Below are 72,089 nucleotides of genomic sequence, written 5' to 3' on the forward strand. Positions count from 1 at the left end.
GCTCTTTTACCTTACCAGCCCTGAAAAGGGCCATTTGCGGGGCATGCCCCAAATAATTCAGCTCTTTTGCCTGTAAAAAAAGAAATACAATCCCCCCCCCAACATTACAACCCACCACCCACATACCCCTAATCTAACCCAAACCCCCCTTAAATAAACCTAACACTAAGCCCCTGAAGATCTTCCTACCTTATCTTCACCATACCAGGTTCACTGATCCGTCCTCCGAAATCTTCATCCAAGCCCAAGCGGGGGCTGGCGATCCATAATCCGGCTGAAGTCTTCTATCAAGCGGTGGCTGAAGAGGTCCAGAAGAGGCTCCAAAGTCTTCATCCTATCCGGGAAGAAGAGTAGATCCGGACCGGCAACCATCTTGATCCAAGCGGCATCTTCTATCTTCATCCGATGACGAACGGCTCCATCTTGAAGACCTCCGGCGCGGATCCATCCTCTTCTTCCGACGTCCAACTGAAGAATGAAGGTTCCTTTAAGGGACGTCATCCAAGATGGCGTCCCTCGAATTCCGATTGGCTGATAGGATTCTATCAGCCAATCGGAATTAAGGTAGGAAAATTCTGATTGGCTGATGGAATCAGCCAATCAGATTCAAGTTCAATCCGATTGGCTGATTGGATCAGCCAATCAGATTGAGCTCACATTCTATTGGCTGATCGGAACAGCCAATAGAATGCAAGCTCAATCTGATTGGCTGATCCAATCAGCCAATCGGATTGAACTTGAATCTGATTGGCTGATTCCATCAGCCAATCGGAATTCGAGGGACGCCATCTTGGATGACGTCCCTTAAAGGAACCTTCATTCTTCAGTTGGACGTCGGAAGAAGAGGATGGATCCGCGCTGGAGGTCTTCAAGATGGAGCCGTTCATCATCGGATGAAGATAGAAGATGCCACTTGGATCAAGATGGTTGCCGGTCCGGATCTACTCTTCTTCCCGGATAGGATGAAGACTTTGGAGCCTCTTCTGGACCTCTTCAGCCGCCGCTTGATAGAAGACTTCAGCCGGATTATGGATCGCCAGCCCCCGCTTGGGCTTGGATGAAGATTTCGGAGGACGGATCGGTGAACCTGGTATGGTGAAAATAAGGTAGGAAGATCTTCAGGGGCTTAGTGTTATGGTGGGTTGTAATGTGGGGGGGGGATTGTATGTTTTTTTTTACAGGCAAAAGAGCTGAATTCTTTGGGGCATGCCCCGCAAATGGCCCTTTTCAGGGCTGGTAAGGTAAAAGAGCTTTGAACTTTTTTAATTTAGAATAGGGTAGGGCATTTTTTTATTTTGGGGGGCTTTGTTATTTTATTAGGGGGCTTAGAGTAGGTGTAATTAGTTTAAAATTGTTGTAATATTTTTCTAATGTTTGTAAATATTTTTTTATTTTTTGTAACTTAGTTCTTTTTTATTTTTTGTACTTTAGTTAGTTTATTTAATTGTAGTTATTTGTAGGTATTGTATTTAATTAATTTGTTGATAGTGTAGTGTTAGGTTTAATTGTAACTTAGGTTAGGATTTATTTTACAGGTAATTTTGTAATTATTTTAACTATTTTAGCTATTAAATAGTTAATAACTATTTAATAGCTATTGTACCTGGTTAAAATAAATACAAAGTTGCCTGTAAAATAAATATTAATCCTAAAATAGCTACAATATAATTATTTGTTATATTGTAGCTATATTAGGGTTTATTTTACAGGTAAGTATTTATCTTTAAATAGGAATAATTTATTTAATAAGAGCTAATTTTTTTCGTTAGATTTAAATTATATTTAACTTAGGGGGGTGTTAGTGTTAGGGTTAGACTTAGCTTTAGGGGTTAATCCATTTATTATAGTAGCGGTGAGGTGCGATCGGCAGATTAGGGGTTAATAATTGAAGTTAGGTGTCGGCGATGTTAGGGAGGGCAGATTAGGGGTTAATACTATTTCTTATAGGGTTAGTGAGGCGGGAGTGAGGCGGATTGGGGTTAATAACTTTATTATAGTAGCGGTGAGGTGCGGTCGGCAGAATAGGGGTTAATAATTGTAGGTAGGTGGCGGCGACGTTGGGGGGGGGCAGATTAGGGGTTAATAAATATAATATAGGGGTCGGCGGTGTTAGGGGCAGCAGATGAGGGGGTTCATAGGGATAACGTAGATGGCGGCGGTATACGGAGCGGCAGATTAGGGGTTAAAAATTGTAATCAAGTGGCGGCGATGTGGGGGGACCTCGGTTTAGGGGTACATAGGTAGTTTATGGGTGTTAGTGTACTTTAGAGCACAGTAGTTAAGAGCTTTATGAACCGGCGTTAGCCCAGAAAGCTCTTAACTACTGACTTTTTTCTGCGGCTGGAGTTTTGTCGTTAGAGTTCTAACGCTCACTTCAGTCAAGACTCTAAATACCGGCGTTAGAAAGATCCCATTGAAAAGATAGGATACGCAAATGGCGTAGGGGGATCTGCGGTATGGAAAAGTCGCGGCTGGAAAGTGAGCGTTAGACCCTTTCCTGACTGACTCCAAATACCAGAGGGCGGTAAAAACCAGCGTTAGGAGCCTCTAACGCTGGATTTGACGGCTACCGCCCAACTCTAAATCTAGCCGTTGATGAGTTAAATGCGCCCATAACACTGCAAGAAGTTACCCGAGCTATTAAAGATCTAAAGAGGAACAAAGCCCCGGGCCCTGATGGATTCCCGAGTTCCTTCTATAAGGACCTTCAAAGCTCCTTAGCACCACAATTAGTATCAGTTTTAAATAATATTCTACAGGGAGTAGATATACCACAGGACATCTTGACTGCGAGGGTGACAGTTATTCCAAAGACGGGGAAATGCAAACAGTATTGCCAAAATTATAGGCCAATTTCTTAAATCAATCAGGACCTCAAGTTGTTCACCAAAATTCTTGCGAACCGACTATCAATCCCCATCAAAAATGTAATAAACACGGATCAAGTAGGATTCATATCGCAAAGGGAGGCCCCAGATAACGTTAGAAAAGTTAAAGATTTGATAAATCTGATGTCAGGAATGCCGTCTCTGTTCCTAACCTTGGATGCAGAGAAGGCATTCAATAGGGTAAATTGGGATTACATGCTAGCAGTTTTAAATAAAGTGGGAATAAGGGGCCCATTCCTTCTGGGGCTGAAGAAGTTATATTCCAGTCCAGGTGCTTTTATCAGACTCTCTGGATATTAATCAAAGCAAATAACAATTAGAAATGGGACTAGGCAGGGCTGCCCATTATCCCCGCTGCTATTTGCGCTATGCATTGAACCCCTAGCACAGAGAATTAGGGACAACCCTGATATAGCAGGAATTAGAGTGGGAGAAAAAGAATACAAAATATCATTATTTGCTGATGATGTCATACTTGCAGTCACTAAGCCCCTGCTCTCCCTCCCAGTAATTTACTCCAAGATAGGTAAATTTGGATTATCGGGATACAAGGTAAATGAGAGTAAATGTGAGGCCCTAGATATTCATTTGCCTAATCATATTAAAAAATTAATGGTGATACATTTTGCCTTCACCTGGGCGAAGACCTCCATCAAATATTTAGGCATCCACCTTACGAGCAATATTCACACACTTTATAAAGAAAACTATGCGTCTCTGTTCACCCAGATTAAAGGGCTGTTATCTAAGTGGGCTAAACATAAACTCTCTTTATATGGAAGAATTATATCCATCAAAATGACGGTGCTACCTAAAATCCTTTATTTCTTCCGCTTACTTACGATAAATGTACCAATAACAGAGTTACATATTATGCAGAGGGAAATTCTCAAATTCATATGGCAGGGGAAACGAGTGAGAATCAACAAAGATATTATGTCTAAACATAAGACAGGTGGAGGGATGGGTCTCCCAGACTTACTATCCTATTATTATGAGGCTAGAATGGCTCAGACTGTCCAGTGGCATAAGACTACTAACGCTCCACAATGGGTCCAATTAGAAGCAGACATCAAGGGGATAGACAGACTGCTCTGGGCAGATAAACAAAGTAGACCTAATTTTCTAAGACAGTATGTGTCAATACATCACACGATTCTTTTATGGGACAAACTAATCAAGGCCTTTCCATTAATCAATAATCGATCCAAGGTAACACCTCTAGTACCTATTAATTCAATAATAAACTCGCAAATACAGAGAAAGTGGGAAAACAAGGGCTTGTATCGTATTGTAGACACAATCGTACACAACAGGATACTAACATTCAAACAATATGAAGAATTAGGAGATCCGGACAGAAACTTATAGTTTCATTATTTGCAACACAAATCCAGGGTACAGGAGGTATTCAGAAATAAAATGAAGTCAAATAGCACTATCTTTGAGTCACTATGCATATCAAAGGAGTATAGGAAGGGTATAATTACTTTACTATATCCAATATTTAACATTAAAGATAGGGATAAAACAAATTGCACCATGATAAAATGGGAAAAAAACCTAGGTAGATCTTGGCCAGTAGAAACCTGGATGAAAAATATTCAGAGAGGTCTAACATTCTCCCCCAACGCATCGCTAAAAGAAAACTACCTCAAGGTACTACATAGGTGGTATATCTACCCTACTAGACTAGCTAAGGCAGAGGAAATTGAATATAATCATTGTTATAGAGGCTGCGGAGCAATTGGTACTTATCTGCATATGTGGTGGCATTGTGATAGGGTGAAGCGGGTATGGGACTTTGTCTCATCATATTTAAGTGTAATTTTAGACAAAGAAATAGCCCTTGTTCCAGAGCAGGCACAGTTACACTTCCCCCTAGAAGGACCTCTAAAAAGGCACTCCAAGCTACTGAATATGATATGTACTGTTACACGCCTGTGTATAGCCAAATACTGGAAAACTGATATCCCCTCTTTTGATTATATTGAAAAGAGAACTGAATACCACTATAATATGTCAAGCGCTACAGCAGAACTCCTGAACAATAAAGAACATTTTATTGAGCATTGGGAACCCTATATCATGTACCTAGAAGGGGTAAGAAGAACAAGACAGAACACCACACAGAATGAGTCACTTGGTGGGGATGCTATGAGAAGGCAGATTCATATTTTAGTTTGTTTTATGACATGATACCTATCGGCTATACTAAGAAATAATTCTCTGAGTTAAAATCTGATGTGTTTATATTGCCTAAGACACTTCTACAGACTGTTCTACTTTTGTTCATGATTATATGTGTGCTAAAATGTTAAGCGATGTAAACTCAATAAAAATGATTTAAATTTATTTTTTTTAAATAAGAATATATATATATATATATATATATATATATATATATATATATATATATATATATATATATATATATATATATATATAGCTAGCACAGGCTGAGTATTGCTCTTTAAAACATTGCATTTTTTGTGGCTAAACTGATAGCTCACAGAGACTGGAGGAGAGACTCTATTGGTTACTGCTGTAGCTAAGAAGGAGGCCCACCCCTAACAATGAAGGCAAGCAAGGACTGGAGGAGAGAGAAGAATGGTGATTTGATGAGAGAGGCTTTTTGTTTTTAAAAAAGAAACGTTTTGTGGGTTGTTTTGTTTTGGGAGAAGGGAGAAAGCCTGGCACAGCAGGATTAACAGCAAATCCTTGACCACAGACACATTTCAGCAGAGAAACGAGACAGAAAGTTAAAAATCCTGTTCCCTTACTGGAAATGCAGCTCCTTCTTAATGTGGATCACCCCTGAAGAGCAAAATGGCAGGCCGGGGCTCTGTGTAATTATGGGTCTCACTGGCGCCACCTGGACTGAGATACCGTTTCAACAAGTAATGTCAGCTTTGATACCTGATCAGAAAACATTCATATTGGACCTGAAAGTCGATCCGGCAGTCTCTCGCACTTATGCTCTGCTAGAATGGAAAAGAGGGATACCGACCTTTTTCCAGGGCGTTAGCATAAAGTTACCAGGGGATCTCGAAGCTCAGCTTATACAGCCAAATATGCTGGATGACCACCCTGAAAGTACTAGCCCAACAATATCAGGTTCAGGAGTATCAGCTACCACTTCCACCTCAACCACAGGGTTCCCTCCTGCTACATTCTTTACCACTATGGGAAAGCTGGTGGAAATGTTGGCCCGAAATTCAGCCGCATCTGCCAATTATGGATATCGCAAGTTGTGGTTCTATTCTGGTAAGGTCCCTGTGCCATCTGGGGAAGAGGACTTTGAAACCTGGATAGATTAGGCAGTGCAGGCTGTGGAAGAATAGGAAGTTGCTGACACAGTAAAAGGACAAAGGTTAATTGAGAGCCTAAGAACTCCTGCTTCAGATGTCATCAGAAACCTAAAAAGGGACAAGCCAGGCTGCACAGCTGCTGAATGTCTAGAAGCGTTACGAGAAATCTTTGGAGGGGTGGAGGACTGTGCCGAGCTAATTCATATGTTCTCACACACTTATCAAAATGAAGGAGAAGAGTTATCCACTTATCTCCAGCTGCTGGATAAAATCCTTCATCAGGTCATTCTAAAAGGAGGCATGAAGTCGATCATGCAAGCAACGGTTAGTTGGATCAAATTTTTCAAGGAGCACTCCCACTGGATCCCATAATGTTGAAATTTCGGAATAGAAACCAGAACAAGTCATTGACTTATTCCAAATTGGTCAAAGCTATCCTGGAAGAAGAGGCTTTAATTAAGGCTAAACAAACTGCTAATGTTTCACATGCAGCTTACACCGTAGAAGTGGGAACCGTGGGCATAGTGGAATTCCAGTCCGAAGTAATGGCTTTGAAAACTCAGATGTCACAAATGATGGAGTTGATGACATTGCTGTCTGCCAGGATTGCCATCCCTGAGGGGGGAAAAGACATTGAAACCAACCAGGGCAGAGGCAATCCAGAATGTTCCTGTTGGAGAACTCACTAGTTCAGTGGTCTGCTATAAATGTGGGGGTGTTGGTCATTATCAACGTGACTGTCCCAGCCCACCAAAGCCACGAGGAGAACATTGTAAGCCGGCAGGAAACTCTAGAGGGCCCTGGTGAGGGAGCCAGCCGGGTGCCCATCTAAGTCAGCTCGCTCCAGTTCCCAAGTCTTAAACGAAGGGCGAGGAAGGCCTAAACCTTTGTACCAAGCCTCACCAAAAGCCTCAGTTAGGCTGTCTAAGTTACTTTCAGCTGCGGGTCCCAGACCGCGGGAGATCGGTGCACACCAAACTCAAAACCGTCGGTTTATACAACAACAGAAATGGGCAAAGACCAAAAGAGGAGTTCAAGCCCAAACAGCCGAGCAAACTGCATCAAAACAGCCAGGCAAGTTCCCTGACAAGCTGGTGGGCCCGTTTCCTATAGTGCCAGTTCAGGTGGAAGGTGTATACACAAAAGCTCTTCTAGACTCTGGTGCCCAAGTGTCTTTAATTTACAGTGATTTCTATGATAAACACCTGAAACACCTGCCCTTGCAGAAATTAGAAAGCCTAGAGATCTGGGGTATAGGAACTAAGGCGCTCCCCTATGATGGATATCTTTCAGTCAAGCTTGAATTTGGCCCATCTGTTGTAGGGCAGCCAGAGACATCTGACACATTGGCCATTGTATGTTCCCGCCCTCCAGGGGCTAATCGGAGTTCCATGATTGTGGGGACAAACACTGACTTGGTTCGACGGTTACTCACTCCCCGTGTCTCAGAGAATGAGGCGGCAGCTGAAAGTGTACATCCTATGTTATGCTCAGTGTACCAGCGACTGATCCAGGAACAAAAGGCCCCAATAGAAGGAGTAGGAAAATTGTGGAAGTTGGACAAGACGGAAAATATTTTGCAGCCAGGTGAAGTAGCATGTCTGCAGGCTTCAGTCAAACTGAATTGGGACCAACCTGGTCCTTATGTTATCCTTGAAGGTTACCCACAGAAGACAGATTTGGGTTTGGAACTGATTCCAGAAATTATTTCCATGAAGATCTTACAGAGAACTCATGGAAAGGTTCCGATCAGTGTTTGTAATGTTACTGACTCTACAGTAAAACTTTGGGCTCGAATGATGAAAGGGCAAGTAAACCCAGCCACACCCATCACATCACATTGTGTATTGGGGAAAGCCAAGGAAGAGTTAGCAGAGGAGTACTTCTATCCAAAAGGATCTCCTATGACTTTTAAATGGAAAGAACAGGCCAAAGCACAACTTTTAAAGTGGAGGGAAATTTTCTCAAAAAACTAATTTGATGTGGGATGCACAAAGAGTGCACAGCATCATATTCGTCTACAAGAGGATAAGCCATTTCGAGAAAGATCTCGAAGAATCCCATTGGTGGATTTAGATGACCTTAGAGAACATATTGCAGAGTTGAAGAGCACGGGAATTATTCGGGAGTCCCGAAGTCCCTATGCTTCTCCCATTGTGGTAGTGAGGAAGAAAAATGGGTCATTAAGGATGTGTATCGATTATCGCACTCTCAACAAAAGAACCATCCCAGATCAGTACACCACTCCATGAATAGAAGATGCCCTGCAATGCCTTTCAGGGGCCAAATGGTTCAGCGTGTTGGACCTGAGAAGTGGTTACTATCAGATCCCTATGCATCCAGATGACTGCTTTCATCTGCCCCGTGGGGTTCTTCGAGTTTGAACGGATGCCACAGGGTCTGTCTGGGGCCCCTGCTACATTCCAGTGCTTGATGGAATGGACTGTTGGTGACACGGATTTAATTGAAGTGTTAGTGTACTTAGATGACATTATTGTCTTTGGGCGGACTTGAGGAGCGTCTAGAGAAAGTTCTGCAGCGACTCTGTGAAGAGGGGTTGAAGCTGTCTCTTGAGAAGTGCCAGTTCTAACAAGCATCAATCACCTACCTCGGGCATGTTGTCTCAGCAGAGGGAGTTGCCACTGACCCCAAGAAGTTGGAAGCCATTACCACTTGGCCCAGACCTAGAAATGTGCAAGAGCTGAGATCTTTTCTTGGATTCTGCTCCTACTACAGGAGGTTTGTGGAGGAATTTGCTAAAATAGCCAGATCTCTCACTGAACTTTTGCGGGCTGAAGATGATGAAGGAGGGCAAGAGGCCTCAGAAGTAGTCCGGCAAACTAGTAAAACAAAAAATCTTGGGAATCCATAGAGAGAGAGTGGTCTGATCGATGTGAACAAGGTTTGCTTCAATTAAAACAGAGTTTGATAAATGCCCCGGTTTTAGCCTATGCTGACACCCGCAAGCCCTATGAGATCCATGTTGATGCTAGCAGAGAAGGACTGGGTGGTGTGTTGTATCAAGAACACGATGGGCATCTGAGACCTGTTGCTTATGTGAGAGAAATTATCCTACCCACAAGTTGGAATTTTTGGCGTTGAAATGGGCTGTCGTGGACAAGCTGAAAGAATACCTGTATGGTGCCGAATTTGAGGTCAAAACAGATAACAACCCACTCACATATGTCCTTACCACGACCAAGCTGGATTCCACGGGACATCGATGGTTGGCAGCACTATCTAGTTTCCGATTCAGCTTGAAGTACCGACCTGGAGTTGGAAATTGGGATGCTGATGCACTATCAAGGAGACCCTATGACCTGCTAACTCATAGGGAAGAGTGGACTTAACTGACGACAGAAGGTGTTCAGGCTTTGTATCAAGGGATTGAGTACTGAGCCAGAGGAGCGACAGGGGCTGAAGTTCTTGGAGTCACCATTGCTGGTGTCCCAAAGTTCTACTGTGACTTGACCCAGGTGAGGGGTGAAGGACTGCCTACCTTTTCCAAGAAAGACTTGAGAAAGGATAAAGCAGAAGATCCTCTTTGTTCTCTGACTTTGAAAGCCTTAGAGAGTGGATGCTCAAAACTTCTATTCACAGCAGGCTCCCCAAAGGAGGTTCAATTGGTTTACAAGGAGTGGGATCAATTTCAGCTCTCAGATGGGATGGTCTACCGAAGGGGCCCCTTTGATGATTCAGAGGAGAGTTGGCAGCTGTTTCTCCCGGAGAAGCATAGGGGGACAGTGTTGAATGCATTACACAATGAGGATGGACACCTGGGAACTGATAGAACATTTAATTTAGTCAGGGATCGTTTCTACTGGCCATTTATGCGAGCTGAGATCAAAAGTTACTGTCACTCCTGTCTGCATCCAGAGGAAGACTTTGCCTTCCAGAGCTGCCCCAATGGGCCATCTACATAGTCAAGGTCCCATGGATTTGGTGTGCATTGATTTCTTGTGTCTGGAACCCGACACGAGTGGTCAAGGGAACGTATTAGTAGTAACTGATCATTTCATCCATTATGCTCAGGCTTATCCAACAAGAGATCAATGAGCTATTACTGTTGCCAAAGTGTTAGTGGAGAAATTCTTTGTTCATTATGGATGACCAAGGAAGAGATTTTGAAAGCAGGCTCATTAAACAGCTATTGGATCTTCTGAGAATTAAGAAGTCGAGAACAACACCTACCACCCTCAAGGGGATCCTCAACCTGAGAGGTTTAATCGTATGCTTCTTGACATGCTTGGAACCCATCCATCTGACCGAAAACAGTACTCGAGCACGCCTAATACTGTTGTACACAACTCGTGCAACAGCACCAACTAACTGCGGATCATCCATATTTTTCAAGCCAAGCAGCACAAAGCTAAACAGCAGAGCAAACACACAAGGAGTAACAAGGTATGCAAACACACAGCAGCGATTTGATACAATGTCGATCACAAGGGATGCTTTGGCCATGTTGTTTGAGGGATTTATAGTGCAAAATGTCCAATGGTAGCGAGTTCGTAATGATTGCTGATTGTATCCACTTGATTGTATGTGAGCGTCGCGAATGCACCTTTGTAATGTTTGTTGATATGCGTAATAAATACTTATTAAACGCGATCTTATAGTAAAAAGCACACGTCCAGGATAACATGAATGAAAGTGCATACTTGTGTATAATGTGTGCATAGACATGGCAAAGAATCTGATTGATCAATGTTGCTGCAATATTGTTTCAAAACGATAAAGTAACGGGTGACATCTGTAATATTCTATATATAAGTGATTTACGAGATGTCAATATTTTACGTGTCCCATTAAAGGATTACTTTCTGTTATAATTTTTAAGCTAAACAACTAACATATTAAAGTTAATAAACATTAATTAAAACCTACTGACCTATATTTTCTCCAAAACAAAGTTTCATAACGTTCTAAAAGTTATATCTTTTATTCGCCGATGATGTCACGTTATCCTGCCCACTATTTTCAGCACTGCATGTTCAAAATACTTAAACCAATAACTTTGTGTTTAAAGCGCCATTTTGAAACCTAGGTATTGTAAACGGATTGGTACAGAGCAAAGGATACCCACGGAGTGGGTTTGGAAAACAATTAAATTTGCAGACAAGATTTCTGATATATACGGTAGAGATATGTTAATGAAATGCTATTGATAAAAAGCGTATTTGGGGTAGTTAGTTAGTAACAGGCATAGAAAATATTTACTTACAGTGGCCCTTTAAAATCGCAATAATAATGAATATTTTCCAACCCTCTCATTTACGTATATGTAGTATTGAGTGAGAAACTGCTGAAAGGGCGGTACAGTCCTAATGCTGTAATCTGTATGGTTGAAGCTTAGAATGATGTCATCATATTAGCAACCTGCCTGTCTAGTTTCCAAATCTTCATTCTGTTGTTGTATTTTGCAACATTCTTATTGTGTGCTGATTAAAAAGATAAATGTGTACTTTGCTGTTGTGTGATGTCTGTTATGTACATCTATACAGGGAGTGCAGAATTATTAGGCAAATGAGTATTTTGACCACATCATCCTCTTTATGCATGTTGTCTTACTCCAAGCTGTATAGGCTCGAAAGCCTACTACCAATTAAGCATATTAGGTGATGTGCATCTCTGTAATGAGAAGGGGTGTGGTCTAATGACATCAACACCCTATATCAGGTGTGCATAATTATTAGGCAACTTCCTTTCCTTTGGCAAAATGGGTCAAAAGAAGGACTTGACAGGCTCAGAAAAGTCAAAAATAGTGAGATATCTTGCAGAGGGATGCAGCACTCTTAAAATTGCAAAGCTTCTGAAGCGTGATCATCGAACAATCAAGCGTTTCATTCAAAATAGTCAACAGGGTCGCAAGAAGCGTGTGGAAAAACCAAGGCGCAAAATAACTGCCCATGAACTGAGAAAAGTCAAGCGTGCAGCTGCCAAGATGTCACTTGCCACCAGTTTGGCCATATTTCAGAGCTGCAACATCACTGGAGTGCCCAAAAGCACAAGGTGTGCAATACTCAGAGACATGGCCAAGGTAAGAAAGGCTGAAAGACGACCACCACTGAACAAGACACACAAGCTGAAACGTCAAGACTGGGCCAAGAAATATCTCAAGACTGATTTTTCTAAGGTTTTATGGACTGATGAAATGAGAGTGAGTCTTGATGGGCCAGATGGATGGGCCCGTGGCTGGATTGGTAAAGGGCAGAGAGCTCCAGTCCGACTCAGACGCCAGCAAGGTGGAGGTGGAGTACTGGTTTGGGCTGGTATCATCAAAGATGAGCTTGTGGGGCCTTTTCGGGTTGAGGATGGAGTCAAGCTCAACTCCCAGTCCTACTGCCAGTTTCTAGAAGACACCTTCTTCAAGCAGTGGTACAGGAAGAAGTCTGCATCCTTCAAGAAAAACATGATTTTCATGCAGGACAATGCTCCATCACACGCGTCCAAGTACTCCACAGCGTGGCTGGCAAGAAAGGGTATAAAAGAAGAAAATCTAATGACATGGCCTCCTTGTTCACCTGATCTGAACCCCATTGAGAACCTGTGGTCCATCATCAAATGTGAGATTTACAAGGAGGGAAAACAGTACACCTCTCTGAACAGTGTCTGGGAGGCTGTGGTTGCTGCTGCACGCAATGTTGATGGTGAACAGATCAAAACACTGACAGAATCCATGGATGGCAGGCTTTTGAGTGTCCTTGCAAAGAAAGGTGGCTATATTGGTCACTGATTTGTTTTTGTTTTGTTTTTGAATGTCAGAAATGTATATTTGTGAATGTTGAGATGTTATATTGGTTTCACTGGTAAAAATAAATAATTGAAATGGGTATATATTTGTTTTTTGTTAAATTGCCTAATAATTATGCACAGTAATAGTCACCTGCACACACAGATATCCCCCTAAAATAGCTAAAACTAAAAACAAACTAAAAACTACTTCCAAAAATATTCAGCTTTGATATTAATGAGTTTTTTGGGTTCATTGAGAACATTGTTGTTGTTCAATAATAAAATTAATCCTCAAAAATACAACTTGCCTAATAATTCTGCACTCCCTGTATATGTACTGTATTGTGATTCTATCCCATATATGCTGATTTATATAAAGCAGTATAGCATTGTTGTTCCTTCCAAAAAAGTGACAGCTCTAATATTTTCTAATGATATGTTATTATTGTACGTAATTCCTAATGGTATATTATGAGTGAATCGTGATGTTAAAGGGACACTAAAGCCTTAATTTCTGTTTTGTGATTCCGAGAGAGAATCCAATGTTAACCAACCTTCCAATGAAGTTGTATGATGTAAATGTGTTCATTGTTTATATCTGTTTTTTTGCCTGAATATCAATGCACATGTATGAGTCAATGGCAAAAGGCATGCATGTGCATCCATCAATCATCATCTGTTGAGCCTATGTAGATATGCTGTTCATCCAAGCATATGAGTTGAATAAATGAAATGTTATAATATACGTAAATGAGACGTGTTTAAAATTGGCTACTGTTTGTGAAGACTGAAATGTTAAAAAATAATTTTCTGTCCGTTTAAATATGATTTAATTGTGGAAACCGATTTTGTATTGTTGATGATAGAATTGATGTTGATTTCTAGTTGATGTAATGTAATTTCCTTTAAGAATGTGATGTTGTAGTGATGTTCACACAAGTAAAAGCCATAACTCCATAGGGAAATAGTAATTTCTTGATCTATTTGTCATAGCGGTACTAACGCAAGAATGAATGAATTAGTGCCGCAATTCTAACGCTGGTATTAAGAGTTTAAAGTCAAAAATGTTTTTGTGCGTTAGGTAAATCTGCCAGTCGCGTGCACGAGCACGTCTTCCCCATAGAAGTCAATGGAGGAGAGAAATGTCCAGAGAAAAAAAATCCAACACTTGTGTTGAGCGTAAAGTGAGTGACATCATGTTCTTATGTGAAAAAGTAGCTAAATCGTGTTAATTTCATAATAAAAATATGTTTTGTGTAGGTAATGTGCTGTATATTGTTTGTATGTATCTAATTCTGTACGTATGTGATAATATTTGTTGTTAGATGTAGCTAGATGAGTGTATGTTCCCGTATGTCTATGTAAGTCAATGTAAAATGGGTTTGTGTGCATTTTTTTTCAAACACCCGAGATCTCGTAACTTTGATCCATTCCATTTTGACATGAAAAATTTTAATATAAAAAATAAATATTGTCGAGTGTTTGTATGAGTGTAAGTGTACTTTGGATAATTTTTTTGAAGTGATTTGTGGATGTTTGTGTTATCGATATATCATTAACTACTGGGTCTGTGTGAGCGGTATGAATTTGAGCGTAGATGGTGATATTTGTGGCGATACGGAAACTTGTAATAGCAGCGATAGGGAAAATGAAGCGTTATGAGGCTTTTTCACTCATAACGCAAAACTCGTAATCTAGCCGATAGCAAATAGATTCTTCCCAGCATGCAAAATGCATAGCAGTGTCCGTGGATCATTAACCTTACAATCACTTTAATCTTGTTCTTAGAAGTCTACATCAGGCTCCATTTGAGCTTATGCACTCTTCTTAATATTAAAACTTTTATCTTGGAAAGTTTTGCTTTTTGTTAGCTTTTCTTCTGCACATAGAGATTCTGAATTGTCTGCTTTTCAGTGTGATCCGCCTTATCTGATTTTTTCATGCGAAGAAGGTTGTTTTGCGGACAAAGATGTGGTGTTTACCTCAGGTTGTTTCAACTCACAATATTAATCAGGAAATTGCAGTTTCATCTCCTTGTTCTAATCTTTCTTATTCTAAGGAGAGGCTGTTACATGTTCTGGACATGGTTAGAGCTTTAAATTTGTACCTTCATGCTACCAAGGAATTTCGTCAATCATCTTTCTTATTTGTCCTACATTCTGGTAAGCGCAACGGTCAGAAAGTCACTGCTGTTTCCGTATCATTCTGGCTCAGATGTTTGTTTCACATGGCTTATATAGAAGCAGGCCAGCAGCCTCCATCCCAGATTCTGCACATTTTACCGTGCGGTTTCTTCTTCCTGAGCCTTCAAGAATGAGACTTCAGTTGAACAGATTTGTAAGGCTGCTACTTGGTCCTCATTGCATGGTTTCACAAAATTTTACAAAGTTGATGTTTTTGCCTCAGCTGAGGCATCTTTTGGGAGAAAGGTTCTTCAAGCGGTGGTGCCTCGTACTTAGGACTGCCTTCCCTAGCTTTCCCTTCCTATTCATTTTGTGTCCTCCACAGCTTGAGTATTGGTTTCCCATAGGTAAATTAATGAATTTGTGGACTCTCACTGCCATTAGAAAGAAAACATAATTTATGCTTATATGATTAATTATTTTCTTTCTTGGCAGTGAGAGTCCACGAACGTACTGTACTGACGGCAGTCTTTGGAACCTCTGTAACCCTTGTATCTCTCTACTTTTCCTTATCCTCAGCTTCAACTACTGAGATGGTAGGGGAAGTGGGAGGGATATTTAATGCTTTGTTTGGGGTATCTTTGCCTCCCCCTGGTGGCCAGGTGAAGTATTTCCAATAGGTAATGAATGAATTTGTTCACTGCCAAGAAAGAAAATAATTTATCAGGTAAGCATGAATTATGTTTTTTCTAACACCTGAGACCTCATATCTTTGAGCCCTTATAACTTTTTTGTGCAATATTTTTTTTTCATATTTTTTATTAGACGGCGTTATTATAAGTGTAACTGTACTTTGTAATGTATTTTTGATACTTTTGTTTTGCGAAACTATTGACCAGAGCTTTGAGGTCGCGTTATCCTGACGAGCGTTAACTTAAATTGCGCTCAAGCCATCACGTTTATTGTTAACTTGTAATATGAGTGAAAAACCTGATGCGTGCAAACACCCACGATAGACCCCTTTTCGCTTGTGTGTATCTGTGAAGGTTCCACTCTTAATCTAACCCTTAAAGGGACTGCATACACCAATTTTTATATAACTGCATATAATAGACACTACTATAAAGAATAATATGCACAGATACAGATGTAAAAATCTAGTATAAAACCTTTTAAAAACCTAATTAGAAGCTTCCAGTTTAGCACTGTTAATAAGGTTAGGCTGGGACACCCAGTGGGGGCTTAGAAAACAGGAACAGCAGACCCTCCCTTGCATATGAAAAGACAGAGTATACAAACAGGACCTGCAAGAATCTGTAGACATCAGTATACATCTAAAACTTTGGGGCTTGGTTAGTTATTAAAAAAATACATTTTTACAAAAACACACCCAGATGGGCTATATAAATGAATCATCTACAAAACATTTACAAAAAGATAAATCTAGTGTTAAATGTCCCTGTAATGAGCTTTTGCAGTCTCTGATCATTTAAACTCGCTAATAGTAAATGCTTCAGTTTCCAGCTTTTAAAAAAACTTTTTTAAAACCTTGTCATTTAGAAGTTAGGCTCTATATCATTCATTAAAAGCAATTTCTGCTAAAGTAAACAACATTTTTTTAAAATATATTTATTTTTTTTAATGGAGAAAAGGGTCTGGCAAATCTGTTTTTTTTTTTTATCAAAGTGCATGTCTGTGTAGAACTGGGACCAATTGCTCATTGGTTGTTAAGTAGGACTCCCTCTGCTTTATTGGTTAATAGAAACACACCTCAAGCGATGAAATATTATTGTTCAGCAGAGGAGCATCCCTTTAACAAATCAAAAAACTGTACTACATTTTAAAGGCAACAGATAGGAAATAACTCACTAGTGTATGAAATAAATCATGCCCAGTGCCGCCCTGCCATTTTCTCTGATCACAGACATCACAGACAGTGAGTTTAAATAAATGTAGATGTGAACGGTTTACCCAATCACTTGGTTTGTGGGACGCTCTCGTCACGTGACGTCACGTCCTCTCAGTGTTGCCTTTATAAGCGCGGCCGCGACGTTGCTTGTTCTTTCGGATCATACATACTGTGCAGTCGGTGAATAGTTGGGAGCTTCGTGATGGCGCTGCCCTTTAGCTGTACTGAGCGCGCACGCCGCTTTCCACCTTGAAGTGAGTATAGGGTAATGTAGTCTGCAGTTGCGGTTATTATGTTTTTATTAGTACGGCTTATTCCACGAGGCTGCGCAAGCTCCTCACTACACGTGTAGCTGCAGCGGGCCTAGTAATAGCAATGTGATCAGGTGTAGCTGCAGCGGGCCTAGTAATAGCAATGTGATCAGGTGTAGCTGCAGCTGGCCTAGTAATAGCAATGCGGGCCTAGTAATAGCAATGTGATCAGGTGGTGGTGAGATGTGTAGTTATTCAATTTTACTCCTATGTGTCAATGGCTATAGCAAATTAGTATTGTACTGCACACCACTTTACGTGTATAGGTTATTAATTGGCGTGCATAATGCCTGAGGGTTGTAAAAGCATTATACTTGGGAGTTTCCAACTAGAGCATTGCGGTGGGGGGGTTGTCAGTTTGATCACTTACACTCACTTTCTTTATAGAGCTCAATATGGCGGAGTTGTAACTGGATAAAGTAAATGCTGAGGAACAACATGTTCTGCTGCTGAGAAATGTGCTGCTAATAAAGGTATGATAACCTGTAGTTATAGCTTAACAATTACAGTGCTGTAACTTTGTAATACTGTAACATTAGCTAACCTGCAGCTTGTTTGCAGGGTTTTAAAGTGAAGGTAAATTTTCATGTGAGTGCTCGGTTTTAAAAAATTAAACGGTTGCACTTTCATTCATGAAAATTGACATAATGAGTTTAGTCTAAAGTGCCCTTCATTTATTTATTTTCCAAAAAATTGAGCGGTAGCCTAACTTTACAATCACTTTAAAGTGAGTATAACATTTTTTTTTTTTTTTAATGGAACCACTAATTAGCAAGTGCTACCCTGGTGCTGAACCAAAAATGTCTGAATCCTAAGCTTACGTTCCTGCTTTTCAAATAAATATACTAAGAGAATGAAGATAATGACTAAATTAAAGGAATAGTCTAGTCAGAATTAAACTTTCATGATTCAGAGAGCGGGCAATTTTAAGTTCCTTTCTAATTTACTCCTTTTATCAATTTTTTTCGTTCTCTTGGTATCTTTAACTAAAACAGCAAGAATCTAAGCATAGGAGCCAGCCCAGTTTTGGTTCAGGACCTAAATGAAGACACCAATCAGCAAGCTGAACCAAAAATGTGCCGGCTCCTAAGCTTTCTTTCAACTAAAGATAGCAAGAGAATGAAGAAAAATTAATAGGAGTAAATTGGAAAGTTGCTTAAAATTGTGTTCTCTGAATCCCGAAAGTTTAATTTGGAATAGACTATAGCTTTAATGTATGTAAAAATTGGAAGCTATATCGGTATCATGAAAGAGGAAATAATTTGGTTTCATATCCCTTTAAGGGAAAAACAATTTTCCCTTTAAAGTGGCTTACTGTCTTTCTGTTATATTTTGTGTAGTCGCAAGCCATTTCTGACGTCCGAAATGATGGATTGGTCATCCTCCAATCACGGCTTCCCCCCGGGGGAATCAGTGTCTCATTGAATGCCGTGATTGGAGAAAGCAGGATTCCTCATTTTAGACCTAGGAAGAGGCTTTGCGACAGGTGGAGGATGCTGGATCGGCTGTCAAGATTAAAAGGGTAAATTGTAGGGTTTTTTTCACAAGTGACATGTAAATTTTGATGAATTAAAGTGCTCCTTTAATTGTCAAAACCAGGCACTTAAGCATTAAAATTTACATTCACTTTAACATGAGTTTAGTGAGCTAAATCAGCTATTTGCAATACAAAATTTCAGATTTATTCAAGGGACACTAGCCCACATCTTTCATGATTCAGAGCATGCAATTTTCTGTTTTACTCCTATTTTTTTCTTCATTCTCTTGCTATCTTTATTTAAAAAGTAGAAATGTAATACATAGTCGGCACACTTCTGATTGAGAACCTGGGTTATACTTGCTTATTGGTGGTTAAATGAAAGCACTATCCATGCAGGTGAACCTAAAATGGGCTTTCTGCTAAGCTTTTACATTTCTGCTCTTTAAATAAAGATAGCAAAAGAATAAAGAAAAGTTGATGATATAGTGAATTAGAAAGTTCTCCATCTGAACCATAAAATAAAAAAAATGTGGGTTTAGTATCTCTTAAAGGGACATGAAACCCACATTTCTTTCATGATTTAGAAAGAGAATGCAATTTTAAACCTTTCTAATTTGCTTCTATTTGTTCTCTTGATATTCTTTGCTGAAAAGCATATCTAGATATGCTCAGTAGCTGCTGATTGGTTGCTGCACATAGAAGCCTTGTGTGATTGGCTCACCATGTGCATTGCTTTTTCTTCAACTAAGGATATCTAAAAAATGAAGCAAAATAAATAGAAGTAAATTGTAATGTTTAAATTTCTATTCTCTATCTGAATCATGAAAGAAAGATTTTGGGTTTAGTGGCCCTTTAAAGTGAAGTTAAACTTTGATTAAGGAGAGCCAGTTTTTTAAAAATACTATTAAAAACAGGGGCACTTTCATTCATCAAGTTTACAAATCAGCAGTTTATCAAAACTGCTGCTTTGTAAACTTTGATGCATTAAAAGTGCCCCTGTTTTTAATAGTAGTTTTAAAAAAAAACAGGCTTTCATCCACCAAAGTTTACCTTTACTTACACTGCTGCTGGCATAACCCATTAAGAACATTCAAGGGAATCCTATTACAGTAATATCCTTTAATACATTCTTGCATATGATGTTTCTCACGATGGTCTTCCAAGCTTCAATGGTGAAGAGGCTTTGACGATAATGCCGAATGGCTTTGCTGATGCTAATCAAATATGCATATTAATTAGAACACCATTTTATGTACTTAAATTTATATATTTTGTTTTTCAGCTTGGCTATACTTGATGTGTTTCTGGGCAGTGTCAACAAAGGTATGTTAATGCGTCTATTTAAAATTAAAATGTATACTAAGATACCAATTTTAAAGAATTTAAATGTGGGGGGGGGGGTGTTTAACTGATGGCTATTGGGCTTCAAGTGAAGGTCAATTTTGACAAATTAGTGCCAGGTTTATAATAATCCTATTAAATACAAGGGCACTTTAATTTATCAAAACTGACATTTCAAGCGTTTTCTCTTTTAAAAAACTTACCTTTTAATCCTGAGAGCTGCTCTTCCTCTGCCTGTCGAAAGTCCTCTTTGCGGGTCCAAAATGACTACTCCGGCTTCATCCAATCACGGCGTTCCCTCAGGCCATGATTGGAGGAAGCCGGATTCGTCTTATTTTAACGTGTAAGGCTTCAGGGGGAATCGATGGAGCAGCTTTCAGGGTTAAAAGTTTAAGTTTTTGAAAAAAATGCTTGAAATGTCAATCTTGATGAATTAAAGTGCCCTTGTTTTTAATAGGATTATTAACTGGGCACTTCATCAATTTTGCTAATAACACACTATATGCAGTTAAGTGGTCAAGTTTGTACTTGTTTAAAGGAATCTTTAGGATGAGTATGAATAAAGTGAAGGTTAATGTAATACAAAAATAACCATGCATGGTTTGTACCTTGTTATATTGTACATTTTTTTTATATATTAAGGTTGGCAAACCAGTAAGTTTTAAAGTATACTGCATGAGTAAACTTAACGCACAAAGGGGTTTAATTCACAAGCACTGCTGGCCCTGAGTGGTAGCCTCAATTGACCCATTCAGCAGCATATGTGACACAGCTGAGTCATGTGACTAGTGCTGCTAACTAGTAGTTGCTGCTCAGGTGCAGCGATGCTTTGTTGGCCCCGAGTGGTACATCCGTGTTTACAACCTTTGTGGTGGTAACACAGTAGTGCAGGGTTGATCACCTTAATGTCATGCTAGAACAAATTGGAGCCTTTTTTTTTGGTACTATTGTGGTCATTTAATTGTAAATTACTTTCCTGCACTCTTAACTTTGACTTCTTGAAAGTCAAGTTACAGCAATCTGTTTTGAAACAAGGGGGAAAATCCACTCCTGCTGAATGGGGGTAGGCTACTGAACTTATGAATGAAAAACATCCTTTATCGAAAAGGGTATTAAAGCAATGTTCTTGCAGATGATGCTGTTTCTCACGATGGTCTTCCAAGCCTCATTGGTGAAGAGGCTTTGACGATAGTGCCTGATGGCTTAGCTGATGCTGCACAAACATGCATATTAATGTTGTCTTGTTGGGTCACACTTCTATACATTCATGTCTGATAGTGCAGAGTTTCTCAAATTGTAATGTATTTTTATTGGTTGTGTTTGAACAGATAATGTAACTAAACTGAGCCCATAAGTCTGATTTGTATGTTAATTTTAAAAGCTTAAACCAATGTAGTTAAAAAGAACCACTAAATACATATTGTAATAAGACAATGCAATAACACTTACTCTGATTTTCAAATAAGCAGTAATGGTTGTTTTTTCTGCCATTCTCCAGCCCCCTCTATCATGTGACAGGCATCAGACTAGTATATATACATTAAACCTGTTGATATTGTGAAACTATTAGCATACATCAGCAATTAGCTCATGTCTGTTTCTTTTACAGGAGTTTTCATGAGTTTCAACTGCAAGGTATGCATATTAAGTCCTCCAGTCTTGTGTCCTTGTCCCTTGCCAGCATAATCAAACTGCTTTCTGGTGAGAACATTGGTTTCCTTATGAAATTCAGTTTGCTACCATCCTAAGGCAGCTGCTCGCAGCATTCCGCTTTTTTCAGAGCTAGATTTCTTCAAGAAATCTGGCTCTGAAAAGAGACTAATGCTTTGCGCTGCTGTCACATTTGGGTGACATTGCTATTTACAAATTCATGTCTAACAGCAAGCGCTACACAATGATGAGTCTATCCCGAACCTGACTTGTGATGACACAACTTTTTAACGGATCTGACTTCTGAGTGTCATTAGTTTTTGTAAAGGAGTTATCCCCCTAAAAGTAAAAACCTTAAACTTGCATGTTTTTTCTGTAAAATGTAGACTCGTGCTTCTGTTCAAAAAATGGAATACCTCATACTTGAGGTATGTGGGAATGTGCTTCAGCATCCAGCATTCTACACTAACTGGTTGATTAGATGGCAAAAAAGCATACTATGAAGACCAGGAACGTGCATATCCCTGAATAGTGGTTTACCTTATAAATTGTGCCAACAAGTACATTTATACTGTAATGTACTATTTGCATACATCAGCAATTAGACATGTCCCTATACACTGACCAGCTTTGTAATTAACTCATTTCTTGTCTTTTTTATTACAGGAGTTTTCATGAGCTTTTCAACCACAAGGTATGCATATTAAGTCCTGCAGTTTTATGTCCTTGTCCCTTTCCAGTATAATGAAACTGCTTTCTGATGGGGACATTTAGTTACCTTATAAAATTCAGTTTGCTACCTTACTAAGGCAGCCGCTCGCAGCATTTGGCTCTTTTCAGAGCTGGATTTCTTCTTGAGCAACATAAGGGCTGGATTTACAGATTTAGTGTTTCACTTTCACAAGAAAATCTTTCTCTAAAAAGAGCTGAATGTTTTGCGCAGCCATCACATTTGGGTGGCATTGCTATTTACAAATGCATGTCTATTTAACAGCAAGCGCTACACAATGATGAGTCTATCCCGAACCTGACTTGTGATGACACAACTTTTTAACGGATCTGACTTCTGAGTGTCTCATTTAGGGTTTGTAAAGGAGTTATCCCCCTAAAAATAAATACCTTGCATGCTTTTTCTGTAAAATGTCTGCTCATGCGTCTGAACAAAAAAAACCTCATAGGGGGAATGTGCCTTAGCATCCAGCATTCTACACAGTAACTGGTTTATTAGATTGCAAAAAGCATAAAGGAGACCAGGAACATTCATATCCCTGAATAGCGATAGCTGTTTACCTTATAAATGTGCCAAGTTACATTTTAATCTGTTTTTTGTTTTGTTTTTTTCATTATATACTGTTGTGTACTATTAGCATACATCGGCAATGAGACATGTCCCTATACACTAATGACTAGCTTTGGCTTTGTAATTAACTAATCTCATGTCTTTTATTACAGGAGTTTTCATGAGCTTTTCAACTGCAAGGTATGCATATTAAGTCCTATGTTCCTGTCCCTTGCCAACATAATCAAACTTTTCTGATGGGGACATTAGTTTCCTTATGAAATTCTGTTTGATTCCATCCTAAGGCAGCTACTTGCAACATTTGGCTTTTTGTAGCTGGAGATCTTCTTGGGAGTGCAACATAAGGGCTGGAGTTACAGATTTTAGTGTCACTTTCACAAGATATCGGCTCTGAAAAGAACCTAATGCTTTGAGCAGCTATAACATTTGGATGGCATTCCCCTTTACAAACTCATGTATTGAACAGAAAGCGCTACACAATGATGAGTCTATCCCGAACCTGACTTTTGATGACAACTTTTTAACGGATCTGACTTCTGAGTGTCTGTCTTTAATTTTATAACTCCTGTAAATGATTGGCGCAAATGTACTTGGCCTCTAAACATTTTTCATATTTTCTTTGTAGGAATCAAGCCTTGGGACTTCATATATTATGGAAATTAAAATGGTTTATTTTACAAAATAAAGCTTACTTTCCTTGTCTTGTGGTGTTGTGTTTTTTTTTTTTTTTTTCTTACCCCCCCCCCCCCCCCCTTTCCAACCAACAGAGTAAAAATGGTATTCTTTAAAAAGTGTATACAAAATAGTCAGTCCAAAGATAAGAATAAAACAGTTTTCCTTTTTTTGGACTCTTGACTCATCTTTTATATAAACTGTTCAATTGTATTCATTTTAGTGTACACTGTACTTTTAAAAACGGTATCCCAGCTCTGCATGGTTTACTTTGTTCTAGGACTCCCTGTCTGTGTGGCCTGTCCTATCTGCCCAGGAACAGGCTTAAAGGATTTTTCAATTTAAGAAAAATGCAGTTGCTTATATTTGAAATAATCTTAGTTGGTCAAAGGGACAGTCTACTCAAGATCTATTTTTATTTATAGATAATCCCTTACCTTTCCCAGTTTTGCATAACAAACATAGATTTAAAGGTAAGGTAAAGTTTATATTTATTGACCTCATTTATTTAAAATAAATATCAATAATAAGGTAGTCGCTAACTTTTTTTCGCTTTACATTCTTTATTTTACCTGTAATCCAATCTTTGTATATGCAGCCGTTATATTCAATCCTCCTCCCCCATGCCACTTCCGTCTTTATCGCTGTTATTACAGGAAGCGTTCTCACCCCTTTGTCTTAGTCAGGTCAATGCGCGTTCACAGAGGCACTATCTTATGCGCAAATTCACCCCTGGTTTGAAAGCAGGCTCATTAAACAGCTATTGGATCTTCTGAGAATTAAGAAGTCGAGAACAACACCTACCACCCTCAAGGGGATCCTCAACCTGAGAGGTTTAATCGTATGCTTCTTGACATGCTTGGAACCCATCCATCTGACCGAAAACAGTACTCGAGCACGCCTAATACTGTTGTACACAACTCGTGCAACAGCACCAACTAACTGCGGATCATCCATATTTTTCAAGCCAAGCAGCACAAAGCTAAACAGCAGAGCAAACACACAAGGAGTAACAAGGTATGCAAACACACAGCAGCGATTTGATACAATGTCGATCACAAGGGATGCTTTGGCCATGTTGTTTGAGGGATTTATAGTGCAAAATGTCCAATGGTAGCGAGTTCGTAATGATTGCTGATTGTATCCACTTGATTGTATGTGAGCGTCGCGAATGCACCTTTGTAATGTTTGTTGATATGCGTAATAAATACTTATTAAACGCGATCTTATAGTAAAAAGCACACGTCCAGGATAACATGAATGAAAGTGCATACTTGTGTATAATGTGTGCATAGACATGGCAAAGAATCTGATTGATCAATGTTGCTGCAATATTGTTTCAAAACGATAAAGTAACGGGTGACATCTGTAATATTCTATATATGTGATTTACGAGATGTCAATATTTTACGTGTCCCATTAAAGGATTACTTTCTGTTATAATTTTTAAGCTAAACAACTAACATATTAAAGTTAATAAACATTAATTAAAACCTACTGACCTATATTTTCTCCAAAACAAAGTTTCATAACGTTCTAAAAGTTATATCTTTTATTCGCCGATGATGTCACGTTATCCTGCCCACTATTTTCAGCACTGCATGTTCAAAATACTTAAACCAATAACTTTGTGTTTAAAGCGCCATTTTGAAACCTAGGTATTGTAAACGGATTGGTACAGAGCAAAGGATACCCACGGAGTGGGTTTGGAAAACAATTAAATTTGCAGACAAGATTTCTGATATATACGGTAGAGATATGTTAATGAAATGCTATTGATAAAAAGCGTATTTGGGGTAGTTAGTTAGTAACAGGCATAGAAAATATTTACTTACAGTGGCCCTTTAAAATCGCAATAATAATGAATATTTTCCAACCCTCTCATTTACGTATATGTAGTATTGAGTGAGAAACTGCTGAAAGGGCGGTACAGTCCTAATGCTGTAATCTGTATGGTTGAAGCTTAGAATGATGTCATCATATTAGCAACCTGCCTGTCTAGTTTCCAAATCTTCATTCTGTTGTTGTATTTTGCAACATTCTTATTGTGTGCTGATTAAAAAGATAAATGTGTACTTTGCTGTTGTGTGATGTCTGTTATGTACATCTATACAGGGAGTGCAGAATTATTAGGCAAATGAGTATTTTGACCACATCATCCTCTTTATGCATGTTGTCTTACTCCAAGCTGTATAGGCTCGAAAGCCTACTACCAATTAAGCATATTAGGTGATGTGCATCTCTGTAATGAGAAGGGGTGTGGTCTAATGACATCAACACCCTATATCAGGTGTGCATAATTATTAGGCAACTTCCTTTCCTTTGGCAAAATGGGTCAAAAGAAGGACTTGACAGGCTCAGAAAAGTCAAAAATAGTGAGATATCTTGCAGAGGGATGCAGCACTCTTAAAATTGCAAAGCTTCTGAAGCGTGATCATCGAACAATCAAGCGTTTCATTCAAAATAGTCAACAGGGTCGCAAGAAGCGTGTGGAAAAACCAAGGCGCAAAATAACTGCCCATGAACTGAGAAAAGTCAAGCGTGCAGCTGCCAAGATGTCACTTGCCACCAGTTTGGCCATATTTCAGAGCTGCAACATCACTGGAGTGCCCAAAAGCACAAGGTGTGCAATACTCAGAGACATGGCCAAGGTAAGAAAGGCTGAAAGACGACCACCACTGAACAAGACACACAAGCTGAAACGTCAAGACTGGGCCAAGAAATATCTCAAGACTGATTTTTCTAAGGTTTTATGGACTGATGAAATGAGAGTGAGTCTTGATGGGCCAGATGGATGGGCCCGTGGCTGGATTGGTAAAGGGCAGAGAGCTCCAGTCCGACTCAGACGCCAGCAAGGTGGAGGTGGAGTACTGGTTTGGGCTGGTATCATCAAAGATGAGCTTGTGGGGCCTTTTCGGGTTGAGGATGGAGTCAAGCTCAACTCCCAGTCCTACTGCCAGTTTCTAGAAGACACCTTCTTCAAGCAGTGGTACAGGAAGAAGTCTGCATCCTTCAAGAAAAACATGATTTTCATGCAGGACAATGCTCCATCACACGCGTCCAAGTACTCCACAGCGTGGCTGGCAAGAAAGGGTATAAAAGAAGAAAATCTAATGACATGGCCTCCTTGTTCACCTGATCTGAACCCCATTGAGAACCTGTGGTCCATCATCAAATGTGAGATTTACAAGGAGGGAAAACAGTACACCTCTCTGAACAGTGTCTGGGAGGCTGTGGTTGCTGCTGCACGCAATGTTGATGGTGAACAGATCAAAACACTGACAGAATCCATGGATGGCAGGCTTTTGAGTGTCCTTGCAAAGAAAGGTGGCTATATTGGTCACTGATTTGTTTTTGTTTTGTTTTTGAATGTCAGAAATGTATATTTGTGAATGTTGAGATGTTATATTGGTTTCACTGGTAAAAATAAATAATTGAAATGGGTATATATTTGTTTTTTGTTAAATTGCCTAATAATTATGCACAGTAATAGTCACCTGCACACACAGATATCCCCCTAAAATAGCTAAAACTAAAAACAAACTAAAAACTACTTCCAAAAATATTCAGCTTTGATATTAATGAGTTTTTTGGGTTCATTGAGAACATTGTTGTTGTTCAATAATAAAATTAATCCTCAAAAATACAACTTGCCTAATAATTCTGCACTCCCTGTATATGTACTGTATTGTGATTCTATCCCATATATGCTGATTTATATAAAGCAGTATAGCATTGTTGTTCCTTCCAAAAAAGTGACAGCTCTAATATTTTCTAATGATATGTTATTATTGTACGTAATTCCTAATGGTATATTATGAGTGAATCGTGATGTTAAAGGGACACTAAAGCCTTAATTTCTGTTTTGTGATTCCGAGAGAGAATCCAATGTTAACCAACCTTCCAATGAAGTTGTATGATGTAAATGTGTTCATTGTTTATATCTGTTTTTTTGCCTGAATATCAATGCACATGTATGAGTCAATGGCAAAAGGCATGCATGTGCATCCATCAATCATCATCTGTTGAGCCTATGTAGATATGCTGTTCATCCAAGCATATGAGTTGAATAAATGAAATGTTATAATATACGTAAATGAGACGTGTTTAAAATTGGCTACTGTTTGTGAAGACTGAAATGTTAAAAAATAATTTTCTGTCCGTTTAAATATGATTTAATTGTGGAAACCGATTTTGTATTGTTGATGATAGAATTGATGTTGATTTCTAGTTGATGTAATGTAATTTCCTTTAAGAATGTGATGTTGTAGTGATGTTCACACAAGTAAAAGCCATAACTCCATAGGGAAATAGTAATTTCTTGATCTATTTGTCATAGCGGTACTAACGCAAGAATGAATGAATTAGTGCCGCAATTCTAACGCTGGTATTAAGAGTTTAAAGTCAAAAATGTTTTTGTGCGTTAGGTAAATCTGCCAGTCGCGTGCACGAGCACGTCTTCCCCATAGAAGTCAATGGAGGAGAGAAATGTCCAGAGAAAAAAAATCCAACACTTGTGTTGAGCGTAAAGTGAGTGACATCATGTTCTTATGTGAAAAAGTAGCTAAATCGTGTTAATTTCATAATAAAAATATGTTTTGTGTAGGTAATGTGCTGTATATTGTTTGTATGTATCTAATTCTGTACGTATGTGATAATATTTGTTGTTAGATGTAGCTAGATGAGTGTATGTTCCCGTATGTCTATGTAAGTCAATGTAAAATGGGTTTGTGTGCATTTTTTTTCAAACACCCGAGATCTCGTAACTTTGATCCATTCCATTTTGACATGAAAAATTTTAATATAAAAAATAAATATTGTCGAGTGTTTGTATGAGTGTAAGTGTACTTTGGATAATTTTTTTGAAGTGATTTGTGGATGTTTGTGTTATCGATATATCATTAACTACTGGGTCTGTGTGAGCGGTATGAATTTGAGCGTAGATGGTGATATTTGTGGCGATACGGAAACTTGTAATAGCAGCGATAGGGAAAATGAAGCGTTATGAGGCTTTTTCACTCATAACGCAAAACTCGTAATCTAGCCGATAGCAAATAGATTCTTCCCAGCATGCAAAATGCATAGCAGTGTCCGTGGATCATTAACCTTACAATCACTTTAATCTTGTTCTTAGAAGTCTACATCAGGCTCCATTTGAGCTTATGCACTCTTCTTAATATTAAAACTTTTATCTTGGAAAGTTTTGCTTTTTGTTAGCTTTTCTTCTGCACATAGAGATTCTGAATTGTCTGCTTTTCAGTGTGATCCGCCTTATCTGATTTTTTCATGCGAAGAAGGTTGTTTTGCGGACAAAGATGTGGTGTTTACCTCAGGTTGTTTCAACTCACAATATTAATCAGGAAATTGCAGTTTCATCTCCTTGTTCTAATCTTTCTTATTCTAAGGAGAGGCTGTTACATGTTCTGGACATGGTTAGAGCTTTAAATTTGTACCTTCATGCTACCAAGGAATTTCGTCAATCATCTTTCTTATTTGTCCTACATTCTGGTAAGCGCAACGGTCAGAAAGTCACTGCTGTTTCCGTATCATTCTGGCTCAGATGTTTGTTTCACATGGCTTATATAGAAGCAGGCCAGCAGCCTCCATCCCAGATTCTGCACATTTTACCGTGCGGTTTCTTCTTCCTGAGCCTTCAAGAATGAGACTTCAGTTGAACAGATTTGTAAGGCTGCTACTTGGTCCTCATTGCATGGTTTCACAAAATTTTACAAAGTTGATGTTTTTGCCTCAGCTGAGGCATCTTTTGGGAGAAAGGTTCTTCAAGCGGTGGTGCCTCGTACTTAGGACTGCCTTCCCTAGCTTTCCCTTCCTATTCATTTTGTGTCCTCCACAGCTTGAGTATTGGTTTCCCATAGGTAAATTAATGAATTTGTGGACTCTCACTGCCATTAGAAAGAAAACATAATTTATGCTTATATGATTAATTATTTTCTTTCTTGGCAGTGAGAGTCCACGAACGTACTGTACTGACGGCAGTCTTTGGAACCTCTGTAACCCTTGTATCTCTCTACTTTTCCTTATCCTCAGCTTCAACTACTGAGATGGTAGGGGAAGTGGGAGGGATATTTAATGCTTTGTTTGGGGTATCTTTGCCTCCCCCTGGTGGCCAGGTGAAGTATTTCCAATAGGTAATGAATGAATTTGTTCACTGCCAAGAAAGAAAATAATTTATCAGGTAAGCATGAATTATGTTTTTTCTAACACCTGAGACCTCATATCTTTGAGCCCTTATAACTTTTTTGTGCAATATTTTTTTTTCATATTTTTTATTAGACGGCGTTATTATAAGTGTAACTGTACTTTGTAATGTATTTTTGATACTTTTGTTTTGCGAAACTATTGACCAGAGCTTTGAGGTCGCGTTATCCTGACGAGCGTTAACTTAAATTGCGCTCAAGCCATCACGTTTATTGTTAACTTGTAATATGAGTGAAAAACCTGATGCGTGCAAACACCCACGATAGACCCCTTTTCGCTTGTGTGTATCTGTGAAGGTTCCACTCTTAATCTAACCCTTAAAGGGACTGCATACACCAATTTTTATATAACTGCATATAATAGACACTACTATAAAGAATAATATGCACAGATACAGATGTAAAAATCTAGTATAAAACCTTTTAAAAACCTAATTAGAAGCTTCCAGTTTAGCACTGTTAATAAGGTTAGGCTGGGACACCCAGTGGGGGCTTAGAAAACAGGAACAGCAGACCCTCCCTTGCATATGAAAAGACAGAGTATACAAACAGGACCTGCAAGAATCTGTAGACATCAGTATACATCTAAAACTTTGGGGCTTGGTTAGTTATTAAAAAAATACATTTTTACAAAAACACACCCAGATGGGCTATATAAATGAATCATCTACAAAACATTTACAAAAAGATAAATCTAGTGTTAAATGTCCCTGTAATGAGCTTTTGCAGTCTCTGATCATTTAAACTCGCTAATAGTAAATGCTTCAGTTTCCAGCTTTTAAAAAAACTTTTTTAAAACCTTGTCATTTAGAAGTTAGGCTCTATATCATTCATTAAAAGCAATTTCTGCTAAAGTAAACAACATTTTTTTAAAATATATTTATTTTTTTTAATGGAGAAAAGGGTCTGGCAAATCTGTTTTTTTTTTTTATCAAAGTGCATGTCTGTGTAGAACTGGGACCAATTGCTCATTGGTTGTTAAGTAGGACTCCCTCTGCTTTATTGGTTAATAGAAACACACCTCAAGCGATGAAATATTATTGTTCAGCAGAGGAGCATCCCTTTAACAAATCAAAAAACTGTACTACATTTTAAAGGCAACAGATAGGAAATAACTCACTAGTGTATGAAATAAATCATGCCCAGTGCCGCCCTGCCATTTTCTCTGATCACAGACATCACAGACAGTGAGTTTAAATAAATGTAGATGTGAACGGTTTACCCAATCACTTGGTTTGTGGGACGCTCTCGTCACGTGACGTCACGTCCTCTCAGTGTTGCCTTTATAAGCGCGGCCGCGACGTTGCTTGTTCTTTCGGATCATACATACTGTGCAGTCGGTGAATAGTTGGGAGCTTCGTGATGGCGCTGCCCTTTAGCTGTACTGAGCGCGCACGCCGCTTTCCACCTTGAAGTGAGTATAGGGTAATGTAGTCTGCAGTTGCGGTTATTATGTTTTTATTAGTACGGCTTATTCCACGAGGCTGCGCAAGCTCCTCACTACACGTGTAGCTGCAGCGGGCCTAGTAATAGCAATGTGATCAGGTGTAGCTGCAGCGGGCCTAGTAATAGCAATGTGATCAGGTGTAGCTGCAGCTGGCCTAGTAATAGCAATGCGGGCCTAGTAATAGCAATGTGATCAGGTGGTGGTGAGATGTGTAGTTATTCAATTTTACTCCTATGTGTCAATGGCTATAGCAAATTAGTATTGTACTGCACACCACTTTACGTGTATAGGTTATTAATTGGCGTGCATAATGCCTGAGGGTTGTAAAAGCATTATACTTGGGAGTTTCCAACTAGAGCATTGCGGTGGGGGGGTTGTCAGTTTGATCACTTACACTCACTTTCTTTATAGAGCTCAATATGGCGGAGTTGTAACTGGATAAAGTAAATGCTGAGGAACAACATGTTCTGCTGCTGAGAAATGTGCTGCTAATAAAGGTATGATAACCTGTAGTTATAGCTTAACAATTACAGTGCTGTAACTTTGTAATACTGTAACATTAGCTAACCTGCAGCTTGTTTGCAGGGTTTTAAAGTGAAGGTAAATTTTCATGTGAGTGCTCGGTTTTAAAAAATTAAACGGTTGCACTTTCATTCATGAAAATTGACATAATGAGTTTAGTCTAAAGTGCCCTTCATTTATTTATTTTCCAAAAAATTGAGCGGTAGCCTAACTTTACAATCACTTTAAAGTGAGTATAACATTTTTTTTTTTTTTTAATGGAACCACTAATTAGCAAGTGCTACCCTGGTGCTGAACCAAAAATGTCTGAATCCTAAGCTTACGTTCCTGCTTTTCAAATAAATATACTAAGAGAATGAAGATAATGACTAAATTAAAGGAATAGTCTAGTCAGAATTAAACTTTCATGATTCAGAGAGCGGGCAATTTTAAGTTCCTTTCTAATTTACTCCTTTTATCAATTTTTTTCGTTCTCTTGGTATCTTTAACTAAAACAGCAAGAATCTAAGCATAGGAGCCAGCCCAGTTTTGGTTCAGGACCTAAATGAAGACACCAATCAGCAAGCTGAACCAAAAATGTGCCGGCTCCTAAGCTTTCTTTCAACTAAAGATAGCAAGAGAATGAAGAAAAATTAATAGGAGTAAATTGGAAAGTTGCTTAAAATTGTGTTCTCTGAATCCCGAAAGTTTAATTTGGAATAGACTATAGCTTTAATGTATGTAAAAATTGGAAGCTATATCGGTATCATGAAAGAGGAAATAATTTGGTTTCATATCCCTTTAAGGGAAAAACAATTTTCCCTTTAAAGTGGCTTACTGTCTTTCTGTTATATTTTGTGTAGTCGCAAGCCATTTCTGACGTCCGAAATGATGGATTGGTCATCCTCCAATCACGGCTTCCCCCCGGGGGAATCAGTGTCTCATTGAATGCCGTGATTGGAGAAAGCAGGATTCCTCATTTTAGACCTAGGAAGAGGCTTTGCGACAGGTGGAGGATGCTGGATCGGCTGTCAAGATTAAAAGGGTAAATTGTAGGGTTTTTTTCACAAGTGACATGTAAATTTTGATGAATTAAAGTGCTCCTTTAATTGTCAAAACCAGGCACTTAAGCATTAAAATTTACATTCACTTTAACATGAGTTTAGTGAGCTAAATCAGCTATTTGCAATACAAAATTTCAGATTTATTCAAGGGACACTAGCCCACATCTTTCATGATTCAGAGCATGCAATTTTCTGTTTTACTCCTATTTTTTTCTTCATTCTCTTGCTATCTTTATTTAAAAAGTAGAAATGTAATACATAGTCGGCACACTTCTGATTGAGAACCTGGGTTATACTTGCTTATTGGTGGTTAAATGAAAGCACTATCCATGCAGGTGAACCTAAAATGGGCTTTCTGCTAAGCTTTTACATTTCTGCTCTTTAAATAAAGATAGCAAAAGAATAAAGAAAAGTTGATGATATAGTGAATTAGAAAGTTCTCCATCTGAACCATAAAATAAAAAAAATGTGGGTTTAGTATCTCTTAAAGGGACATGAAACCCACATTTCTTTCATGATTTAGAAAGAGAATGCAATTTTAAACCTTTCTAATTTGCTTCTATTTGTTCTCTTGATATTCTTTGCTGAAAAGCATATCTAGATATGCTCAGTAGCTGCTGATTGGTTGCTGCACATAGAAGCCTTGTGTGATTGGCTCACCATGTGCATTGCTTTTTCTTCAACTAAGGATATCTAAAAAATGAAGCAAAATAAATAGAAGTAAATTGTAATGTTTAAATTTCTATTCTCTATCTGAATCATGAAAGAAAGATTTTGGGTTTAGTGGCCCTTTAAAGTGAAGTTAAACTTTGATTAAGGAGAGCCAGTTTTTTAAAAATACTATTAAAAACAGGGGCACTTTCATTCATCAAGTTTACAAATCAGCAGTTTATCAAAACTGCTGCTTTGTAAACTTTGATGCATTAAAAGTGCCCCTGTTTTTAATAGTAGTTTTAAAAAAAAACAGGCTTTCATCCACCAAAGTTTACCTTTACTTACACTGCTGCTGGCATAACCCATTAAGAACATTCAAGGGAATCCTATTACAGTAATATCCTTTAATACATTCTTGCATATGATGTTTCTCACGATGGTCTTCCAAGCTTCAATGGTGAAGAGGCTTTGACGATAATGCCGAATGGCTTTGCTGATGCTAATCAAATATGCATATTAATTAGAACACCATTTTATGTACTTAAATTTATATATTTTGTTTTTCAGCTTGGCTATACTTGATGTGTTTCTGGGCAGTGTCAACAAAGGTATGTTAATGCGTCTATTTAAAATTAAAATGTATACTAAGATACCAATTTTAAAGAATTTAAATGTGGGGGGGGGGTGTTTAACTGATGGCTATTGGGCTTCAAGTGAAGGTCAATTTTGACAAATTAGTGCCAGGTTTATAATAATCCTATTAAATACAAGGGCACTTTAATTTATCAAAACTGACATTTCAAGCGTTTTCTCTTTTAAAAAACTTACCTTTTAATCCTGAGAGCTGCTCTTCCTCTGCCTGTCGAAAGTCCTCTTTGCGGGTCCAAAATGACTACTCCGGCTTCATCCAATCACGGCGTTCCCTCAGGCCATGATTGGAGGAAGCCGGATTCGTCTTATTTTAACGTGTAAGGCTTCAGGGGGAATCGATGGAGCAGCTTTCAGGGTTAAAAGTTTAAGTTTTTGAAAAAAATGCTTGAAATGTCAATCTTGATGAATTAAAGTGCCCTTGTTTTTAATAGGATTATTAACTGGGCACTTCATCAATTTTGCTAATAACACACTATATGCAGTTAAGTGGTCAAGTTTGTACTTGTTTAAAGGAATCTTTAGGATGAGTATGAATAAAGTGAAGGTTAATGTAATACAAAAATAACCATGCATGGTTTGTACCTTGTTATATTGTACATTTTTTTTATATATTAAGGTTGGCAAACCAGTAAGTTTTAAAGTATACTGCATGAGTAAACTTAACGCACAAAGGGGTTTAATTCACAAGCACTGCTGGCCCTGAGTGGTAGCCTCAATTGACCCATTCAGCAGCATATGTGACACAGCTGAGTCATGTGACTAGTGCTGCTAACTAGTAGTTGCTGCTCAGGTGCAGCGATGCTTTGTTGGCCCCGAGTGGTACATCCGTGTTTACAACCTTTGTGGTGGTAACACAGTAGTGCAGGGTTGATCACCTTAATGTCATGCTAGAACAAATTGGAGCCTTTTTTTTTGGTACTATTGTGGTCATTTAATTGTAAATTACTTTCCTGCACTCTTAACTTTGACTTCTTGAAAGTCAAGTTACAGCAATCTGTTTTGAAACAAGGGGGAAAATCCACTCCTGCTGAATGGGGGTAGGCTACTGAACTTATGAATGAAAAACATCCTTTATCGAAAAGGGTATTAAAGCAATGTTCTTGCAGATGATGCTGTTTCTCACGATGGTCTTCCAAGCCTCATTGGTGAAGAGGCTTTGACGATAGTGCCTGATGGCTTAGCTGATGCTGCACAAACATGCATATTAATGTTGTCTTGTTGGGTCACACTTCTATACATTCATGTCTGATAGTGCAGAGTTTCTCAAATTGTAATGTATTTTTATTGGTTGTGTTTGAACAGATAATGTAACTAAACTGAGCCCATAAGTCTGATTTGTATGTTAATTTTAAAAGCTTAAACCAATGTAGTTAAAAAGAACCACTAAATACATATTGTAATAAGACAATGCAATAACACTTACTCTGATTTTCAAATAAGCAGTAATGGTTGTTTTTTCTGCCATTCTCCAGCCCCCTCTATCATGTGACAGGCATCAGACTAGTATATATACATTAAACCTGTTGATATTGTGAAACTATTAGCATACATCAGCAATTAGCTCATGTCTGTTTCTTTTACAGGAGTTTTCATGAGTTTCAACTGCAAGGTATGCATATTAAGTCCTCCAGTCTTGTGTCCTTGTCCCTTGCCAGCATAATCAAACTGCTTTCTGGTGAGAACATTGGTTTCCTTATGAAATTCAGTTTGCTACCATCCTAAGGCAGCTGCTCGCAGCATTCCGCTTTTTTCAGAGCTAGATTTCTTCAAGAAATCTGGCTCTGAAAAGAGACTAATGCTTTGCGCTGCTGTCACATTTGGGTGACATTGCTATTTACAAATTCATGTCTAACAGCAAGCGCTACACAATGATGAGTCTATCCCGAACCTGACTTGTGATGACACAACTTTTTAACGGATCTGACTTCTGAGTGTCATTAGTTTTTGTAAAGGAGTTATCCCCCTAAAAGTAAAAACCTTAAACTTGCATGTTTTTTCTGTAAAATGTAGACTCGTGCTTCTGTTCAAAAAATGGAATACCTCATACTTGAGGTATGTGGGAATGTGCTTCAGCATCCAGCATTCTACACTAACTGGTTGATTAGATGGCAAAAAAGCATACTATGAAGACCAGGAACGTGCATATCCCTGAATAGTGGTTTACCTTATAAATTGTGCCAACAAGTACATTTATACTGTAATGTACTATTTGCATACATCAGCAATTAGACATGTCCCTATACACTGACCAGCTTTGTAGTTAACTCATTTCTTGTCTTTTTTATTACAGGAGTTTTCATGAGCTTTTCAACCACAAGGTATGCATATTAAGTCCTGCAGTTTTATGTCCTTGTCCCTTTCCAGTATAATGAAACTGCTTTCTGATGGGGACATTTAGTTACCTTATAAAATTCAGTTTGCTACCTTACTAAGGCAGCCGCTCGCAGCATTTGGCTCTTTTCAGAGCTGGATTTCTTCTTGAGCAACATAAGGGCTGGATTTACAGATTTAGTGTTTCACTTTCACAAGAAAATCTTTCTCTAAAAAGAGCTGAATGTTTTGCGCAGCCATCACATTTGGGTGGCATTGCTATTTACAAATGCATGTCTATTTAACAGCAAGCGCTACACAATGATGAGTCTATCCCGAACCTGACTTGTGATGACACAACTTTTTAACGGATCTGACTTCTGAGTGTCTCATTTAGGGTTTGTAAAGGAGTTATCCCCCTAAAAATAAATACCTTGCATGCTTTTTCTGTAAAATGTCTGCTCATGCGTCTGAACAAAAAAAACCTCATAGGGGGAATGTGCCTTAGCATCCAGCATTCTACACAGTAACTGGTTTATTAGATTGCAAAAAGCATAAAGGAGACCAGGAACATTCATATCCCTGAATAGCGATAGCTGTTTACCTTATAAATGTGCCAAGTTACATTTTAATCTGTTTTTTGTTTTGTTTTTTTCATTATATACTGTTGTGTACTATTAGCATACATCGGCAATGAGACATGTCCCTATACACTAATGACTAGCTTTGGCTTTGTAATTAACTAATCTCATGTCTTTTATTACAGGAGTTTTCATGAGCTTTTCAACTGCAAGGTATGCATATTAAGTCCTATGTTCCTGTCCCTTGCCAACATAATCAAACTTTTCTGATGGGGACATTAGTTTCCTTATGAAATTCTGTTTGATTCCATCCTAAGGCAGCTACTTGCAACATTTGGCTTTTTGTAGCTGGAGATCTTCTTGGGAGTGCAACATAAGGGCTGGAGTTACAGATTTTAGTGTCACTTTCACAAGATATCGGCTCTGAAAAGAACCTAATGCTTTGAGCAGCTATAACATTTGGATGGCATTCCCCTTTACAAACTCATGTATTGAACAGAAAGCGCTACACAATGATGAGTCTATCCCGAACCTGACTTTTGATGACAACTTTTTAACGGATCTGACTTCTGAGTGTCTGTCTTTAATTTTATAACTCCTGTAAATGATTGGCGCAAATGTACTTGGCCTCTAAACATTTTTCATATTTTCTTTGTAGGAATCAAGCCTTGGGACTTCATATATTATGGAAATTAAAATGGTTTATTTTACAAAATAAAGCTTACTTTCCTTGTCTTGTGGTGTTGTGTTTTTTTTTTTTTTTTCTTACCCCCCCCCCCCCCCTTTCCAACCAACAGAGTAAAAATGGTATTCTTTAAAAAGTGTATACAAAATAGTCAGTCCAAAGATAAGAATAAAACAGTTTTCCTTTTTTTGGACTCTTGACTCATCTTTTATATAAACTGTTCAATTGTATTCATTTTAGTGTACACTGTACTTTTAAAAACGGTATCCCAGCTCTGCATGGTTTACTTTGTTCTAGGACTCCCTGTCTGTGTGGCCTGTCCTATCTGCCCAGGAACAGGCTTAAAGGATTTTTCAATTTAAGAAAAATGCAGTTGCTTATATTTGAAATAATCTTAGTTGGTCAAAGGGACAGTCTACTCAAGATCTATTTTTATTTATAGATAATCCCTTACCTTTCCCAGTTTTGCATAACAAACATAGATTTAAAGGTAAGGTAAAGTTTATATTTATTGACCTCATTTATTTAAAATAAATATCAATAATAAGGTAGTCGCTAACTTTTTCGCTTTACATTCTTTATTTTACCTGTAATCCAATCTTTGTATATGCAGCCGTTATATTCAATCCTCCTCCCCCATGCCACTTCCGTCTTTATCGCTGTTATTACAGGAAGCGTTCTCACCCCTTTGTCTTAGTCAGGTCAATGCGCGTTCACAGAGGCACTATCTTATGCGCAAATTCACCCCTGGTTAGAAAGAAGCAAACTAAGTGATCGCTAGCACTGCGCATGCGCTACTCGCGAACGAGCACAGTTTGAAGAGGCTTGAGTCTAGTCCAGCGCATGCGCTCAATAGACAAGTGATGTCGGGATTGATGGGCTAAACCCCTGAAGGGGAAAATGCCAATTGGAGGGTTATATTGAAAGCGGATGTCAATCAAATAAAGGAAAATGTCGGGCAGACGAAATATTGTACACAGGACATAAAAAACAGGTACAGAAAGGTAGATTTATGCGTGATATTTGTGAATTGATGACTGAAACTTATGTTTATTTTTTATTATCGTACAAATAGCGTTAAGTACTGGTGTCAACTTTACCTTACCTTTAATATTTTTGCCTTGCCAAATACCTTGTGTCTTTGCATCTGCAGACTGCCCACATATCTCAGGTCTTTTCACAGACTTGTATTTTAGCTTGTCAGTGCTCTCGTAAATTGCTTCACATAAGTGAGAACAATGTTATCTATATGGCACATGATATCTAGCTGTGAAAAACTGACAAAATGCACTGAGGTGGCCATCAAGGGCTTAGAAATTGACATGAGGAAAAAACACTTTTTCTAACTTTGACCCCAAAATCTGTTACATATCTACAACCACCAAAAAACACCCATGCTAAATAGTTTCTAAATTTTGTCCTGAGTTTAGGAATACCCAATGTTTACATGTTCGTTGGTTTTTTTGTTGCAAGTTATAGGGCCATAAATACAAGTGGCACTTTGCTATTTCCAAACTATTTATTTTTTTCAAAATTAGTTTTACTTACAGTGGGACACTATCTTTAAGGAATCCCTGAATATCCCTTGACATGTAGATATTGTATATATATTTTTTTAGAAGACATCTCAAAGTATTGATCTTGGCCCATTTTGGTATTTCATGCCACCATTTTACCGCCAAATGCGATTAATTAAAAAAAAACCTGTTTGCTTTTTCACAAACTTTAGGTTTCTCAATGAAATAATTTACAAACAGCTTGTGGCACAAATGGTTGTAAATGCTTCTCTGGGATCCCCTTTGTTCAGAAATATTTTTTTTGGAGGATGTACCCTGCACGTCGTTGGTCATTAAGGGGTTAAGTACTGACAAAGTCTGCAGTGTAAAAATAAGTTATTTTTTTTAAATATAGATTTGCTGCAGTCTAGGATCCCCACTTACCCTCTACCTATTTGCTGCCATGTCTGTCTGCCAGTTTGCAGTAAATTATTAATTATTTTTTTGCTAAGCTAAAAAAGGGTAGCTGTGCCCCTTTATTACCATATCCCCTCCCAGATCCCTTTGCTAACACTGATCCCACATAGGATCTTCCCCCTCACTGCGGGTCTGCTCTTTTGAGTTGTTTTGTTTCCCTGTGGCATAGTGTCCCACCTGCTACCACCCCCACCGGCAATGGGCGGCAGCCTTCCACGCCACCACCGAGCGGTACCATTGCTGGCCGATGCAGAGAGGGCCACCCGCTGGCCCTCTTAGTATCAATCACTGCCTACATGGTTTTGCAAGATGCCGCAATATCAAGGCATCATTACAATACCCTGAGAGCGGCTGCGCTCAATTTGACCGAGGACGTGCCAGGTACATCCATGGTAATTAACTGCTGAGACACAAATGTCCAACTCTAGGGGGTGCTATAACAAACTAAATATCACTCTACAACAAAATGCCAGCGATATGTGCACAATAAGGATATACAATATCTGTCTTTATAAGAGATTGATATCACAAGTCCAGATATTTTTGAAAATCCCAAATGGTTGTTCATCTGTGTTAACAATGCCAAACTATGCAGGCTTGATGAGTGACGGCAGCACCTCTCATGTAAGACAACAGCAATAGAGAATCTGTAAAAAAAGATCACAAAGTAGAGGGCGCCTCCTAGTGCAGTACTGCAATGGTGATAATGAAAATATCAGATCCTGTATTGAAATGATACAAGGAGAGCAGCACCAGATGTGCTAAATGGTACAGGCTGAGGACTCAGTGGCCCAGCAACACTGATCCAGCCACCGGATAGCAAGTTACAGGATATCCAGGTGATAGGAATATTGAATCAGGCTTCCATATAGAACAACATATTTATTAAAATTAAGTATAAAAACTGGGTATTATATTCACCCCAAAAGTAAAAAAAAAAATGATGGTAACCGATTGCAACGCGTTTCTCAGCTTGTCTAGCTCTTCAGGCATCTGTTAACATGGAAGCACTGACATTTATACCTAAAATGGAGCTCATAAGCTCCTCCCTACAATTGGTTATGCAGGTGTGACCAATTTAACAAAATTACCTCTATCCCATATGTCTCACTATACTCTAAACTGAGATACACATATATTATTAATACATGTACAAAATAACAAGATCGTTTCAACAATAATTCCCAAAATGTCTACAACAGGACCTCAAGTCCCTCTAGCATCATAAACTGTAATAGTCCTTGCTAATATATACATGTTACTCAAACAATAGCCCGGTGTAGGTTAGGGGTTAATAACTTTAGTATAGTGGTGACGATGTCGGGGAGCGGCGGAATAGGGGTTAATATATTTTATTAGTTGCGGCGATGTCAGGAGCGGCAGATTAGGGGTTAAATTTATTATAGTGTTTGAAATGCGGGAGGGCCTCGGTTTAGGGGTTAAGAGGTAGATTATGGGTGTTTAGTGTACTTTGCAGCAGTTTAGTTATGAGTTTTATGTTACAGCTTTGTAGCGTAAAACTCATAACTACTGACTTTAGATGGCATTACGGATCTTGTTGTTTTAGAGTGTAACGCTCGCTTTTTAGCCTCCCAGAAAAACTGGTAATACCAGCGCTATGGGAATCCCATTAAAAAGCATAATTGTTACGATTGAGGCACTGACGTTGAGTTACAGGCTATAAAAGGCTTGCAGTACAGCTATGCCGACAAGACTCGTAATATTTCAGCATTAAGAGCCATAACACACAACTCATAATCTAGATAGTTATCTATATGGCTCAGGTGAACTAGCACTCCCCTGTTGCGAAAAAGCAAATAAAAAAAGCATTCAGATAAAGGCAGCCTTCAAGAACTTAAAAATTCAACTAAGAATACCAAGAAAACAAAGCACATTTGATGATAAAAGTAAATTGGAAAGTTGTTTAAAATTACATGTCCTATGTGAATCATGAAAGTTTATTTTTGGTTAGACTGTCCCTTAAATCATAAGAAAGAGTGGGCAAAATTATAAATCGTTTTAGTCTGAAAATGTGGTGTTTGTTTTTTTCCTCATTTCTGAGAACTAGTAGTGCACATGACTTCATAAGCTTTATTCTGCCACATCCATCAGTTGTTGGCTTCAGCAGGGATAGCACATTATCTATTTCAATTTTTTTTTTAATATATATATATTTATTTATATCCAGCAATGCGTACAGACATACCAAATTATATATCATTGCGCCACGCAGGGCCAAATACCATAGATTGTACAAAAAAAAAAGCAAACAAGCATATTTAGGCGATTATTAATATTGAACAAAATTTTCTAATGCATCACATCCATAGTATAACTGCACAGACCGCTGGGGTTTTTATATTTTTTTTTCTTAAACACAGCACTAAAGCAGATAACGTAAACACCCTAAACAAAAAAATAAACTAACAGAATTAAAACTAGTACCCTCTCTATGGGGGCGGAGCCAACTATCTAGGAGACTGGTCGCACATCACAGGAGCTCTGGCTCTTATTTTTGAAGATTAAGATTAAAATATGCTTTGAAGGATACTTTTTCTTGCTTTCTTCACCTTATTGATCATCTGTGCACAATTTCTACATAAGATACCCGGTTAAATGGGTCAGAACGGTTAAACACTGCATCCAAGCTTCCTTTCCATCTACCGCGTGGCCTTAGAGAAACAAGCTACAGGAATGGCGGCTGTAGAAGATTGGGAGGCGACAGCCTCTGATTGCATAGAGACCTCCTTACAGCTATTAGAAATGCTTCTGGCAAGGATACATGTAACGCAATCTAGCAATTGTATGCCCACCAGCCAAACTCCACTACACTATGGAGCAAATCAGGAGAGGGAGCACGCACCAGCCATAGCGCCTGACAAGTTTGAAGCCGCGGCAGAAGTTACACATCAGGGCGTAGCGCCACTCCAGCAGAGCCCAGCGCAGAACCGGAGATCAAAGGCCAGGCAGGAATCACACTCCCATCTCACTCCCGGATCATCCTATCTCTCTGGTGACAGCACGAGAACAGTAGCAGCACCGGAGCCGAAGTCGGACACGCAGGTAACCTCTCCAGACACCCTGGTGAAAACATGGGGAGAGCCCAAGCACAAAAAAATAGGGCGACTCGCCTTTACCCATCTACTCCGTTATACTTACCTTTTGAGCCTCTCCAGGTGATTGAACACTTTGGCAGCGGGCTGTCCGGTAATCCAAATCCAGCCATTGACGAACTGTCACCTGAGTCTTGTCCTCTGACCGCACAGTTAGGGCAGCTATCTGGTAGAACTTGTTCAGCTTTGCGGTACTACAGCCGCATGAGCCTTGAGAGACTTGCTCTTATTATGCCCAGAATTGGAGTTGGCTAAAGTTTTGACGAGCAGCAGGGTCTGGTAATGTGAACAGCTTAATGCCATTTTGTCAACAAAACCCTTCCTCTGGAGATCACAGGCATGGTGGAGATGGGAACTCTTTAAAGATATTATTGATATAGCACCGATGGCCATTTTTGTTCTGAGCCTTAAGGCTATTGGTTTTTGATTGATGCAAGATACCTTTTTACGCCCACATAGGGGGACCCTAGCTAGACGCTGACTCTTTAAGACAGGCATGAGTGGGTTAAACCGGGTGTTTGCTGTCACATTTTATTACTATGCTAGCCGCTCTTGACCTGCAGCACTTACGGCACCTACTCTAAGACTGAACATTCTCCCGCACACTAACTAGTGAGACTGCTTATTGTGCTTACACTCCCAGCTGGACCCCTGCAGCAGTAAAGTATTCTAGGACAGCCATGTTTGTATTTAACTGGTCTGTCTTACAGTTGAGCCTGCTCTGAGCATGGCACACAATAGCTGCTGAGGAAACAGTTATATGAGTAATATGTAATAATGGGCTGTTTTCTGGCAACTGTAAATTTTGTGACATCATAGCTCATTGGGTTAAAGATAGGGTTACTCTTTCACAGTTTGGCAGTCTATGTTTGTGAGATATGTCTAAGGCACTACAGTGTTTGTTGATTTTCTTAGTCTACTCATGCCCTAAAAATGTTATACGCATGTTCTGCACCTTACTAGTTTCCATTTGCCAATGAGATTATACTATGCTCCTGTGTTGCATGCTTGAAAATCTTGTTGTTACAGTTCTTATGTGTTATATATGTGTCTCTATGATTTTTGTGGTTCTATACACAGGATGCTATGTATTGTTTATATAGTTCTGTCTTGCCTGTTTCTAAGTAATGTATACAGCCTCCACTTTCCTTTTCAAAAAACCACAATCCCTATAATTAGACATATTCCCATTTTCTCTATGCCATATTGTGATATCTATCAAACCCTGACTGATACGCTAAATGTCTGTCATAAATGATCTTTCTCGCTGATGTTTTCTCTGGAATGAGTTTATATAGCCTAGCATAATCCCCTGTTTTTTACAGCTTTCTTTTCAATCCAGCTGTCCATTATATGTCCCACACCTTTAATACTACTTCTAGCACATTCATAATATAATTTAGGTCACATCCACTCACAACACCCCTAAGAGCCCATTACTACTACTTTGCTCTCTATTTTAAATGGACCTCTGCAATGGTCTGACTGTACACTTGCTTATAACCTAATTTTCTCACTTTACCGTTGTTTAACCCCAACATTAATGCTCCTCTAGCGTTCCAGTCCAGGGGTAGGTTATATATGTATTCTGTATTCCTTGGTTGTTGGAACTATTTGTATATTGCCCCTGCTTACTGGTCTTGTATGGTGACACCGCCGGCGGCCGAGGTGGTGAGCCATGCGTATCACGATTTCCTATATCCCATGCTGGGGGTCTTGTTCAAACCTTGCATGCTGCTAACTATACTAGGTTATCTATGTCTATGTGTCTTCTTCCCTTTCTGCAACAGATCCTCCCAAACCATTTAAATAGAAGATAGAACTTGTGCTATAGTTTAACTTATGAGCCTGATAGGACTACAATGTGATTTTCAGGTTTATTACATAACAGTAGTGAATAGGTTTTTAGTGTAGGCTGGACCTGCTCTGTTACTCTCACATCCCCACTCATGGTATACCACATAGGTTACATAAACCTTATTTCACTTACCACCTCCCCCCCCCCCTCCTGTAAGGTACCTCCGAATGTTGGAGGGCTATCTATATGGCTTATCTTGCCTATGCCATACTTCAATACATATTTACTTAGATCACAGCATTTTCCTTACCTACTTTAATGATTTACATATCCTATGAGTAGTCCTGAGGCTGCATTATTACTCCCAGTTAATACCCCCCTTGTTTTATGCTGCGTAAATCCTCAGAGCCACAGGAACAAACTAGTTGCTGTATTTAAAATGCTAAAAATACCCGAGGTTTATCAATAAGATCCAAAAGTGATCTTTCCAGTTGTAATTTCCTTCCTTCGCTTCATTACTGCCTGTTGCTTTTGTTGGCCCAAGAGTAAACTATTGCGTCATATGGAAGGTTCATAAAAGATTAGCATCCTATTGGAATAATATCTACAAGCTATGTAATCTACTGACTATATGCCTATTTCATGTCTAATGTATTACTCTTGTAATAATTTATCTAATGTGACATAAGAATTTGTTACTATGACCTCTGTATGCCTTTAACTAAACCTTAATAAAAAAAATAAAAAACTAGTACCCTCTCTAAATAGAGTAGTTGACATTCCAAAAATATCAATTATGCAAACATATCTATTCACATTTTAGAGAGGAAGGAAAAAAAAAAAAAAAAAAGGAACAAATAATCATTGCTCCCTATATCCTACTATACAAGCTACTGGAAATTCCCTGAGGATGGCCAAGTCAGCAAAACTATCCAAAGTCAGAAACGGATATAGAATGTGTTTCTGTGTAGATGTTGAGTATGTTTTAATTATAGGGAGCCAACCTATCATAAACTTCCTAATTTCTTTTTCTTTTGCTGTTTTTAAATGAAAGGATTCAAACACTGTTTGTATTTGAACTTCTTTAATAAAGCGAAAAAGACCTGGTGCCTTTTTTGCCTTCCGATTCTTAACTATCAATTGTCTACTAAACAATATTATAGTATTTAAAATATTTCTATATAAAGGACCATTATTATCATCTGTATTAAGGAAGATGGCATCCTCTAATGTTAACACAATATTCACCTTATATAAATTATTAAACCAGAAAACCACTTTCCTCCAAAACTGCTGAATCTTGGGACATAACCAGAATATATGCCGAATATCAGCATTTATATATGAACAGCGTGAGCAAGAAAAGGTCTGACCAGGATACATTCTAGCCATTTTGGCGGGTGTATAATAAAAATTATTAATAAGTCTAATGTGGGTTTCTTTCCAACTCTTTGCTATTCGGCATTTATCTAGTGCACTGAAACTTTCCTTAATTTTTTCCCTATCTAAGTTTGGACAGAATGGTAACCATAAGTTACAAAGTTTCTCTACAAAGGATTGGCTTTGTTTATTCAGCATTATACTGTATAATAGAGAAATTGAAGGAGCCCTGATTTTAGTTATCGAGATAGATGTTATAATATCTGACCATACGGGGATCTCAATATCATACCAAGTCCTAGAGCAAATATAATGTCTAATCTGCAAATATGCATAGAAATTCTTATTTGACAGACTAAACTGTTGAGCTAAGATATCAAAAGAGGCCACTTGTCGATTTTCTGTTAATAGTTGATAGATAAATTTTAAACCATTTCTGGCCCATAATCTATAGACCTCTTGCTTATTCCCAGGACAAAACTCTGGATTACCCACAATAGGTAGGTATTCAGAGTACACAAAATCAACTCCTATGAAAACACAGAATTTATGCCATGCAAAAATAATATTCTTAAAAGATATTAGACTCTGTATAAATCTTGGCAATTCTTTAAGTGAAATATGTAATAGTGCTTTCAATGAAAAGGGGAGATGAAGAAACTCTCTAAAGCGTATGAAGAAAACCAATTAGTTTCAGCTAGCCAGTCTATAGCAATTTTAGCTAATGCAGCTAAGTTATAGAGTCTTATGTTAGGTAACGCCATACCTGCACAGCCCCGTACTTGCATCAGTTTATCCAGCGTTATACAAGATTTTTTTCTGCCCATACCAAATGAATTTAGCAAAGCTAGTATAAAGTTTCTGAATATCCTTTTTACTCAATATTATAGGAAGGTTTTGTAATGGATATAAAAGTAGTGGAAAAACAATAGTTTTAATCAAACTGACTCTAGCGGAAATTGAGAGAGGGAAAGAGGACCATAGTTCTAAGTTTGTTTTTATTTTCTGAATCAATACTTGACAATTAAGTCTATACCAGTTATGAGGATTTTTATGCAAGTAGATACCAAGATACTTTAGCGAATCAACTTCCTTAAACAGGTTTTCTAATATACTATATCTAGTTTTATCTATCCACATCAATTCACTTTTATTGTAATTTACCTTATAACCCGCAAAAGAACCAAACAGGTTTAAACACTCCAAGATTATAGGTATAACTTGCGCTGTGTTATATAGACAGATTAAAAGATCATCTACGTATAATAAGATTTTAATAGCCTGGTCCCCCAAGGGAACTCCTTCCAATTTATCTCTTAGCCAAGTGGCTAGAGGTTCTAATGCCAAGTTGAAAAGTAATGGTGAGAGGGGGCAACCTTGTCTAGTACCTTTTTTTAAAATTATAGATGATGTTAATGTACCATTAATCAATAAGAAAGAGGTTGGGTTATTATAAAGATTATGTATAAAATGGACAAATTGATTCTTAAATCCAAACCTCTCCAGCGCAGTTATTAGATAGTCCCATTCTATAGAATCAAAGGCCTTTTCGGCGTCCAGCGTTAAAAGTGCTGTATCGTGTTTAAGTTGTTTTCTCTGCTCTTTACCTCTATTCCACATATAATCCAAAAATGTTATGACTTTTCTCATATTTTTTGATAAATTCCTTGAGACCATAAAGCCTGTCTGATCACAATGAATAAGCTTTTCCAGACAACTTATCAATCTAATTGCAACAATCGAGGTTAGCAGCTTGTAATCTATATTAAGCACCGATATCAGTCTATATGAAGCAACATCTTCCACATTTCTACCTTTCTTTGGAATTAATGATACATTAGCGGCCAAGAAATAACGTGAAGGTGTATTGCTTGCCGAAAAATAGTTATTAAACAATTTTTGAAGAATAGGATTAATTTCTTCGGCTAGAATTTTAAAGTATTCTGCTGGCAAACAATCAGGACCTGTCGCCTTATTTAATTTAGCTTTTTCTATCGCTTTTCCAATCTCTTCTCCTGTAATTGGAGCATTAAGCATATTGAGCAAATCCTCTGAGATCAATGGTATTTTAATCTGCGCCCAAAATTTTTTTTGATTAGCCTCATTATTGCACGTCTGAGAGTAGAGGTTCTGATAATATGTATGGAAAATCTTACTAATATCTGTGAGCTCTGTATATCTTTGATCTCCCTCTTTAATAGCTAATATATAGTTCTTTTTACTGTTTTTGACTAATTTAGCTAAATATTTAGCAGAGCTCCCATAATGGCCTCTAAACTGCATACTTATCTTCCTCTCTTCTTCATTAGATTTCTGTTTTAGAAATATGTCTCTTTCCTGTCTAGCTCTACAATAGTTATCCCACTTTACCCGACTAGCATCATTGGTGTATTTTCTATAAGAGTTTCTGACTTGATTTGCGAGTTGAGCCTCTCTTAAATGGTCTCTCTTTTTCTTGCTACACATATATGCTTTTATCTCTCCCTTTAACACTGTCTTGGATGCCTCCCAAAATGTCTCTATTTTATTAAGATAAGATATATTATGTGTACAATAATCCTTCCATTTTTGTTTGAGCCATCATACAAACCTGATATTTTTATACATATATCTAGGAAAGAAAATCACTTGATTATTTTCTTTAGATCTAGGGAACATATGACGTGCCAATGAAATAACCGCATGGTCCGATATTATAACACTTATTTTGGATACAATCTTTTGAAGAGATAATGATTCTGACACTAATAGGAAGTCGATTCTAGAAAATGATCTAAAAGTGTTTGATTCACATGTAAAAGAGCAACTATCTGGGTTATGAACCCTCCAAATATCAATTTAAATTCTTAACATGATAGTGGTCTGCTCTAGTAACATGTCCAGATTAGTTCATCCAAGTAATGCAAGTGGTGGGTGGCATTTGGCTACTGAAAAAAATTGCAGTAAACCAGAACATTTTCAAACTCACCCAGTATGTTTTGAATGCAACACATTCTGCAATTTTACAAGGTATCAACTATCCCTTTAATGGCCTCAAACATTTCAATTTGGAATAGGATCCCCCCCCCCCCAATACTCTTGTATTACCAAAATGCTTTTAGTAAATTCACTGTTTTACTGATTACTTATGCTATACACAGAGCATATTTATGCTGTGTGCACTGTCATTCAAACTGCACCTACTCATGGAGGCATGGTAGCATAATTTGTGATGATGCAAACAGTCTTTGCTGGTGCCTATATATGCTCCATGCATAACTTATCACTGAAGCACTGGTAATAGTTACAAGGTTTTGTCCCTTTACCTTGATATTGTCATAACTTGTCAAACTATCACACTGACCGTTTTATTGTGTACACCCTAAAAATAGCATAGCTAAGTGTTGAGAAAAAGGGTGAGTCCACAAATTACTCCTGGGAATTCCACTGCTGGCCACTAGAAGGAGGTAAAGATTCCCATAACTCCAAGAGTACTTATACCCTCCCACCTCACTGGAAAGCCAGTTTTATCTTTGCCTCTACAGGGGAAAGGTGGATAATTGAGTTACTCCATATTCTAACTCATGTTGTTTCAAGTTTAGCGTCGGTCCTTTAGTTTTTATTTTTGGGTGCATCTATAGGTTAGCACACGTTAACCTTCATTTGTGTCTTGTGTTAGGAGTGCCTGTGTCCTGGTAGATCAGTCATCTCAGATTAGCTAACTACATCACTTCCAGTGACGTTGAATAAGCTGTTTGACTGCAAATCCCCTCAGTGCACATGTGCTTCATCGAGTAACCGCATCAAACATATATACGATGCATTGTAATTCCCCCATCGTCACTATCTTTTTTGCCTCCGCCTGGGGAGTCCAAGAGGGGCATAGCCCAGTTTTTAAACCTCATTCCCTAAGGTTCACTTGGGGTGAATACCAGAGGATTGGCGGGGCACCACCCTTGAACCCCACCCCAGGCAGAGGCAAGAAAAACATGTATATGGGGGAATTACAGTGCATCGTATATATGTCTGCTTAGCAAGCCGTTCTGTTGTCAAGATTTTCTTCTACTGTGGAGCGCATGCACAGTGATTCCATTTTTGGTCAGACTTGGCTAATCTGACAGACTTGCAGAGATTGGAATGTGATGATGTGCTGGAGACTGCGGTTTCAGTATATTTATAAGAATCTCAGTAGTGCTCTCCAAATAATATACAATGAAGAATATTAAACTGCGCTTACCCTATAGATACCTCAGGCTGAACCAAAATGACAGCTCTTCCCCAAAATGTGTCAAAAGTAAAATCTAAGAAAGAAGGGAGTAGTGGGTCAGCGCTAATGAAAGCTAGAGGGATCTGACAACAATACAGTGTATATTAATATACTATTTAGTATCCAATTGTATTAAATAAAGACGCTACAATCTTAAAAATGAATCTGTAAAAAATGTGTGCAGGCAATACTCTATTAGTTATAAGAATCCAACAAATAAAAACACAACAAATAAAAATTGTTGTCCTAAAAACCACGAAAGGTAATGATTTTTATCACCTTATTCAGAAATATGAAGATATCCTCAAACAGATGTATTCTAAATATTACTAGCTAGCAAGCAATACCTAAATGGTCCTAAAACCTAATGTGGTAATGCTGTCTTCTATGAAATAATGCTAAAATATCTAGTGTATGATAACAAACAATATATTTATTGTACAATGATATATTTATTATAAAATAATTTATAAAAATGGCTCAAAATTAGCTAAAAAAATTCTTTCAAAACATTAGTATAGTGACCGGTCACTCTTAAAACTTTATAAAAAAGTAAGCATATGACAAATATTCTTATTATAAAACGAGATGGCTAAAAAGCTTCACCATGTATTTCTATCGATGTATGTATTGTAAGAGCACACAAACTGCCCAAAAACAGAGTCTCAACAGGTACAGTTCAGTCTTTCCTAAAAGAAAGTGACACTTAGTGCTTCTATGGTTGTATAACTCCTCCAATTTGGATCCGATTAGTATGTATCTTCGGTCCCCTACTATGCAGATGGAGGGTATTTGCAAATAGACAATCCGTTATGTCCCCAAAAAACAAATAGTACCTTCAAGGCTACTGATTTCTTCCGACGCTCCTGCGTCTATGATGCTGTGTTTAACGTTGCTCCTCTGTTAGACGGCTGTTACTTCTGCGTTTAGAGACGTGATTCGGATCAGCCAATAGGCAATATCGTCACTCAGGTGTAGTGACAGTGAGTTGGAAAACTAAGAGCCTTGTGGAAGACAGCAAGTTAAAACTCTGCACAGAGTGACAATATTGCCTGAATAGCCTACCCACGAACTTTGTGGATTGCTCCATGCGTAAAAGCATCTTCCTTGGCTGATCCGAATCACGTGTCTAAACGCGGAAGTAACAGCCGTCTAACAGAGGAGCAACGTTAAACACAGCATCATAGACGCAGGAGCGTTGGAAGAAATCAGTAGCCTTGAGGGTACTATTTGTTTTTTGGGGACATAACGGATTGTCTATTTGCAAATACCCTCCACCTGCATAGTAGGGGACCGAAGATACATACTAATCGGATCCAAATTGTAGTAGTTATACAACCATAGAAGCACTAAATGTCACTTTCTTTTAGGAAAGACTGAACTGTACCTGTTGAGACTCTGTTTTTGGGCAGTTTGTGTGCTCTTACAATACATACATCGATAGAAATACATGGTGAAGCTTTTTAGCCATCTCGTTTTATAATAAGAATATTTGTCATATGCTTACTTTTTTATAAAGTTTTAAGAGTGACCGGTCACTATACTAATGTTTTGAAATAATTTTTTGAGCTAATTTTTAGCCATTTTTATAAATTATTTTATAATAAATATATCATTGTACAATAAATATATTGTTTGTTATCATACACTAGATATTTTTGCATTATTTCATAGAAGACAGCATTACCACAGCATTACCACATTAGGTTTTAGGACCATTTAGGTATTGCTTGCTAGCTAGTAATATTTACAATACATCTGTTTGAGGATATCTTCATATTTCTGAATAAGGTGTTAAAAATCATTACCTTTCGTGGTTTTTAGGACAACAATTTTTATTTGTTGGATTCTTATAACTAATAGAGTATTGCCTGCACACATTTTTTACAGTTTCATTTTTAAGATTGTGGCATCTTTATTTAATACAATTGGATACTAAATAGTATATTAATATACACTGTATTGTTGTCAGATCCCTCTAGCTTTCATTAGCGCTGACCCACCTCTCCAAATAATATGTCAGTCTATGGCAGGGTTATAATACAATATATTTAATAATTACCCTTTAAAATAAACCCTCAATCAATATGCACCTACTAGAAACCACAAAATTAATATAAATACCTGAATTCTTTTTATTAGTTAATATCTATGAACACATTGGAATATATTTGTAATACCAGAATATGAAACAATATTATACATGTTTAAAAACTATTAAGATATGCTATACTTCTTACAAAGCTCATAAAAGTTTACCTTTAAAATTAGCCTCACTTACAATAGAATTTCATTCAGTTAGCACAATGAGATTCCAAGATCTTTAGCTGCTAACATCCAAGCAATACAATTTTAACAATGCTTATTTAAACAATAGGACAATATATATACTCTAATTGAAACACTAGAAATTATATATGTTTTTTGTGCCAACTCTGAGTTATAACTCTATATTTGCACAGATAAAAACAACTTAGCATTAAGGCTATATGTTTAACAATATACAGACTGAATATACACTAAAATATAAACTGCTCTTTAAATCTATCAACTGTAATTTAAACTGCAGTGACTATACATATATTTGTGTTAAAATATTAATTGTAACCCCCTTTCTTTTTATATATATATATATATATATATATATATATATATATATATATATATATATATATATATATATACGTTACCAAAATGACCAAAATTGATAGTTCAGTTACCAAAAACTCCTTGTTTCATCTCAGAAGACAGATGAGTAAATTTTGCAATCAATGAGAAAAAGGCAGTCAGCTTGCTCAGAATGAATGTATTTCGAACGCCCAGCAGTAGTTATCACTCAAAGTTAGCAGCCTGTGTCCTCTTTCTCTCTCCTGCTTTTACTTATATAAGTTTTCACTCATTTATGAAACCATGTGGGTGGCCCTACGGGAGCTGACTATCCCATTGGTTACCTGGGACGTCTATTCGGATTGGCCCTCGGCTTGGCATGGTCACCATGGAAACGTATCTTTTAACAGCTAAATCCCTTAACTGTCATACTGGGTTCTGGCCCTCGGGTGGCAGCAGACGAACACAAACAGATTCACCTAACCATTTCTACATTTATGTTTCTAAATCTTTTTAACAATTCAATATTTCTATGGAATGGTTATTCATTAGACCATAAGTTCCTGCATCAATCACTCACAATATCAATCACAGATGGGGTAGTATCACATCACCTCTCTGATCATTTTGATATGAAACATCATGTGTCTAACTTTACATTATACTAAAGCAATCTATACTGCTAATTATTCTGAAATTAATGGCATTTATACATCTGCTATATATATATTCATACAATTACAGCATGTTTTACATTTCTAACAAATTCTGCATGCATGAATCTTCTTGTTATGGTCCATCTGAAATAAAAATAAGTGTTATTAATCATTTCTTTTTAGGTCCACAAATATTCTTAAAAAAAAAAAAAAAACACAGATGCTAAGACATTTTATGCTTTCAAAATATATATATATATATATATATATATATATATATATATATATATATATATATATATATATATATATATATATATATATGTATATATATATATATATATATATATACCGTATATATATATATATATATATATATATATATATATATATATATATATATATATATATATATATATATATACATTCATTTCTATGCAGTATCTTGTATTTATCATCTTTGAAAAATAAAAGTAAATACAGAGGTTATTATTCTGACATAGTGGTTATTATTCTGACACAGTTAAACATTTTAGACCGACTAAAATATTCACCTATCAAGCTTAGCAACTACTCATGTAATATTAGAAAATTAGACAATCTCCCACATTTCTATATTCAATACATTCTGAGACATACATTCCAATACGTTTATTTGCTTTATTTTTAGTAAATTTCAAAGTTACACTAAAACATATGTTTTTGCTGGCCAAGTTTTCATTGCCCCACTTACATAGCATGGGGTCAATTTGCATTTGAAATGTACATGGTTACTTTCTCACAAAATATCTCACCTAGGTCAGACTTCTGGGCAACGTTTTAAGGAGTAGGAAGTTTATCACACATTCCCAGGCAGTAAGACATATGGTCTCTTGAAATGGCTGTTAAAGTTAAATAAAGCAAATGTTTTTATTGTCCTCACTTGTGTGTTTAGAATAACTTTGCATACTAAATGGGGAAAGAACTGAACATGAGTGAAGTCAATTTTTCTGAATGAATGAAGCATTTGCTACTGACTAGCCAAATATATGATTTATATATATATATATATATATATATATATATATATATATATATATATATATATATATATATATATAAATCTTTACTTATACCTTGACAGCGGTGACACAGTGGAGCGCATGTGTAGTGAAGGAATTTGCGGTCAGACAGCTGATTTTCCGTCACTAGATGTGACGTGATTGGCTAATCTGAGGAATTGGCTAATCTGTCAGAACACCGGAATTGAAAAGCCAACACACTGTTAGTGCGTGTTGGCTTTTTCTAAATGTTTGGGTGTGTGTTTTTCTCGTGTTGGATTTGTTTTGTATAGCACACTCCTGTGAGTTAATGCGTGCTGGCTCTGCTCCCTCCTCGCGTGACTGGTTAGCACACATCCTCTTACATTTTAGCACAGGAGTTTTATTAATTGCAGTGCTAGTTCTGATGCATTTTCTTGCTGCTTATCGTGACTTTGTTAGGCGGCTTTGTTTTTTTGTGGATGGCTAAGATTTGGGGACCGCTTAGTAACTCATTTTAAGTGTGTTTTTTTTACTGTGTGTGTTTGCAATCGAATTCCTAGTTATTATTATACTTTATTTCTGAAGCGGCAACATATTCCGCAGCGCTGTTCATGGATACTATTAATTTAAATAAAACGATGATTTAAAACGTGTAAGAGACAGGACAACATTTACAAAACATACAGAAGGGATTGTGGTCCCTATTCCCGTGGGAACTTACAATCTAGAAGGTTAGGAGGTTGAGAAACGGGAGGTGAGGACTGAAAGATTGAGAAAGATGTTAAAGGGACAGAGCATGTATTTTTAAGCAACTTTCTAATTTACTCCTATTATCAATTTTTCTTCATTCTCTTGCTATCTTTATCTGAAAAAGAAGACATTTAAGCTTTTTTTTGTTCAGACTCTGGACAGCACTTTTTTATTGGTGGATGAATTTATCCACCAATCAGCAAGGACAACCCAGGTTGTTCACCAAAAATGGCCCGGCATCTAAACTTACATTCTTGCATTTCAAATAAAGATACCAAGAGAATGAAGAAAATTTGATAATAGGCGTATATTAGAAAGTTGCTTAAAATTTCATGCTCTATCTGAATCACGAAAGAAAAATAATTGGGTTCATTGTCCCTTTAATGCAGAGTTAGATAAGGGAAATGTTGTTAGGTAAGAGAAATTAATTTATTATTGAGTTAGGTGGTAGGCTTCTCTGAACAGAAAAGTATTCAGAGAGCATTTAAAGGAAGAAAGATTAGGGCAAAGCCTGACAGCACGAGTGAGAGTGTTCCAAAGGGTAGGTAGTCCTGCAGTCTAGCATGAGAAGAGGTGATAGTCACAGATGCAAGGGGCAGGTCATTGTTGGATCTTAGTGGGTGGGCTGGAGTATACTTGTTGATTAGAGAGGACAGGTAGAGGGGAGCGATGTTGGTGAGCGCTTTGTATGCAAGGGTGAGAATTTTGAATTTAATTCTGCTGTGAATGGGGAGCCAATGAAGGGACTCGCAGAGAGGTGCAGCAGATACAGAGCGACGGGGAAGGTGGATCAGCCTGGCAGAGGCATTTAGGATGGATTGAAGGGGGGAGAGGCGAGAAAGAGGAAGTAAGTTATTGCAGTAGTCAAGTCAGGAAATAACAAGGGAGTGGATTATTTGCTTTGTGGTGTTAGCGCACAGAAAAAGTTGAATCTTGGAACTATTGCGTAGATGGTTGCGGCAGGATGTAGAAAGCAATTGGATATGGGGGACGAAGGATAGATTTGAGTCAAGTGTAACTCCGAGGCAGCGGACTTGGGGCGATGGGGAAATTGTGATGCCATCAACAGGGATAGAGAAGTCATAAATCAGCGTAGAGCTTGAGGGGGGATAAGAAGGAGCTCAGTCTTCAACATGTTAATCTTTAGGTGGTGAGAGGCCATCCAGGAAGAAATACCAGATAAGCAGTCACTGACATGAGAAAGGACAGAGGAAGAGAGAGCAGGGGTGGAGAGGTAGATCTGGGTGTCATCAGCATAGAGGTGATATTTGAAGCAATAACTGTTGATAAGTTTACCCAGAGAAGAAGTATAAATGGAGAAGAGTAGAGGACCCAGAACAGATCCTTTGATTGGCCGCGAGTCTTTGATTGGCCGCGAGTCTTCAGGGGACGCCGTTGCACCAACAGCTCTTGTGAGCTGCTGGTGCAATGCTGAATACGGAGAGCGTATTGCTCTCCTCATTCAGCGATATCTGTCGTACCTGATCCTCACTGTCGGATCAGGTCCGACAGACATTTGATAAATAGGCCTCCAAGAGTCTAAACAAATTCCTCAGATTCCTCGGATTGAAATCCGATTATTTTTTATATCTATGATATTTCTTATGTCACTTGTTTATACATATTGTACACAAGTTTGTATATGTTTTATAGTCTGCTAATTTTACAGCTGACCCACCAGTGGTTTACAATACTGCTTAATGTTTATAATATATTGATTCTTTAAATTTATATTGTTATTGTTCACTCGCTATATCTACATAACTAGTAGATTTCTTTTCATTCACTTGGTATATACCATTCCGTCACTTTCTATTCTAACACCAAACAGAACGATACTATTTCCTTTTCTTAAAGTTTGCAACATTTGTTGCAATACTCTGTTTATAACTATTTCCTGATACACTATAACATCAGCCTGAGTATAAATCTTTTCACATTTTTTTCATCTCTTTAGTTCTGGGGATTTCTTGCTTAATAACTGCATGACAACTTAATAGCAGGCAGTTTTCACTTTATTTCAGACTTCTATTGTCTATATATATCATAAACCCAAACATTTTCATTCATGATTCAGGTAGAGAATACAATTTTAAACAACTTTCTAATTTACTTCTAGTATCTAATTTCTTTCAATCTCTTGGTATTATTTGTTAAAGGAGCAGCAATGCACTACTGGTTTCTAGCTGAACACATAGGGGCCTAGTTATCAAGCCGTCAACCTCAAATACGCTGGAATTCCGCAGCGTATTTGTGGCGAGGCTGATTCGCCTTAGTTATCAAAGGCTCGAGACCGGCAAAAGTAGAATTTTGTGACGTAAACTTCGATCCGCCGGACTCAGTCCGACACAGATCGATTCTTACGTCACTCCAGATGTTCCGCACACAAGTGCGGCACATTCTCACTACTTTTGCTAGTTATCAAAAAACTAGCAGGTACGCTCGGCACTTTTACGGCCCAGCGTACCTGGTTTTCAAACCGCCACCCCTGGAGGTGGCGGATCCCATAGGAATCAATGGGAGTCTGACCATAGCGAAAGTACAAGTTCGCTGCTGACAGACATCCCATTGATTCCTATGGGAGCTGTCTACACCTAACACCCTAACATGTACCCCGAGTCTAAACACCACTAATCTGCCCCCCCTACACCGCCGCAACTAAATAAAGTTATTACCCCCTAAACCCCCGCTCCCGGAGCCCACCGCAAGCTACTCTATACATATTAACCCCTAAACCGCCGCTCCCTGAACCCGCCGCAGCCTATATTAAATGTATTAACCCCTATCCTGCCCCCCTACACCGTCGCCACCTATAATAAATTTATTAACCCCTAATCTGCCCCCCCATACACCGTCGCCACCTATAATACATTTATTAACCCCTATCCTGCCCCCCACTACGCCGCCGCCACTGTAATAAAATGATTAACCCCTAAACCTAAGTCTAACCCTAACCCTAACGCCCCCCTAACTTAAATATTAATTAAATAAATCTAAATAAATTAACTCTTATTAACTAAATGAATCCTATTTAAAACTAAATACTTACCTTTAAAATAAACCCTAATATAGCTACAATATAACTAATAATTATATTATAGCTATCTTAGGATTTATATTTATTTTACAGGTAACTTTCAATTTATTTTAACCATGTACAATAACTATTAAATAGTTATTAACTATTTAATAGCTTACCTAGCTAAAATAAAGAGAAATGTACCTGTGAAATAAATCCTAACCTAAGTTACAATTACACCTAACACTACACTATACTTTAATAAATTATTCCTATTTAAAAATAAATACTTACCTGTAAAATAAACCCTAAGATAGCTACAATGTAATTAATAATTATATTATAGCTATCTTAGGATTTATATTTATTTTACAGGTAACTTTGGCCTAGATTTAGAGTTCGGCGGTAGCCGTCAAAACCAGCGTTAGAGGCTCCTAACGCTGGTTTTGGGCGCCCGCTGGTATTTGGAGTCAGTGATTAAAGGGTCTAACGCTCACTTTGCAGCCGCGACTTTTCCATACCGCAGATCCCCCTACGCCATTTGCGTAGCCTATCTTTTCAATGGGATCTTTCTAACGCCGGTATTTAGAGTCGTTTCTGCAGTGAGCGTTAGAGCTCTAACGACAAGATTCCAGCCGCCTGAAAATAGCAGGAGTTAAGAGCTTTCTGGCTAACACCGGTTCATAAAGCTCTTAACTACTGTACCCTAAAGTACACTAACACCCATAAACTACCTATGTACCCCTAAACCGAGGTCCCCCCACATCGCCGCCACTCGATTAAAAATTTTAACCCCTAATCTTCCGACCGCCACCTACGTTATACTTATGTACCCCTAATCTGCTGCCCCTAACCCCGCCGACCCCTATATTACATTTATTAACCCCTAATCTGCCCCCCACAACATCGCCGCCAGCTACTTAAAATAATTAACCCCTAATTTTCCGACCGCAAAGCGCCGCCACCTACGTTATCCCTATGTACCCCTAATCTGCTGCCCCTAACACCGCCGACCCCTATATTATATTTATTAACCCCTAATCTGCCCCCCTCAACGTCGCCGACACCTGCCTACACTTATTAACCCCTAATCTGCCGAGCGGACCTGAGCGCTACTATAATAAAGTTATTAACCCCTAATCCGCCTCACTAACCCTATCATAAATAGTATTAACCCCTAATCTGCCCTCCCTAACATCGCCGACACCTTCCTTCAATTATTAACCCCTAATCTTCCGATCGGAGCTCACCGCTATTCTAATAAATGTATTAACCCCTAAAGCTAAGTCTAACCCTAACACTAACACCCCCCTAACTTAAATATAATTTTAATCTAACGAAATAAATTAACTCTTATTAAATAAATTAATCCTATTTAAAGCTAAATACTTACCTGTAAAATAAATCCTAATATAGCTACAATATAAATTATAATTATATTTTAGCTATTTTAGGATTAATATTTATTTTACAGGCAACTTGGTATTTATTTTAACTAGGTACAATAGCTATTAAATAGTTAAGAACTATTTAATAGTTACCTAGTTAAAATAATTACAAAATTACCTGTAAAATAAGTCCTAACCTAAGTTATAATTAAACCTAACACTACCCTATCAATAAAATAATTAAATAAACTACCTACAATTACCTACAATTAACCTAACACTACACTATCAATAAATTAATTAAATACAATTGCTACAAATAAATACAATTAAATAAACTATCTAAAGTACAAAAAATAAAAAAGAACTAAGTTACAGAAAATAAAAAAATATTTACAAACATAAGAAAAATATTACAACAATTTTAAACTAATTACACCTACTCTAAGCCCCCTAATAAAATAACAAAGCCCCCCAAAATAAAAAATTCCCTACCCTATTCTAAATTAAAAAAGTTACAAGCTCTTTTACCTTACCAGCCCTGAACAGGGCCCTTTGCGGGGCATGCCCCAAGAAGTTCAGCTCTTTTGCCTGTAAAAGAAAACATACAATACCCCCCCCCCAACATTACAACCCACCACCCACATACCCCTAATCTAACCCAAACCACCCTTAAATAAACCTAACACTAAGCCCCTGAAGATCTTCCTACCTTGTCTTCACCATACCAGGTTCACCGATCCGTCCTGGCTCCAAGATCTTCATCCAACCCAAGCGGGGGTTGGCGATCCATAATCCGGTGCTGAAGAGGTCCAGAAGAGGCTCCAAAGTCTTCATCCTATCCGGCAAGAAGAGGACATCCGGACCGGCAAACATCTTCTCCAAGCCGCATCTTCTATCTTCTTCCATCCGGTGAGGAGCGGGACCATCTTGAAGCAGGCGACGCGGATCCATCCTCTTCTTCCGATGTCTCCCGACGAATGACGGTTCCTTTAAGGGACGTCATCCAAGATGGCGTCCCTCGAATTCCGATTGGCTGATAGGATTCTATCAGCCAATCGGAATTAAGGTAGGAATTTTCTGATTGGCTGATGGAATCAGCCAATCAGAATCTAGTTCAATCCGATTGGCCGATCCAATCAGCCAATCAGATTGAGCTCGCATTCTATTGGCTGATCGGAACAGATGGTCCGCTCCGCACCGGATGGAAGAAGATAGAAGATGCGGCTTGGAGAAGATGTTTGCCGGTCCGGATGTCCTCTTCTTGCCGGATAGGATGAAGACTTTGGAGCCTCTTCTGGACCTCTTCAGCACCGGATTATGGATCGCCAACCCCCGCTTGGGTTGGATGAAGATCTTGGAGCCAGGACGGATCGGTGAACCTGGTATGGTGAAGACAAGGTAGGAAGATCTTCAGGGGCTTAGTGTTAGGTTTATTTAAGGGTGGTTTGGGTTAGATTAGGGGTATGTGGGTGGTGGGTTGTAATGTTGGGGGGGGGTATTGTATGTTTTCTTTTACAGGCAAAAGAGCTGAACTTCTTGGGGCATGCCCCGCAAAGGGCCCTGTTCAGGGCTGGTAAGGTAAAAGAGCTTGTAACTTTTTTAATTTAGAATAGGGTAGGGAATTTTTTATTTTGGGGGGCTTTGTTATTTTATTAGGGGGCTTAGAGTAGGTGTAATTAGTTTAAAATTGTTGTAATATTTTTCTTATGTTTGTAAATATTTTTTTATTTTCTGTAACTTAGTTCTTTTTTATTTTTTGTACTTTAGATAGTTTATTTAATTGTATTTATTTGTAGCAATTGTATTTAATTAATTTATTGATAGTGTAGTGTTAGGTTAATTGTAGGTAATTGTAGGTAGTTTATTTAATTATTTTATTGATAGGGTAGTGTTAGGTTTAATTATAACTTAGGTTAGGACTTATTTTACAGGTAATTTTGTAATTATTTTAACTAGGTAACTATTAAATAGTTCTTAACTATTTAATAGCTATTGTACCTAGTTAAAATAAATACCAAGTTGCCTGTAAAATAAATATTAATCCTAAAATAGCTAAAATATAATTATAATTTATATTGTAGCTATATTAGGATTTATTTTACAGGTAAGTATTTAGCTTTAAATAGGATTAATTTATTTAATAAGAGTTAATTTATTTCGTTAGATTAAAATTATATTTAAGTTAGGGGGGTGTTAGTGTTAGGGTTAGACTTAGCTTTAGGGGTTAATACATTTATTAGAGTAGCGGTGAGCTCCGGTCGTCAGATTAGGGGTTAATAATTGAAGTTAGGTGTCGGCGATGTTAGGGAGGGCAGATTAGGGGTTAATACTATTTATGATAGGGTTAGTGAGGCGGATTAGGGGTTAATAACTTTATTATAGTAGCGCTCAGGTCCGCTCGGCAGATTAGGAGTTAATAAGTGTAGGCAGGTGTCAGCGACGTTGAGGGGGGCAGATTAGGGGTTAATAAATATAACATAGGGGTCGGCGATGTTAGGGCAGCAGATTAGGGGTACATAGGGATAACGTAGGTTGCGGCGGTTTACGGAGCGGAAGATTAGGGGTTAAAACTGTAATGCAGGGGTCAGCGATAGCGGGGGCGGCAGATTAGGGGTTATTAAGTGTAAGGCTAGGGATGTTTAGACTCGGGGTACATGTTAGGGTGTTAGGTGCAGACGTAGGAAGTGTTTCCCCATAGGAAACAATGGGGCTGCGTTAGGAGCTGAACGCTGCTTTTTTGCAGGTGTTAGGTTTTTTTTCAGCTCAAACAGCCCCATTGTTTCCTATGGGAGAATCGTGCACGAGCACGTTTTTGATGCCGGCCGCGTCCGTAAGCAACTCTGGTATCGAGAGTTGCATTTGCGGTAAAAATGCCCTACGCTCCTTTTTTGGAGCCTAACGCAGCATTTGTTTTAACTCTCGATACCAGAGTTAAATTTATGGTGCGGCCAGAAAAAAGCCCGCGGAGCGTTAACAGCCCTTTTACCGCCGAACTCTAAATCTAGGCCTTTGTATTTATTTTAGCTAGTTAGAATAGTTATTAAATAGTTATTAACTATTTAATAACTACCTAGCTAAAAGAAATACAAAATTACCTGTAAAATAAATCCTAACTTAAGTTACAATTAAACCTAATACTACACTATCATTAAATTAACTAAATAAACTACCTACAAATAACTACAATTAAATACAATTACATAAACTAACTAAAGTACAAAAAATAAAAAAAGCTAAGTTACAAAAAATAAAAAAGTAAGTTACAAACATGTTAAAAATATTACAACAATTTTAAGCTACTTACACCTAATCTAAGCCCCCTAATAAAATAACAAATCCCCCCAAAATAAAAAAAATCCCTACCCTATTCTAAATTAAATAAATTTCAAAGCTCTTTTACCTTACCAGCCCTTAAAAGGGCCATTTGTGGGGGCATGCCCCAAAAAGTTCAGCTCTTTTGCCTGTAAAAGAAAAATACAACCCCCCCCAACATTAAAACCCACCACCCACATACCCCTAATCTAACCCAAACCCCCCTTACAAAAACCTAACACTAATCCCCTGAAGATCATCCTACCTTGAGTCGTCTTCACTCATCCGAGCCACCGATGGAACTGAAGAGGACATCCGGAGCGGAAGAAGTTAATCCTCCAAGCGGCGCTGAAGAAATCTTCCATCCGATGAAGTCATCATCCAGGCGGCGCTGAAGAAGTCTTCGATCCGGCCGATGTCATCTTCAAAGAGGCGCTGAAGAGGTCTTCTATCCGGGCAAAGTCATCTTCCAAGCCGGGTCTTGAATCTTCCTTCCGCCGACGCGGAACCACCTTCTTCACCGACGGACTACGACGAATGACGGCTCCTTTAAGGGACGTCATCCAAGATGGCGTCCCCTCAATTCCGATTGGCTGATAGGATTCTATCAGCCAATCGGAATTAAGGTAGGAAAAATCTGATTGGCTGATGGAATCAGCCAATCAGATTGAGCTCGCATTCTATTGGCTGTTCCGATCAGCCAATAGAATGCGAGCTCAATCTGATTGGCTGATTGGATCAGCCAATCGGATTGAACTTGAATCTGATTGGCTGATTCCATCAGCCAATCAGATTTTCCTACCTTAATTCCGATTGGCTGATAGAATCCTATCAGCCCATCGGAATTGAGGGGACGCCATCTTGGATGACGTCCCTTAAAGGAGCCGTCATTCGTCGTAGTCCGTCGGTGAAGAAGGTGGTTCCGCGTCGGCGGAAGGAAGATTCAAGACCCGGCTTGGAAGATGACTTCGCCCGGATAGAAGACCTCTTCAGCGCCTCTTTGAAGATGACATCGGCCGGATCGAAGACTTCTTCAGCGCCGCCTGGATGATGACTTCATCGGATGGAAGATTTCTTCAGCGCCGCTTGGAGGATTAACTTCTTCCGCTCCGGATGTCCTCTTCAGTTCCATCGGTGGCTCGGATGAGTGAAGACGACTCAAGGTAGGATTAGTGTTAGGTTTTTGTAAGGGGGGTTTGGGTTAGATTAGGGGTATGTGGGTGGTGGGTTTTAATGTTGGGGGGGGGTTGTATTTTTCTTTTACAGGCAAAAGAGCTGAACTTTTTGGGGCATGCCCCCACAAATGGCCCTTTTAAGGGCTGGTAAGGTAAAAGAGCTTTGAAATTTATTTAATTTAGAATAGGGTAGGGATTTTTTTTATTTTGGGGGGGTTTGTTATTTTATTAGGGGGCTTAGATTAGGTGTAAGTAGCTTAAAATTGTTTTTATTTTTTGTAACTTAGCTTTTTTTATTTTTTGTACTTTAGTTAGTTTATGTAATTGTATTTAATTGTAGTTATTTGTAGGTAGTTTATTTAGTTAATTTAATGATAGTGTAGTATTAGGTTTAATTGTAACTTAAGTTAGGAATTATTTTACAGGTAATTTTGTATTTCTTTTAGCTAGGTAGTTATTAAATAGTTAATAACTATTTAATAACTATTCTAACTAGCTAAAATAAATACAAAGTTACCTGTAAAATAAATATAAATCCTAAGATAGCTATAATATAATTATTAATTACATTGTAGCTATCTTAGGGTTTATTTTACAGGTAAGTATTTATTTTTAAATAGGAATAATTTATTAAAGTATAGTGTAGTGTTAGGTGTAATTGTAACTTAGGTTAGGATTTATTTCACAGGTACATTTCTCTTTATTTTAGCTAGGTAAGCTATTAAATAGTTAATAACTATTTAATAGTTATTGTACATGGTTAAAATAAATTGAAAGTTACCTGTAAAATAAATATAAATCCTAAGATAGCTATAATATAATTATTATTTATATTGTAGCTATATTAGGGTTTATTTTAAAGGTAAGTATTTAGTTTTAAATAGGATTCATTTAGTTAATAAGAGTTAATTTATTTAGATTTATTTAATTAATATTTAAGTTAGGGGGGGCGTTAGGGTTAGGGTTAGACTTAGGTTTAGGGGTTAATCATTTTATTACAGTGGCGGCGGCGTAGTGGGGGGCAGGATAGGGGTTAATAAATTTATTATAGGTGGCGACGGTGTATGGGGGGGCAGATTAGGGGTTAATAAATTTATTATAGGTGGCGACGGTGTAGGGGGGGCAGGATAGGGGTTAATAGGTTTAATATAGGTTGCGGCGGGTTCATGGAGCGGCGGTTTAGGGGTTAAACTATTTATTTAGTTGCGGAGAGGTGCGGGATCAGCAGGATAGGGGTTAATAATTTTATAATAGAGGGCGACGGTATAGGGGGGGCAGGATAGGGGTTACTAGGTATAATGTAGGTGGCAGCGGTGTCCGGGAGCGGCGGTTTAGGGGTTAATACATTTATAAGAGTTGCGGCGGGGTCTAGGAGCGGCGGTTTAGGGGTTAATACATTTATAAGAGTTGCGGCAGGGTCTAGGAGCGGCGGTTTAGGGGTTAGTAACTTTATTTAGTTGCGGGGGGCTCCGGTATAGGGGGTAGAACAGTGTAGTTTAGTGTGAGTGCTTAGTGACAGGCTAGCAATAAAGCTGGGAAAAAGCCGAAGGGCAGCGAGATCGGATGAGTGATAACTCTCACAGTCCGCTGCTCATCGCCCCGCGGCTTTTTGACAGCTTTATTTGATAACTTAGGCGTATTTTTTCAGGTCCGCTGCGGCGAAGGTAGGCGAGCTTAGGCGGACGTATTGGGCCGGCGAAGCCAGAAAAGTAGACGGCTTGATAACTACCCCCCATGGGGTGAGCCAATGACAAGCGGTATATTCATGCAGTCTCCAATCAGCAGCAAGACCCTAGGTTCTTTGCTGCTCCTGAGTTTTTATAGATACATTTTTTAGCAAAGAATAACAAGAGAAGGAAGCAAATTAAATAATAGAAGTAAATTGGAAAATTGTTTAAAATTATATTCTCTATCTGAATCAAGAAAGAAATTTTTTGGGTTTCATGTCCCTTTAAGTACAAGGTATTTGTGGTTACTTCTTTCTTATGCAGATATCCTAGGTTCACCAACCTTAAAGGGACATTAAACCCCAAAAAAATATTTTGTGATTCAGATAGAGGATACAATCAAACAACTTTCCAATTTTCTTCTATTATCTAATTTGCTTCATTCTTCAGATATCCTTTGTTGAAGGAATAGCAATGCACATGGGAGAGCCAATCACACAAGGCATCTATGTGCAGCAACCAATCCACAGCTACTGAGCCTATCTAGATATGCTTTCTAGCAAAGGATATCAAGTGTATGAAGCATATTAGATAATAGAAGTAAATTAGTAAGTTGTTTAAAATTACATGCTCTATATAAATCATGAAAGAAAAAAAAGGGTTTCATGTCGCTTTAAATGCCACTAAAAACTAATGAATTACACTTGAGTGCCAGGGTTGGTGCACCAAAATTAAAGGTGTTTTGAGATTTTTAAAAGCAGACTAACCATAAAGATATTTCTCCCTCCAACACTTCAATTTAACTTTTAAAAATGGTCTCTTGTACAGTTGAAATAAATATTTAGGATAATCTTAGCTTTAAAGTTGTTGTTGTTTTTTTTTTTTAAAGCCCTATGTTTGCAAACATGGGCTCGATTATGAGTTTTGCGGTAAGAGGGGTGCGGTACTAACTTGCACATTATTGTCACCGCTCACTTACATACAGCGCTGGTATTACAGGTTTTTATAAACCCGGCGTTAAAAGACAAGAAGTGAGCGTAGAGCAAAATTGTGCTCCATACCGCACTCCAATACCAGCACTGCTTAAGTCAGCGGTGAGCTGGTTGTACGTGCTTGGGCACGATTTCCCCATAGACATCAATAGGGAGAGCCGGCTGAAAAAAAGTCTAACACCTGCAATAATGCAGCGTAAAGCTCAGTAATGCAGCCCCATTGATTCCTATGGGGAAACACATTTTATGTTTACACCTAACACCCTAACATGAACCCCGAGTCTAAACACCCCTAATCTTACACTTATTAACCCCTAATCTGCCGCCCCCCAACATCGCCGACAACTACATTATACTTATTAACCCCTAATCTTCTGCTCCAGACATCGCCGCCACTATAATAAACATATTAACCACTAAACCGCCGCACTCCCGCCTCACAAACACTAGTTAAATATTATTAACCCCCAATCTGCCGCCCCTAACATCGCTGCCACTTACCTACATTTATTAACCCCTAATCTGCCGTCCCCAACGTCGCCGCCACTATACTAAATTTATTAACCCCTAAACCTAACCCTAAGTCTAACCCTAACACCCCCTAACTTTAATATAATTTAAAACAATCTAAATAAAACCTATTATTAATAACTAAATAATTCCTATTTAAAACTAAATACCTATAAAATAAACCCTAAGCTAGCTACAATATAGCTAATAGTTACATTGTAGCTAGCTTATAGTTTATTTTTATTTTACAGGCAAGTTTGTATTTATTTTAACTAGGTAGAATAGTTACTAAATAGTTATTAACTATTTAATAACTACCTAGCTAAAATAAATACAAATTTACCTGTAAAATAAAACCTAACCTGCCTTACACTAACACCTAACCTTACCCTACAATTAAATAAATTACCTAAATTAAATACAATCAACTAAATTCAATACAATTAGCTAAATTACAAAAAAAACACACTAAATTACAGAAAATAAAAACAAATTACAAGATCTTTAAACTAATTACACCTAATCTAATAGCCCTATCAAAATAAAAAGCCCACCCAAAATAAAAAAAAACCCTAACCTACAATAAACTACAAATAGCCATTTTGTGGGGCATCGCCCCAAAGAAATCACCTCTTTTACCTGTAAACAAAATACAAACAACCCCCCCAACAGTAAAACCCACCACCCACCCAACCAACCCCCCAAATAAAAACCTAACTAAAAAAACCTAAGCTCCCCATTGCCCTGAAAAGGGCATTTGGATGGGCATTGCCCTTAAAAGGGCATTTAGCTCTTTTGCAGCCCAAACCCTAATCTAAAAATAAAACCCACCCAATACACCCTTAAAAACTCCTAACACTAACCCCCGAAGATCCACTTACAGTTTTGAAGAGCCGACATCCATCGTCAACGAAGCCGGGAAAAGTCTTAATCCGAGCAGCAAGATTTCCTCAACGAAGCCGGCAGAAGTGGTCCTCCAGACGGGCAGAAGTCTTCATCCAGACGGCATCTTCTATCTTCATCCATCTGGCGCGAAGAGGGTATATCTTCAAGACATCCGATGCGGAGCATCCTCTTCTTCCGACGAATAAAGGTTCCTTTAAGTGACGTCATCTAAGATGGCGTCCCTTAGATTCCAATTGACTGATAGAATTCAGCCAATCTGAATTAAGATTGAAAAAATTCTATTGGCTGATTGGATCAGCCAATAGGATTCAACTTCAATCCTATTGGCTGATCCAATTGACTGATAGAATTCAGCCAATCTGAATTAAGATTGAAAAAATTCTATTGGCTGATTGGATCAGCCAATAGGATTCAACTTCAATCCTATTGGCTGATCCAATCATAACTAGTGAGTGATTTCTGGTTTGCTGTCATAATCCTGTTAAAAGGATCACTGTGTCAAAACAGTATTTTTGAAGCAAAAAAAATGAGAATTTGCATATCTAATTTGCATATCTTACCCACAATTCTCTTGTGCATTGGAAACATTGTATATTAAGAATTTCTGGGGAAAAGCAAGCGGGGATACTTGCCTAGATGTACTAATTTCCTATGCAAATATTTACATTGATTTATATATATATATATAGCCATGTGAAAAAGAAAGTACACCCTCTTTGAATTCTATGGTTTTACATATCAGGACATAATAACAATCATCTGGTCCTCACCAGGTCTTAAAATTAGGTAAATACAACCTCAGGTGACATATGGGGGGTAGTTATCAACGTGTCAACTTTCCTGCCTTCGCCGGCCCAATACGCCCGCCTAAGCTCGCCTCACATCGCCGCCGCGGACCTGAAAAAATTCGCCTAAGTTATCAAGTAAAGCTGTCAAAAAGCCGCGGGGCGATGAGCAGCGGACTGTGAGAGTTATCACTCATCCGATCTCGCTGCTCTTCGGCTGTTTGACAGCTTTCTTGCTAGCCTGTCACTAAGCACTCACACTAAACTACACTGTTCTACCCCCTATACCGGCGCCCCCAGAGCCCCCCGCAACTAAATAAAGTTACTAACCCCTAAACCGCCGCTCCTAGACCCCGCCGCAAGTCTTATAAATGTATTAACCCCTAAACCACCGCTCCCGGACACCGCTGCCACCTACATTATACCTAGTAACCCCTATCCTGCCCCCCCTATACCGTCGCCCTCTATAATAAAGTTATTAACCCCTATCCTGCTGATCCCGCACCTCGCCGCAAATAAATAAATAGTTTAACCCCTAAACCGCCGCTCCCTGAACCCGCCGCAACCTATATTAAATTTATTAACCCCTATCCTGCCCCCCCTACACCATCGCCACCTATAATACATTTATTAACCCCTATCCTGCCCCCCACTACACCGCCGCCACTGTAATAAAATGATTAACCCCTAAGTCTAACACTAACCCTAACACCCCCCTAACTTAAATATTAATTAAATAAATCTAAATCATATTTCTATTATGAACTAAATTAATCCTATTTAAAACTAAATACTTACCTTTAAAATAAACCCTAATATAGCTACAATATAAATAATAATTATATTGTAGCTATCTTAGGATTTATTTTTATTTTACAGGTACCTTTCAATTTATTTTAACTAGGTACAATAGCTATTAAATAGTTATTAACTATTTAATAGCTTACCTAGCTAAAATAAAGAGAAATGTACCTGTAAACTAAAAACTAACCTAAGTTACAATTATACCTAACACTACACTATACTTTAATAAATTATTCCTATTTAAAACTAAATACTTACCTGTAAAATAAACCCTAAGGCCTAGATTTAGAGTTCGGCGGTAGCCGTCAAAACCAGCGTTAGAGGCTCCTAACGCTGGTTTTGGGCGCCCGCTGGTATTTGGAGTCAGTGATTAAAGGGTCTAACGCTCACTTTTCAGCCGCGACTTTTCCATACCGCAGATCCCCCTACGCCATTTGCGTAGCCTATCTTTTCAATGGGATCTTTCTAACGCCGGTATTTAGAGTCGTTTCTGCAGTGAGCGTTAGAGCTCTAACGACAAAACTCCAGCCGCCTGAAAATAGCAGGAGTTAAGAGCTTTCTGGCTAACGCCGGTTTATAAAGCTCTTAACTACTGTACCCTAAAGTACACTAACACCCATAAACTACCTATGTACCCCTAAACCGAGGTCCCCCCACATCGCCGCCACTCGATTAAAAATTTTAACCCCTAATCTGCCGACCGCCACCTACGTTATACTTATGTACCCCTAATCTGCTGCCCCTAACCCCGCCGACCCCTATATTATATTTATTAACCCCTAACTTGCCCCCCACAACGTCGCCGCAAGCTACTTAAAATAATTAACCCCTAATCTTCCGACCGCAAATCGCCGCCACCTACGTTATCCCTATGTACCCCTAATCTGCTGCCCCTAACATCGCCGACCCCTATGTTATATTTATTAACCCCTAATCTGCCCCCCACAACGTCGCCGACACCTACCTACACTTATTAACCCCTAATCTGCCGACCGGAGCTCACCGCTATTCTAATAAATGTATTAACCCCTAAAGCTAAGTCTAACCCTAACACTAACACCCCCCTAAGTTAAATATAATTTACATCTAACGAAATAAATTAACTCTTATTAAATAACTTATTCCTATTTAAAGCTAAATACTTACCTGTAAAATAAATCCTAATATAGCTACAATATAAATTACATTTATATTATAGCTATTTTAGGATTAATATTTATTTTACAGGCAACTTTGTAATTATTTTAACCAGGTACAATAGCTATTAAATAGTTAAGAACTATTTAATAGTTACCTAGTTAAAATAATTACAAATTTACCTGTAAAATAAATCCTAACCTAAGATATAATTAAACCTAACACTACCCTATCAATAAAATAATTAAATAAACTACCTACAATTACCTACAATTAACCTAACACTACACTATCAATAAATTAATTAAACACAATTGCTACAAATAAATACAATTAAATAAACTATCTAAAGCTGATCGGAACAGCCAATAGAATGCGAGCTCAATCTGATTGGCTGATTGGATCAGCCAATCGGATTGAACTTGATTCTGATTGGCTGATTCCATCAGCCAATCAGAATATTCCTACCTTAATTCCGATTGGCTGATAGAATCCTATCAGCCAATCGGAATTCGAGGGACGCCATCTTGGATGACGTCCCTTAAAGGAACCGTCATTCGTCGTCTAGTCGTCGGAAGAAGAGGATGGATCCGCGCTGGAGGTCTTCAAGATGGAGCCGGTCGTCATCGGATGGAAGAACATAGAAGATGCCGCTTGGAGAAGATGTTTGCCGGTCCGGATGTCCTCTTCTTGCCGGATAGGAGGAAGACTTTGGAGCACCGGATTATGGATCGCCAACCCCCGCTTGGGTTGGATGAAGATCTTGGAGCCAGGACGGATCGGTGATACCTGGATGGTGAAGACAAGGTAGGAAGATCTTCAGGGGATTAGTGTTAGGTTTATTTAAGGGGGTTTGGGTTAGATTAGGGGTATGTGGGTGGTGGGTTGTAATGTTGGGGGGGGGTATTGTATGTTTTTTTTTACAGGCAAAAGAGCTGAAATTCTTGGGGCATGCCCCGCAAAGGGCCCTGTTCAGGGCTGGTAAGGTAAAAGAGCTTGTAATTTTTGTATTTTA

At 38.3% G+C, this 72,089-nt stretch overlaps 2 long non-coding RNA genes and 10 other non-coding genes across 12 annotated transcripts; all 12 read left to right on the forward strand.

Moving 5' to 3' along the window:
- Positions 1–16,522: 16,522 nt before the first annotated feature.
- On the forward strand, positions 16,523–23,749 carry LOC128638664 (uncharacterized). Its single transcript, XR_008399113.1, has 6 exons — positions 16,523–17,220; positions 17,665–17,750; positions 20,040–20,080; positions 21,708–21,733; positions 22,415–22,442; positions 23,201–23,749. It is a non-coding gene; the product is annotated as an uncharacterized LOC128638664 (long non-coding RNA).
- LOC128639307 (small nucleolar RNA SNORD35) lies at positions 19,889–19,978 on the forward strand. The gene has a single exon (XR_008399173.1). It is a non-coding gene; the product is annotated as a small nucleolar RNA SNORD35 (small nucleolar RNA).
- LOC128639305 (small nucleolar RNA SNORD35) lies at positions 21,226–21,318 on the forward strand. Its single transcript, XR_008399170.1, has one exon. It is a non-coding gene; the product is annotated as a small nucleolar RNA SNORD35 (small nucleolar RNA).
- LOC128639309 (small nucleolar RNA SNORD50) lies at positions 21,988–22,058 on the forward strand. The gene has a single exon (XR_008399175.1). It is a non-coding gene; the product is annotated as a small nucleolar RNA SNORD50 (small nucleolar RNA).
- Positions 22,751–22,821, forward strand: LOC128639310 (small nucleolar RNA SNORD50). The gene has a single exon (XR_008399176.1). It is a non-coding gene; the product is annotated as a small nucleolar RNA SNORD50 (small nucleolar RNA).
- Positions 23,523–23,591, forward strand: LOC128639315 (small nucleolar RNA SNORD50). Its single transcript, XR_008399179.1, has one exon. It is a non-coding gene; the product is annotated as a small nucleolar RNA SNORD50 (small nucleolar RNA).
- A 6,906-nt stretch (positions 23,750–30,655) lies between the features above and the next one.
- LOC128638665 (uncharacterized) lies at positions 30,656–37,880 on the forward strand. The gene is made up of 6 exons (XR_008399114.1): positions 30,656–31,352; positions 31,797–31,882; positions 34,172–34,212; positions 35,839–35,864; positions 36,546–36,573; positions 37,332–37,880. It is a non-coding gene; the product is annotated as an uncharacterized LOC128638665 (long non-coding RNA).
- Positions 34,021–34,110, forward strand: LOC128639308 (small nucleolar RNA SNORD35). The gene has a single exon (XR_008399174.1). It is a non-coding gene; the product is annotated as a small nucleolar RNA SNORD35 (small nucleolar RNA).
- Positions 35,357–35,449, forward strand: LOC128639306 (small nucleolar RNA SNORD35). The gene has a single exon (XR_008399172.1). It is a non-coding gene; the product is annotated as a small nucleolar RNA SNORD35 (small nucleolar RNA).
- Positions 36,119–36,189, forward strand: LOC128639311 (small nucleolar RNA SNORD50). The gene has a single exon (XR_008399177.1). It is a non-coding gene; the product is annotated as a small nucleolar RNA SNORD50 (small nucleolar RNA).
- On the forward strand, positions 36,882–36,952 carry LOC128639313 (small nucleolar RNA SNORD50). Its single transcript, XR_008399178.1, has one exon. It is a non-coding gene; the product is annotated as a small nucleolar RNA SNORD50 (small nucleolar RNA).
- On the forward strand, positions 37,654–37,722 carry LOC128639316 (small nucleolar RNA SNORD50). Its single transcript, XR_008399180.1, has one exon. It is a non-coding gene; the product is annotated as a small nucleolar RNA SNORD50 (small nucleolar RNA).
- Positions 37,881–72,089: the final 34,209 nt, after the last annotated feature.

The sequence above is a fragment of the Bombina bombina genome, chromosome 8 (assembly GCF_027579735.1).
Source record: "Bombina bombina isolate aBomBom1 chromosome 8, aBomBom1.pri, whole genome shotgun sequence".
NCBI lineage: Eukaryota > Metazoa > Chordata > Amphibia > Anura > Bombinatoridae > Bombina > Bombina bombina.